Here is a 65981-nt window from a genome sequence, read left to right as displayed (position 1 = left end):
GGGATGCGATGGAAGGAAAAGACGGGACTGTGGGGGGCCCCGACTTGAGGACCGGGCGTAGCCTGTACGGTGCCAGTCTGGATGTGTCCCTAGGGCCCCTCCCAGTTTCACCACAGGGCGCTTGCTGAAGGGGAAAGTGCTTAGGTGTCCGGCCCCACCTACTTATCCTTTCTCCCTGGCTAACCGTGTTGTCTTTCTACGGGCGCCGTCCCCAAAACCGGAAGCATGTGAGCCTGAGCGCTGCCGCCGGTACCTTCAAATCGGGGTGTCGGGGTGGTGGCCCACAGAGCGTGCAGCTCCCGGCTGGGTTCAGACCACCCGAGTCGTTGGTCCTTGCCTGCCAAGTCTCCTCGCTGAGGGTACGGCCGGGAGACAGGCCAGCACGTGGAAAGAGTGGAACCGCGCGCGGCCCACGCAGTCCCGCGCGGGCTCCTTGAGGGCGCCCCCGAGCGTGAGAAGCCCTCTGAGACGCAGAACCACCTTGAAGGAACTGCTTCCCTCCACCAACATTTGTCCCAGATCATTCCTCTCTTTAACCAGAGAATTCGGATCCAAGCCAAGGTGTGCCTGACAGTTTCCCCTCTGGTGATTCCCAAAGGCGGGTCTGCAGCTCTGTCCAAGGTTGTTACTGGAGCGTGCGGAAAAAAGGAAAAACAAGAACAATTTGGTGAGTTTTTCATAAAGCCGTTCAAGCCAAAGGATTGTCCTTGCTTCTGAGACTGTTTTTTTGGATTTAACGTTTAACTTTGGGGAAACTCGTTTATTTTAATATTAGAAAAATTAAAAGCTGTTCTATGTTGATGCCTGAAATGGGGGGAGGTGGGAGTTCATTACACAGGCACACCTCCCAGAGGTTGTGGTTGGCTTCCAGACCACTGAAAATTAAGCAAATGTCAAAATAAAGTGAGCTGTGCATTTTTTGTTTCTTTGTGGATATAAAAGTTATGCTTATACTATATTATAGTCTGTGTGCAATAGCATTTTGTCTAAAAATACAATGTACATGCCTTAATTAAACAGTACTTTATTTCTAAAAATGCCAACCATCAGCTGAGATTGCAGCAATTCAGTCACATCTTCAGGTTCCTCCACTTCTAGTTCTAGCTCTCTTGCTATTTCCCCCACATCTGCAGTTACCCCCTCCACTGAAGTCCTGAATTCGTCTGAGTCATTCATATGGATTGGAATCAGCTTCCAAATTCCTGTTAACATTGGTGTGTTGACCTCTTCCAATGAATCATGAGTGTTACTTTTTTTAAAGGCTGACAATTTTTAAAAGATTTTTATTTATTTATTTTTAGAGAGGGGGGAAGGGAAGGAGAAAGAGAGAAACATCAATGTGTGGTTGCCTCTGGCGCACCCCATACTGGGGACCTGGCCTTCAACCCAGGCATGTGCCACTGATACAGGGTGCAGCCAACAGGGGGGCCCCAAATAGGGATTTGGAATGGGGTCCAGAACTCAGTGTGTCCAGGAAATATTAGAAATATATACAGATGTCCTTACCCCTTCCCCCAACAGGTGTGAGTTGGGGGAAGGGACACATGGAGCTGTAACATGCAGAGCTGTGTTGTACAGCAACAGCTTTGCAGCTAACTTCTGGCCTGGTCATTTAACATATCTATAGCCTTTAACTGGTTTCATAGATGTGTTAAATAGCTGTGGCCATGCTTTGAGCCAGGGGGATGGAAGTGACTTCTACCCAAAATGTAACCGGGGGGCAGCTCCCCCTGGTTACGGCGCATGCATGAGAGCTTGGAGAGGATTGGCTCTATGACATGGGGCCACATCTTCCCGGACTCACGATGGCAGCCCAGTAAAGCTGGAAGGCTAGGGGAGTGCTGGCAGGTGTTACTGATTGTAGGAGGAGTCAGAAATGGGGCTGCAGAGGAAGCTGGCATGGGGATTTAAACCCAGATTCGGCAGCCATGTGAGGAGAGAACTATGCGGTTTTGCCAGGGTGGGGCCCGACCCCTGCAGTTTTGGGGTGCACTCCATGGCCACGTAGTTTAAGGAACAGGAGAAACTTTGCCTGGAAGAAAAGGGGTGAAAGGACTGTTGCTTGTGGGTGGGCCATGAGAAAGCGACACATGGCTTTGGATTAACTGGAGATCCTGACGACGCAGCGGATGGTGCTGGGAGCCCGAATCACAGACTTCTACTTTTCCTAGATAAGGTACCCCAGATTAGGGCAGGGGAAGAAGGAAGGACTGTGTGCATCCGTGGGTATCCTAAAGGACTTTGATATTTTAGTGAAGACATTGGGTCACTACTTTAAGCCTGTAGAGCTTTAAATAAACATTTCCTTTCCTTTTCACAAATCTCTGGCATTGAGAGACATCTTTCCTCTAATGGCAGACAAGCCCTCTTTGGCCCTGTTCTGGAACAGTTTTGGCATCCCAGATGGGACAGTATTGCCCATGGCAGACTGACCCCTCAGGTGCAAGAGAGTGAGATTTTGGAATTTTCCCAGTCTCCGAGAATTTCTCTGCACTCCTCCTGAGGGCATTGGCTGCCTAATCACGCCCGGAGAGATGAAAAGGAAATGAAACAAGGAACAGAGCAGATAAGTAAAATGGTTTGGTTGAAAACTTGTTTCTGAACACTGTTTTGGAAAAATGGAGTTGTGGATAATGGTTTGGTTGGCATGCTGCTTCTGGGTTGCCCCTGTCTGCTCACTCACAGTTTCGGTGAGCCCAGGTGGAACCTGTACTCAGGTTTGGGGAAGAAGCAAACCCCTAGGCTCTGTAAGCCGAGCCTGCATGTGTGTTGGGGATCGGACAGCAAGCCATGGGGGTATGCCGCCATTTTGGGTAAAATGGAGGATGAGCCACATGAGTGCCCCACCATGGAGGACAGATCATGCATGGGCGTCGCTGTCTTGGATGTTGGGTCACGTGCAAGTCCTGCCATCTTGGAACTGGGCAAGGTGGTGGGCTAAGGGTTCTCTTCAGATTATGGGCTGTGTGTTGCTGCAGTGTGGGCTCTGCACCAGTCAGGTCCTCTGTGCAACTGGTTCTGATAGGGGTGGCTCTGGTTCTGAAGGTCATGAACTGGGGTCCAAGGGTGACCATCTGATTTATAGGATGTTTGCAAGGTCTAAGCTTCGGAGAGCTACAGGACGTCCCTGCAAATCTAGGGACTTTTAGTGAAAGGTACCTGTAGTGCTGGGGGCTTTTGGCTGCCAGATACTGCGTTTAACTATAGTCCTTCCTAGTGTGGGAAAGGAACAGTGAATGATGGTTAAATCTGGATGAGTAAAAATATGTATAAAGGTTGTGAAAGTTTTAAACCTGGAGGAAAGGAAACCTCAACTGCTTGTTTTTTGGTTTTGTGAGAAAGGGGCAAGTTTTTCCCATTGATTCTGTTTCTGATCAGAAACCTCTGTATCTGAAGACCTAGTGAAGGTCACCTGTAACCAGTTGGGAAGAAGGTCTTTGCCACTCAGGACCCAGGAAGGGTCACTCAGGGCTGATGAATGCTTCAGCCTGAGGCAAAGGAGCAAGTCTCTGCCAAGAGACCAGGCCTGAAAGAGCATGTCTGTGTGAGGCACCAGTGGACGCAGTGGTACAAGAGAATGCCTCTCTGGAACTCTGTGTTTGGATTTTGCTCTGTATCTGCTCTGAAAAGGAAATTGAGGATTCCAAGGAAGGTTAAAGCTTCACATTCTGTAGAAAAGTGACCAAGGAAAAGTGTAAGACATGTAAATGAAGAAGGTATATGAAAGAATATAGAGGGTTTGTGAATGTTGCAGAAGGTCTGTGGAAAACTGTAAAGATAAATGAGAAAGTGTATTGAGCCAGTGACCCTTTGGTTTTCAGTCCAGTGCTTAATCCACTGAGCTACACCAGCCAGGGCATGAATGTTCTTAATGGCATCTAGAATGGTGAATCCTTTTCACAAGGTTTTCAGTTTGCTTGACACAGAGTTGCCCCAAACCTTCAGTTTTTAAAAAAACACAGTATCTGCAAAGCCCATGAAACAACTATGCCTGCACTGCTTTAAGCACGTGGCTTTCCCATGATGCCTTGACAAACCACTGCATGGGAAGTTCTGGACTAGGCAATCGCCAGAGGCTCCTTCCCCTAAAAGATTTTCTTCTATTTTTCATGTTTAAAGACTTAATTTATTTACTGTTAGGTAGAGGGGAAAGAGAAAGAGAAAGAAGAGAGAAACATCAATGTGTGGTTGCCTCTCATGCGCCCCCTACTGGGGACCTGGCCCGCAACCTAAAGCATGTGCCCTGACTGGGAATCCAACCCACCACCCATTGGTTCACAGGCTGGCTCTCAACCACTGAGCCACACCAGTCAGGGCTAAAGATTATCTTATTTTTAGACACTTTTGAACATTTTAAGTGAATTTCATCTTTCTTTAGGTAATATTGATAAATTCACATGATTTTTAAACAAGGTTTTTAAAAAGTTTAAAAATGTATTTTTAAAAAGATTTGCAGTGAAGTCTCTCCCTCCATCTCTCTCCTGCCCACTTCCCAAACCCAGCGCCCCCACACCCTCCCACACAGATGTGACCACTGTTACTAATTTTATCATCTCTTTTCAAAGTCTCTGTATACATATATAGGGAAATGCAAACACACGCTCGTATTTTATAGACATGGTTATCCCATACACTTTGTTCTGTTTTTTCACGTAATGACATAGTTTGGAGCTCCTTTCCAAATTTGCACATAGAGTCCTCATTCCTTTTTTCAGTATTACGGCATGTGGACGAACCATAATTTATTTAACCCGTCTTCTACTGATGGTCATGAGGACTGTTTCAATTCTTTTGCTATTTCAAACAGTGCCAGGTGAATAATCCTGTTTTCTTTCAAAATGTGATTAATTTGGGCCTATGCAAGGCTGGGTGGGTGCCCAGAGAGAACAGTGTAGCGCACAAGCGCCCTCGCTGTGCTCAGAGGGCTGACACGCACGAGTCACTGGCTCCAAGATTTGTCACACACCCCAGACTCCCAGCGGGGAAAACAGACCATTTCTAGAGCACCAGGGAGGCAACACTGGGGGCCACAATTTGAGGAGGTCGCCAGAATCAGGAAAATCCAGCCCATTTCTGCTAAGAGAATGACATTGAGGAATTCCCTAGCCTGTTCAACTAAGACAAGACTAATCTCTGTAATTAGCTAACTGCACAATTAGCTGTGATTAAGCACATTATAGAAGAGGCTCAGCTCCCTACCACTGGAAACATCCCCACTCAGCCCAGCGACAGTGGGTTCCGTTGCTGTCCTTAGCGTGTGCTTGCAGCATGTGTCTGCCCTCTCCGTGGGACGTTGTTTTCATTTTCGGATTGATTTCCTGTCCACATACTGGAGTGTATAGAAATTAGCCAGGTATGCCAAATCGTTGGCTTAATGTGTCTACTTTTCAATTAAGATATAATTTATATGCAGTAAAATGCATAGATCTTAAAAGCATATAGTCCAGTTCATAAGTTTTTATGAATAAAATAGTTCATGTAACCAACCAATTAAAATATAGAACGATTTTTCCCCTCCAAGAAGTTCGTCATGCCCCTCTTCCCAACCACCTCCCCTGCCACGTTGCCTCAGGCAACTGTTCTGTTTCTAAATTGATTTTACCAACGAAGAGTAACTGATTACATGACACGAATCGGGATGCCGCACTCTCCGAACTGAAAATTAGTATATAATTCATTCCCTTGTCCTAAAATTATCAGGTGTGTGGGGGAAGTCATCCCAGTTACTGAATACGTATTTTGCTTTGTTCTCCCACAGACACGCACTGTATGCTTTTTTTAAACTTTTTTTTTTTAATTCACTTAAATTTACAAGTCGTCTCCACTTTGGGGCCCTAAGTCTGGAAACAAAAGAAGCCAAAATGTACTGGAGGCCGAAAACCCCGATCTAAGCCTCTCTGCGTGTCAGTCTCTTGCATCGCTTCCTTCTGGGGTGTCCAGAAGCAGGGTGAAGGGGGCTTTAGAAGCTACAAGGAAAAGAATCTTACATAATGAGGATGGGCCCAAGGACACACAACACTCCATGTTGCCCGTGACCAAGGCAGTTGAAAGCCGGTGTGAACTTTTGGTAAGAGTATAGGAGGGCCCGGCTCCCTCGGACGAAACGAGCGATTTCCGGACGTGACTGAGCGGCCCATCCTAACCAGTGCGTTGAGGATGTGGCCGTGTGCTGAGCACCGTGGTCCACACGCGTGTGCGCATGTGCCTGCAAAGCACAAACACAGGACCCGAATCTAGGGACGGGGCAGAACACACACATCTTCAATTTCCGGGGTGGCTGTAACATCTGTTTTACAAAATTACACACTTTAGAGCTTTTCATTATAATCGCCAAGACATGAAATCAATGTCCTTTGATAATTTATCATGGGTTTCTGTATTAAAAATAATTTTGCAATTGAACCTGAATTCTTAAGAACATCTCACTTTAGCAACTATAATAATCATGGTTTTCCTTTTTAAGAAATTAATATAAGACTAGCCTTAGGTGAATAAAGTTGGTTGTACACCTGAAATTTATATTATTAATTTTATGCCAGTAAATTTAACTTAAATGATAAAGGGGTCACATAGTTTGTGACCCCTTTAATAGTACCTAAAGTAATAAAGTCAACTTTTACCTTAATGTGACCTTTGCTTTTTCAACATGTACCTTAGAAGGTGAAATGGGGTTCGAATAAGTAGAAGGTGACATTGACTTTTTCTCGACTGGTTCTAAGCCTCCACCCTCTTTCCAACTTTGTTTCCAGATTTTCCAACCCACTTGTTCACCAGCTTCCTTGGCCAGCATGCCTGAGTCTATTCTCCAGGGACCTAGCTCCTTGGGAGCTGGGACCACATCTTGTGCCTCTTTCATAATCCATGCCCTCCCCATGCCATGGGAGACCCAGAATTTCTCAAGAGCTGGTGCACAGCACGTGGAAATCTCTATGGCAGTTGCTCGGCCCCAGCCCCCCCAAGCCAGGACCTGGCCTCCAAGTCCCGCCAGTCCAAGGACACCGAGCCTGGCTCTGGGTCAGGCCCTGGGTCTATTTATGACTTTTTATCTCAGGGTTTGCGCCTTGGCACTGTGCACTCAGGAAACCTCCTCCCCCCTCACCCGTCCACACACATGTCCTTATCTGGAAAAGAGGGGGACCGTGGGTCAGATAAACTTCTCTTTTTTAGGGACCCCGCATCTCCTTTCCTTTGGTTCATTCTCCTTGCTCTGGGTCCTGCATCCTTAGATGAGAAAAAGAAAACCTTCTGACCTCCAGATACAATATCTGTATGATCACTGAGGAGCCTATTATGTCTCATGTTTCCCCTTAGTAGGGAAAATCGGTCCCCCACGGGGACAGGCTCCTCTTCCTTATTCCCGCTGCACGTGGTACTGAGCGCAGCTCGTGGACAGAACTAGTCACTGATCAATCCCCAGGCCCCGGTGGGAGCCTCTCAGGAAAGAGCCGAGCCCATGGGGGAGCCAGAGCACGTGGTGTCCGAGAAAACGGGTGAGAAGCCGCTCTGTTTCCATCTCGGCAACGTATCTCCTCCCAGGAAGGGGGTGAGAAAAAGGGACTCGGGGCCAGGGACACTGAAGCCAGCGTCCAGGACACCAGATCCTGTGGGCACAGTATGTGACTCTCCGGGCCTCTGTGGTCCAAGGTGCCAAATACCTGAGCTACCTACTTAATTCTTAATTTAATTTCATAATTATTGCTTCCATTATTTTTAGCACTGGCTTTACTTATTATACAATGCAGATGTCAGCTGAAGCTTCTCTAGGTAAGACTGGTTCCAGACACCCATTGCACATCCTGCGAAGGTCTAATGTCCTCCCCCAAATTTTGGTGCATTTCTGGGAGGCCAGGGCGGAAGGCGGGAGGAGGCTTCCATTCCCTTGGTCACCTCTGGCCTGGAGCCCTTGCAACTGCCGAGGCCTGTCCACTGGTGGACTGCCTCGTCATCTGTGTGCTGTCCCAGTCTGGAGCTGTGACACCCGCTTCGGGGCAGTGGGGGGATCCATACCACAACCTCAAACGAAATACCAGATACTTGTGTTCTCAGAAGTTCTTAGCCATCCCGTCCCATAAGGGCTTTTACTGGCTGGTTCCCCTCATGGAGTAAGTAGTCTAGCTTGTTTCTTTCCTCGCTTCACCTTCCCATCTCTCCCCCTTAACCCTTCCCCTTTGGATTGTCTCCAGAATCCCAGGTTCCTCTCACTGTGTTCTGCAGAGTCATGGATCACCCCAGCCAGTTCAGTCCATCAAGGCGCAGAGTTCGGATTTTCCGTTCAGCAAGACCCGGCACCTTCCTTATGAATCATGTAGTTGTACCTGTAATTTCTTTTCTCATTCTATTAAGATTGCAATGCAGTTTTTGCTAAATTTTTGCCACATGACACTTCCATGTCTGAGGAAGCACAGAAAATGAAAAGGAGCCCCATTTTGGATCTCATTCTGCACAACCAAGGGAATCTGTCTTTCAGGCCAAAGTGAGAGAAAACTGTCATTGGGAGATGGGGACAGCCAGAGGGGTCTGCTAGATGGCCAAGCGTGTGCCAAGGCTTAGGAAGGAGAATCTCAAGATATCTCAAGAAAAGTTAGGTGCGATTGATCTTGTGATGTAAGAATAAAGGAATGGACCCTGGCTGGTGTGTCTCAGTGGATTGAGTGCCGGCCTGAGAACCAAAGGGGCACATGCCTGGGTTGTGGGCCAGATCCCCAGTATGGGGTGCGCACAAGAGGCAGCCACACATTGATGTTTAGAATAAATAAATAAATAGAATAGAATAAAGCATTGGCAGCTCAAGCAAGACCAAATAAAGTGATAAATTCCAAATAGTCCCACTGAGGGAAGAGAGAAAAACCGGCCCATAATCCTTTACAACCGTAGGTAGGTGCGTGGTGGGGAAGTCAGCAGGGTGCTCCTCTCCGGGAAGGCTGACAAACCCATCTTCCCCACGTGACCAACAGCGCTGCCCTGGGAGTGGCCTCCATTCCCAGTGGGAGGGCTGACTGTGCCTGGCCTGGCAGTGGCACAGGTCCCTTCTGCACAGATCCCCGCTCCCCAGGCTGGAGTTCAGTCACACCGCCACACCCAACTGCAGGGGAACCTGGGAAATGCAGTCCCTGCGCTCAGAAGGTGGAGTAGAGCGTGCATTTCGTCCTGTGGCCTCGCACGCCTTCAGTTCTCCTTATTAGGGGGAAGGAAAATGGGGTCAGAGAGCTGAGGAACAGTCTCAGTCGGAGGACCAGAGCTCCCAGCCAGAAGGAGGCTGGAACGCAGTCCCCTGCTGTCCCAGAAGGGCTGTCCTCTGACACGGAACAGTTCCAGCTCAGGGTTCGGAGGGCGCCCAGAAAAGTTAACTTCACCTTCGAGGAACTTCCCTGGACAGAAGTGCTGCCAGAAGAGGCAGTCAGTGTCCTGATTCCAGAACTTACTATGGCCCCGTCCACTGTTTCGTGCATCTAAGCTAACACATCTTTGAATAAGCATAATCACCCTGAAAAGAACACGTCATCTTATTAACTACCCTGTAATTCAGTCTCCGCCTTGCTTTCTCCCACCTTCATGTAATCTTCCTTAAATTCCCTCCTTAATTCCAAATGCACTAAAGAAGCTGCAAAGTTGTCCTCCTCCCTGTGCACCTGAGCTCCTGCTTCTCAGCAATCATCATCAGATAAACTTATGAAGAGTCTGGAAGTCTCTTACGTCAACATGGTAAAGAGTGCAGGGCACACTTTCCTCACAGACAATGGGGACAAAAGCAAACACTTCCAAATTAAAGCTGAGATTCTGGAAAATGGACTTCTCAGCCCAGCCATGCACGACATCCAGGTGATGTTCATTCACTGAACACAGCAACCTCCCCCCCCTCCCCCCCCCGCGTGGTCGGGCTCTGGACTGGATTGAAACCCCCACCCTCTTCTGGCTCCTTGGCTCACTGGGAGGGGACACTCTGGGCCTGGGCTTCTCCAAGGGAGAACCTGGGTTTATCATCTTTGCTTCTCCAGCACAGCACCCGGATAGGAACTCAATGTCACTAGTTGAACTGGGAAAATGGGCTCTGGGTTTCAAGGTGGCTTCTGGAAGCATTTGCTGCCCTCGTGTGGCCATCCTGGCTCAGCGCAAACAGAAGGAGAAATTCAGGGCAAATGGAGTCCTTGGAGAGGCCAGCGTGGTTGAAGGACGTTGGACTGAAAGCCACCAGGTGAAAGCGGCAGCAGCCCTCCAGGTTTTTGGTCTCAGGTCCCCTTTACACTCACAGACTGTTTGTCAGGCGGGTTAATTATATCCTGCTTAGAAATTACAACTGCGAATTCTTTTTTAATTTTGATGTACTGATTCCTTTAAAAATAATAAACATTTCACATTAACACATACATACACTTATGAAAATACCTGTAATTTTGCAAATAAAAAAATAGCTTTAATATAAGGGTGACAGGTGTTTACATTATTGTAATTCTTTTTCATAGTTTACTAGAAGGCAGCTGGATTCTCATATTTTCTGCATTCAGCCCCTTGTGAAACTGTCATGCAGCTTCTGGAAAATTCGTGTACTCATGAGAGAAGGAAAATTAAAAAGGCAAAGACCCCTGGCCTGGTAGTTCAGTTGGTTAGAGCGTCGTTCCAATACACCAAGGTTGCAGGTTTGATCCCCAGTCAGGGCACATCCAGGAATCCACCAGTGAATGTATAAATAAGTGGAACAGCAAATCAAAGTTTCTTTCTCTCTCCTCTCCCTTTTATTTCTCTTTCCAAACTCAATAAAGGTGAATGAATGAATGAATGAATGAATGAACATCTTAGTATTATGATGAAATAGTTTTGATGTTGTGGGCTCCCAGGACCACACTCTAAGAACTAACCCTGACTCAGGGTCCTCCTTCATCAGCTCAAGAGAGCAGGGCAGAGGAAGCAGCGAGGGGTCGTGGCCTGGCGGGGAAAGAACTGCTAGGTTCCATCCTCCCTTTCACCCTGAGTCCTGGGCGTTCAGGCTGAGCGGCCCCAGGTGCCCTGGCTCCGAGAGGAGAGCTCCGCAAAAACAGATGGTAAAGCCTTCAGGTTTTGTCCTTTTGCATTTAAAACCACTGGACTGATGTGAGACAGAAAAATTAAGGAAGACTATTGGCTGAGTCAGTGTTTTGTCCCATCAGGGACAAGATTTTAAAAATTCTCTCCAGGCTGAGGAAGAAAAGAAAGTCCAAGAGGGGATCGATAGAAATGAGGTTGTGGTGTGGAATATGCAAAACGCATATAACTGACTACAGAATAGCACTGCTCCAGAATATGTATCTTAAGAGGCCCAAACAGCCACAAGTAAAAGGCAAATGAAAAATGGGCAAAGGATATGAACAAATAACCAACAAGGAATTCTGCGCAGCCCAAAAGTACAAAGAGATGCTTAACCTCATTGCAAACTAAAACCTAAAGGAGGTAACACCCGTCCAATCAGCAGAAGTGGAAAATCTGAAGATACCCAGTGTTGGCAGAGCTAGAGGACTGGGGGGGCGGGAATCCTCAGACCGCTGCTGGGAGGATGAAGGGATCGAAGTGCTCGGGGAGCCAGTGGAAGCATCCAGTCAACGAGGGGACTGCTGATACTCACCCAGGTTCACAACAGGATGTGATGGGGGAACGCAAGAGTTAAACATTTCTAGCTTTAGTTAGAGTTAAGAGGCTTAGTGATTAATGCAGGTAGAACCCTGTAGTTCCAGGAACTGGAATGCAGGACCGAGGGGACCTGCCCTGCCTCCAGGAAGCCCACAAACAATTCAGCCATTGTGCAAGCGATCAGGATGCTGTCTGAGCCATTGTGCCTCAGGGAGGGAACTTCAAGTGAGAAGTCTGCAGGTGAAAGGATGCTAGGAAAATCGCCAGACTTGGACTTTTATCTGATTGACCTTTTCCCCTGAATTCTGAACCTTTACCTACCCTTTTCCTCTCCTTATAAAAAAGGTCGGCCTGAGATGAGGCGTCATGGCGGTTTTTAGGGTACATAACCCTCAGAATGCAAAGTGCCCACAAAGACTCAAACCTTGTCTCTGCTTATTGGTTCTGGCAGTGACAGCAGGGTGCCGACTTTTCTGGTTTCAGGTGCTCCAGGCAGCCCAGTTATAATACAGAAATCCTGCAAGAACCTGGCTGCTCCCTTCACAGCGTAACAGGATAAATTGGACTTTGGCACAGTAGAATACTAAACAATAGTCGAAATAACTGACCTAGTGTTACATTCACGTACTTGAACATCTTAAGAATGCAACGTTAAGACTTCCGCCAAGATGGAGGCATAGGTGGATGTGCCGTATCTTCTCACACAACCAAGTTTAGAGACAACTAAATATTAGCAATAGAAAACACAGCCAGAACACGGAAAATTGAACTTTTCGGAAGTCTGTTAACAACAAATTCTTCAGCCTGACCGGTAAGGGGTGAAACCAGCGGCTGGTGAAGCAGGATTGCACAGGTCTCGGTCAGACGGACTCAGGCACGGAATCCAGACACGTGGAATCCAGGCGCAGGGTTGGACCTAGTGAGCGACCGAGCGAGCCACCAGTCGAGCGAGCGACCTCGGGGGAGACAGCGGGGAAGCGGTGCTGCGTGTTGACTGTGATCGCGCATTTGTGCGCGGGCGGACAGGCGAGGGGGTGAGCGGTTGGACCGGGGCCGGCAGGTCCCCACGGGCGGGTGGCGGTGGAGGGCGCTGCCATTTCCCTGCTCTGACCCCACCTACACATACAGCGTCATAACCCAGCGACTCTGAGTGGCCCGGCCCAGGTAAACCACCTAAGATGCTAATCCTCACCTAGCTGTGAGAAACAGCAGAGGGGGTTGCCATTTCCCCGCTCTGACCACGCCCCCACATACAGCGTCACAACCCAGCGACCTGGGAGTCCAAGGCACCGCTTCTCACACTTAAAGGGCCAGAACAGACCAAAAATGGCGCAGGAGAATCTCAGAGCCCCAGAGCCAATAGATCTAAGCGATGAAGAAATAGCAAAACTCTCAGACGCACAGTTTAAAACACTGGTCATCAGGATCCTCACAGAACTGGTTGATTATAGCCACAAATTAGACAAATATATGAAGGCGAAACTAATTGAAATGAATGGAATTGCACAGGACACCAATAGCAATGAAAAGGAAACTGGGACTCAAATCAATGGAGTGGACCAGAAGAAAGCAAATAATGGCCAAACAGAAAAGAGTCAAGAAGCAAGAATTCAAAGAAATGAGGAGAGGCTTAGGAACCTCCAGGACATCTTTAAACGCTCCAACATCCGAATTATAGGGGTACCAGAAGGGGGGAAAGGCACAGCCACCAGTGGAAAACGCATTTGAACAAATAATAAAGGAGAATTTCCCCAATCTGGCAAAGGAAATAGACTTCCAGGAAATCCAGGAAGCTCAGAGAGTCCCAAAGAAGTTGGACCCAAGAAGGAACACACCAAGGCACATCATAATTACATTAGCCAAAATTAAAATGAAGGAGAGAATCCTAGAAGCAGCAAGAGCTAAGGGGACAGTCACCTACAAAGGAGTGCCCATCAGACTGTCAGCAGATTTCTCAAAGGAGACCTTACAGGCAAGAAGGGGCTGGAAAGAGGTATTCCAAGTCATGAAATCCAAAAACCTACAACCAAGATTGCTCTATCCAGCAAAACTTTCATTTAGAATGGAAGGACAGATAAGGTGCTTCTCAGATAAGGTCAAGTTCAAGGAGTTCATCATCACCAAGCCCTTATTATATGAAATGTTAAAGGGACTTATCTAAGAAAAAGAAGTTAAAGAAACATGAACAGTGAAAGGACAACAAACTCACAGTTATTAACAACCACACCTAAAACAAAAGCAAACTAAAAGGACAGCTAGATCAGGAGTGGAAACATAGAAACGAAGATCTCAAGGAGGGTTAGCAACAGGGGAGTGGGAGGAGGAGAAGGGGGGAGAAGGTACAGAAAATAAGTAGCATAGACAGTAGATAGAAAATAGAAGGGGGGGCAAGAATAGCATGGGAAATATAGAATCTAAAGAACTTGAGACACATGGTCATAAACTAAAGGGGGGATAATGGTGGGGATGGGGGGTAGGGTGGAGGGGAATGAAGGGGGGAATAGAACAACTGTAACAGCATAATCAATAAAAAAATTTTAAATTTAAAAAAAATAAAATATGCAAAAAAAAGAATGCAACGTTAATTTTTTTCAATTGTCAAATATGTACAGTATGACATCATTTCTACCGAGTTTTAAGAACATGCCGACATGCAAAACAAATCTAAACGTTAGGTGGGAAGGACACAAGTTGACCTTGAGACTGCACAGGGTTAAATAGGGCTGAGGTGGTGTACAAACAGGCCTGCTGTGTTTGTAAACACTTATCTGGAAAGAAATGTGAAGATGAGTCGATTGGTTACATGGCGGAATGTAAGTGTTTGCACACCAGCTCTCTTCAGCGTGTTTGAATTACCTCTCCCTTTTTTCCCAGTCCTTTTTCCTGCCCTCCACTGGTGTGCTGGGCTCGCCTGCCTCCCAGCCACTCAGGGACCCACGGGGGTCTCTTCACAGTCTTGGTTTTCTTTAATAGCAACAGTGACATGCCGGCTGGCTCTGACTCTCAGAATTCTAGCCTGTATTTCTCCCAGGGCCTGCAGGAGAATGGCTCCTGCTACAGACATGCTCATTGTTAGAGGAGTTCTGCTTGATGCTGGAGCTTTTGTCAAAGATTCCCAGGAGCCTCAAGGCAGAATTCGATCAGCAGGAGTCAACAAAGAGATCAGAGGTGGCCCACTCCCCCTGGGATCCCCACAGGCACCTAGGTATCACCCACCACTTGTCCCCTCCTCCTGTTCCTCAGCCTAAAAGATGCTTGAATTCGGGGCTCTCTTAAGGTGGATTTGTGAAAATTATAACCCCCCCCTCAATCTTTTGGAGTTGGCACCTTCTCAATCAATAAAGCTTTTCTTACTCCAGACTCTGACGTTTTGAATGTTGACCTTTTTTTCTTTAAGTCTAGCACACGAACCTTGACCCAGTAACACAATGGTTTTTACCCTTTGGGTCATTACATTTACTTATTTTTTTTTTCCCAGTCTTAAAACACTTAACTCTACATCATGGCACCTTTCAGCTCTCTGTCCCTGATGGTGAGTCAGCTTAGATAAGGGACCCCACCTTCTGCTTTACGTGGAGTGTGGCCTCCACCCCCAGCACCCTGGTCGGGCCTTTGAACAGAACTCCTGCAGCCCAGCAAACCCAAACACTTGTCAAACCTCGTCTTTGGAAGCCCCACACCGAGAAACACTGCCACGTCCAATGAGCTTCCCCACGTGTTTCTCCCCTTTTACTCTCTTGGGAGTTTCACGGTCCGGGACCAGCACTCGCCTTCTCGAAACTCCCCCTGCCCTGAGCCATCACCCCAGGGTGTTGCCACGCCGGTGTCTGGCTGTGAGTTGGTCACAGCCAGCTTCAGCTCTCAGCTGTCAACCGCCAGCGCCCCGAAAGGCCGCCACATGGCCAACCCGCCTCTCACGTCGCCTCTGCTCTTCTACACGCAGCCCAGGGGAAAGAAGTCTCCCGTCACACATCAAAGCACATAATTCTCGACTTCCGCCAAGATGGAGGTATAGGTGGATGTGCCGTGCCTTCTCACACAACCAAGTTTAGGGACAACTAAATATGAGCATCAGAAAACACAACCAGAACACGGAAAATTGAACTTTTCGGAAGTCCGGTAACAACAAATTCTTCAGCCCGACCGGTAAGGGGCGAAACCGGCATCTCGTGAGGGGTTGCACAGGACTCCGGTCGGAGGGACCCAGGCGCGGAATCCAGACGCGCGAATCCAGACGCAGGGGTTCCAAACCCAGGATTGGACCTAGTGAGCGACTGCTGAGGAGACAGTGGGGAGGCGGTGCTGCATGTTGACTGCAGTTGCCTATCTGTGGGCGAGCGGACAGGCGAGGGAGTGGGCGCTTGGACCGGCCCGGCGATCCCTGTGGCTTGCGGCAGTAGAGGGCGCCGCCATATCCCCGCTCTGACCACGCCCCCACATACAGCGTCACAACCCAGCGACCTGGGAGTCCAAGGCGCCGCTTCTCACATTTAAAGGGCCCGAACAGACCAAAAATGTCGCAGGAAGACCTCAAAGCCCCAGAGATAAATCTAAGCGAAGAAATAGCAAAACTCTAGGACGCACAGTTTAAAACACTGGTCATCAGGTTCCTAACAGATCTGGTTGATTATAGCCACAAATTAGAGAAACATATGAAGGCTAAACTAAGGGAAATGAATGGAATTCCACAGAAAACCCATAGAGATGAAAAGGAAACTGGTACTCAAATCAATGAAGTGGCCCAGAAGAAAGCAAATAATGGCCAAATAGAAAAGAGTCAAGGAGCAAGAATTCAAAGAAATGAGGAGAGTCTTAGGAACCTCCAGGACATCTTTAAACGCTCCAATATCCGAATTATAGGGGTACCAGAAGGGGGAAAGACACAACCACCAGTGGAAAAACTATTTGAACAAATAATAAAAGAAAATTTCCCCAATCTGGCAAAGGAAATAGACTTCCAGGAAATCCAAGAAGCTCAGAGAGTACCAAAAAAGTTGGACTCAAGAAGAAACACACCAAGGCACATCATAATTACATTAGCCAAAATTAAAATGAAGAAGAGAATCCTAGAAGCAGCAAGAGCTAAGGGGACAATCACCTACAAAGGAGTCCCCATCAGACTGTCAGCAGATTTCTCAAAAGAGACCTTACAGGCAAGAAGGGGCTGGAAAGAAATATTCCAAGTCATGAAATCTAAAGACCTACAACCAAGATTGCTCTATCCAGCAAAACTTTCATTTAGAATGGAAGGACAGATAAGGTGCTTCTCAGATAAGATCAAATTCAAGGAGTTCATCATCACCAAGCCCTTATTATATGAAATGTTAAAGGGACTTATATAAGAAAAAGAAGTTAAAGAAACATGAACAGTGAAAGAACAACAAGCTCACAGTTATTAACAACCACACCTAAAACGAAAGCAAACTAAAAGAACAGCTAGATCAGGAGTGGAAACATAGAAATGAAGATCTCAAGGAGGGTTAGCAACAGGGGAGTGGGAGGAGGAGATGGGGGGAGAAGGTACAGAAAATAAGTAGCATAGACAGTAGATGGAAAATAGATGGGGGGGGCAAGAATAGCATGGGAAATATAGAACCTAAAGGACTTGAGACACATGGACATAAACTAAAGGGGGATAATGGTGGGGATGGGGGGCAGGGTGGAGGGGAATGAAGGGGGGGAATAGAACAACAGTAACAGCATAATCAATTTTAAAAAATAAATTAAAAAAAAAAAGCACATAATTCTCTTATTCCTCTCATGGTAACAGCCAGCTTTGCGGCCCTCACACTGCTTCTGGGAGGAGGAGGCAGAGCCACCGTCTGAAGCGCACACGCAGCACCTGCATTTCTGCAGCGGTCAGGCAGCCGGCTCCTGTGGGCCCAGAGGCTGCTCTGCGCTGCGTCAAGCAGCTCGAGTTCATTCGAGAGATTCTCCTTGAGATGCATGAGGGCTACGGAGGAAAGGGAAAGCCAGCCTGTCCACATGCCACCCTGGCACCCAGAGAAACGGCCGCAGAGTGGAGGCGGGCGGGTTTCTGAGCACAGGCTCTTGCCTCGCCCCTGCCGTGTGCTGGCGTGTCCGGGACACTCACGCTACACTCTGGCCACCGCCTCGCAGGGCTTCCGGCAACGTGCACAGCTGCAGCCAGCACGGGGCGTGTGCTTAGCGTGCGCAGCCTGGCACGTGCCGAGCCATCGGCCACCAGGCCTCGTGGCTCCCTGCACGCCTGCGCTTAGTGGTCTCCAAGAAATGACTGCAGGCGTGGGGGGGGGGGCAGTTGAGCCCCTCTCCTGCGTAACTGGGTGATCTGGTGTCTGTGCCCGGAGACCCATCATCCCCAGAGGCCTCGCAGGGCCGAGGTCCACACTGAGAGACAAACCAGACTCCGCCGTTCCACCAGGATCCATCTCTTTATTGATGCTAATATCGCGCCACTTCCCAGAGGAACTGCTGGAACAAGATTAGGACTTGATTTCTAAAGGCAATAGAATAACAATGACATCATAGACAAAGCACTGGGGACAATCCTTGCAGAGAAACTGCGCTTTTCTTCTTCGGCCAGAGTGCCCAGGCGGTCCCTGCTGTCCTGGGCATGCGATTCTGGTCCTGGTATGCACAGGCTCCTTCCTTCATCTTGGCCCTCGGAATGTTCCGGCTCGAGGCGTGCCCAGACGGCCTTCTCCAAGCTCCTCCGCCACCACATCCCCTTCCTTCATTCACCCGGATCGACTCCCAGCTTCCCGGTGAGGCGTGTGCTCCTGGAGGGGCTGCTCCTGGCGACCAAATGGCTAGCACCAAGAGGCTGGTCCTCCTCCGCAAAGTGAACCTGGTACTCTTTTATTCTTGTTGGGTTTTTTTTCCTAAGGAGCAAAAACGTCTTGAATGGCACTAGAGTGTGAGACTACACAGCTGCGTCCAGCTACGGGCGTCTACAGCGTCCAGCCGCGGAGCCGCGCCCCTCAGATGTAGAGCTGGCGGGAGGCCAAGGCGTCCATGAACGGGCGCACCAGGTTGTCCGTGGAGAAGTAGAAGATGAGCCCGAACGTGATGGAGATGGGGAGGGCGGGCAGCGCTTTCTTGAACACCGCGAGCAGCAGGAGGGTCAGACACAAACCCTGCAGGACACCAGGGGAGGGGAGGTGATCACCGGCACGGGCGGGGAGGGGAGCGCCGAGCAACGCCTGGTCCCTGGGCTCAGGAGCGTGGCCGGGACTCGTAGGAGCACAGCCCCGGACACCCACGAACGGGCGAAGCAGAAAGCGGGCCTCCTGAGCCGAGATGCTGCCGCCTCCACCAGACTGCCTTCCTGTCTGGCTACTGCGGTGACACGTGCGACCCGATAGCAGCATGCCTGCCCTCAGAGGGACACATATGTGTAGGAGAATTGGAGGGGCTCAACTGAAATGCCAGCAAGGGTCTCAGCGGTGGACACCAAGGGAACCGAAGATGCCCCGAGACTCCTCCCCTCGGAAGCAGGTGCAGTGGGGCCGACCCTGTCCCCACACCTGGAGACACAAACAGTGGTCCAGGGCGGGGACAGGGGACCAGAGTGCCTGCGCTGTCCCTGGAGAGAGCAGGGTTTCGGCTGAGAGAGGCCCAGGGGGAGGAGCCTGGGCCCACCACCCTTCCTTGAGGAACTCCACGTCTCCGAAGGACGGAGCCTCGGCCTTCGTGTGCCACGAACTGCGTGGGGTTCACGGGGCAGAGCCCCGAGGGTGCGCCACTCAGAGCCCCTGCCACTGAGGGGCAGACACTGTTCATGTCCTGCATTATGTGGATCTGGCTACATCACGTGATAGGGGACCTCCAGATTTCACTGGCAGGTTCACAGTACTCGGCCCCCCTCCTGAGCCCCAGGAGGGCCCTGGGGTTCAGACCCCCCAGGGTGTCTGGGTGCTGCACAGGGAACACACCCAGCCCCAGAGGTGGGGACCTGAGTTCAAACTGCAGCCCGTCCCTCACCAGCGCTGTGCCCCCAGGCGAGGCCTCCGCCCACTTCCTCGTCCAAGAACCTCAGGTATCACGACACAGGCTCGCCAGGCTGGCTGAGCCCTTGCCGCCCCGGCGTGCGCACTCAGTGACGTCAGGGGCTGCGTCTTGTTGACACCCAGAACCTCCCGTGTGCCTCAGTCTCACGCTGAGGGTCCTAGAAAGCCCCCCAGCCCCCGTGTCTTCTGCCCCTCCCCAGGACCACAGCATCTGAAAGCTCCCCCAGGGTCATGGGCCCCCACGGCCCACTTACAATGAGGATGGCCACGAAGCAGGCCAGCGTGGTGTTCCAGTCCCCACTGCCCGTGGCCGCCGCCTTGCCCACCAGCACGCTGTAGAAGATGAAGTCTCCCAGGCCGAGCTTCACACCCCCTGTGTGGGGAAGACGGGGGTCCATCATCTCAGAGGCCCCAGGGGGGCGGCAGAGGAGGCAAACAGCAGCCAAACAGCCAGGGACCCAGGGCACATGGTCTGGGGGCTCTCAGGAGGCCAAACAGGGCAGCTTTGCCCACCAGCCTGCCTCGCCTGTGGATGAGCAATGGCTGCCTCGGGAAAAGGGGACACCCTCGGACTGAGTGAGCTGCGGTCTGGGCTGTGAAAAGCTAGCATGTCTGGTAACTCCGATTAAACTGGTGCTTGGCACTTACTTTAATTTTAAAAAAATCAAGCCAAACACACTGTCCAGGATCGGTGCGAGGCTGTACACAACTGAGTGCTGAGTTGGACTTACGAGTTTTTTTAGGAAATTCAATTTCACTACTCGTAAGAACATGTACAACACCCAGAGGTCCTCGGGAGACCTGTTCCCCTTAGAAACAGATGAACATACTTGTCATTAGCTTATTTGTAACTGAAAGTCAAGAAGAGCTTCTAGAATGCTGCCATGTTTGTTTCCGTCAGTACAACCGTCCCGGACACATGTATAAGAGTCTTGTTTATCGAAGACAACGCAAATGTTTACATGACTAACTCGAGTGAGCCTGATCAAGGACACTGCTGGTCTCATCCGCCCCCACACCCTCCCCCCTTCCAGGCTCCAAATAAGAGGTGTCGCTGCTCCCCCTGGTCGAGGCGGTATCTGTCCCCAGCTGAGGCTGACCCTCTGGGAGTTCAGCTCAGGAGTTACTCCTCAGGCGACTCTCTCTGACCCCAGGGACCCAGTCAGGAGCCCCACTGGTGCGACTCCGCAGCCGGGGTCTCCTGCACAGTGCCGCCGGCTCACAGGGTTCCCGGTCAGCGCCCACACCTGTGGGCCGCGCTGGGCCGGAGCCAGGCACACAACGGGCACTCGGTGAACGCTGTTACATGCAGGCTCTAGTCTGAATGTGCAAGTCCCCACGGCCTGCCGACCCGAACTCCCTTTGCAGGCCTCTCCTTGACTCCTGTGAGGCCATCTCTGATGAGAGAGGAACGTCTCCCTCACACCCCCCCCCCCAGACCTCAGGGAGCCGCCCCTCTGCCCCCGGGGCTACGCAGACCATCTGGACACGGGCACCTTACTTTCCTCCTCTTCCTCCAGCTCCTCCCCTGGGTAGCCAGGCAGGGGGTGCTCGAAGACTTCAGGGTATGAGGGCTCCCCAAAATTGTCGTAGGAGTCTTCTTCTGGGGGTCCAGTAACAGCAGATGGCAGGCATCACCACGGGGGAGGAAGAGGAGGAGGGAGAGAGACAGACAGCTAGTCAGCGGCCTCTCTGGAGCTCAGGGGCCGCCCTGCCCTCACCCACCAGCCCGGACACAAAGAGCCAGACTCCAGACCACAGGAGAGAGGTGAGGCAGAGGACCAAGCTGCCCCTCTCAATCCCCACGATGCCAGGGCTTGGTGTTCTCTCCTGCCCACCCAGACCCCGTGTCTCCCGGAGAAGCCAGGCCAGGCCAGGCCGAGCTGGGCGCACGAGAGGAGCTGCCCCCCGGGACGAGAAGCCACCGCCCCCCAACGCTCACCCATCTCTGGGTCGTAGGGGAGCTGAAGGGCTCCCTGGGAGGAGGGATCCAGCTTGGCCATGCCCACTGTCCACACCATGGCGGCTGGAGAAGGAGACAAGGGTCAGGCCTCGGGCAGGGCGAACTGTGGCTGCCCCTGGGCCTGTGAGGCAGGTTGGCCAACTGGTGTCCCCAGGAGCCTGCACGGGACCCTCGGTTCCGTGGGACCCGGTGTGTCCCACTGTTAGGAGGCCACTGGGGGAGGGTCCAGGCTCACTGACCGGGTGTGGGCAGGCAACTCCTTTCCTATCTCTTTGCCTCCTCACAAAAACAAAGGTAGTAATCTCAGTGAATAGTTTGGTGAACTAATTGTGGTTTTGTTTCATTGTGGTTAAAAAAAACAAACACATAACATAAAACGTATCATCTCAACCACTTTTAAGCTTGAGTTTAATAGTGCTAAGTGCATTCACATTGTTGTGAGACAGGTCTCCAGGCCTTTTTCATTTTGCAACACTGACACTTTGTGTCCAGTGAACAAGCCCTACTGTCCCTTCTCCCCGTCTTACTCTGTCTCTGAATTTACTCTAGGTGGCTCATACAAGTAGAATCTACAGTATTTATCTTTTTATGACTGGCTTAATTCACTCAACATAATATCCTCAAGGCCCCTCCATGTAGCACATGCTAGAATTTCTTTTTTAAGACTGAATAATATTCCATCCACAGTGTACATATACACATTTTGTTTATCCATTCATCTGCTGACAGACACGTGGGCTGCTTCCAGCTCTTAGCTGTTGTAACTAATGCTGCTACAAACTTGGTTGTACAAAAACATGTTCAAGACCCTGCTTCGATTCTCTCGGGGATCTGCCCAGAAGTGGAACTGCTGGGTCACGGGTCCTAACACGGTTTTCTGGCTCCGGCCCGGAACCTCCCTGGACCTGTATCCCAGCTCTCCAGCTGAACGTCCAGTGAGCATCTCAAACTCAACATGCCCCAAGTGCTCTCAACAGCTGCCAGTTCCATCCTTTGGGTTGTTGCTCCCAAAACACTGACATCACCCTTGCCGCTCTCACGTCATGTCCCCACCACCAGCTCATCCTGCCAACTCTGCCTCCAAAATGCCTCCAGAAAGCAACCACATCCCCCTGCCTCCACCGCTGCCCCCGAGCCAGAGCCTGTGGCCTCTGCCCTGGACCGTTATTCAGCTCCCAAACCTGGCTCCTGCTTCCACTCTTGATGCCCACACACTTTGTTCTCCACTCAGCCGCCTGTGAAAATGTCAAGCCAGGTCAGCACAAAATATTCCACAGGTGTCCCATCTCACTCAGGAGTAAAGACAAGTCCTCACCACAGCCTGCAGGGCCTGCGGTCATCTGGAGCTGCCCCTCCCCCTGCTGACCCGGGGGGCTCCCTGGGCTCACCAGGCCCATGCCCACCTCAGGGCCTTTGCACTTGTTGCTGTTCCTTCTGCCTGGAATTCTGTCCCCCGATTCTCCTAAGGCAGGAAAATGTCACCTTATGACAAAGGGCTTCCTTGACCCCCTTAGGCAGAGCACCAGCCCCCTACTACACTACAGTCCTTAGGTCCCTTATCCTGCAGTCGCCTGCTGATCTACGCATTTGTCTGTCTAGTCACCGCCTCCCCTCCGAGAACGTGAGCCCCACCGAGTACACAGACGGTGAACGGAGTCCAGGCGCCAACTCAGTCTTTGCACGCCGGGCCCCTTGGAGCGGGCCTGGACTGCGCTTTCACACTCGGGTCCTCGTTTGTTGGAGGCGACCCTGAACCGTGCAGCTACTCCCTGCACTGTCTCTCCAGGGCACCTGCGGACAGCTGAGCCCCAGAGGTTCACGCCTTCCCCTTAAGCACCCCCAGCAGCAGACAGGAGGGCATTACTAGCACAGCGCTGTGAGCTCTGGGAGGCCGGGGCCCACGCGGGCGTCTCCTCCAGCTGCAACTCCAGTGCCCCGCACGGTGCCCGTCACAAAGTGGGGGTCTGACTGCTGACACACGTTGGCTGAGTGCACACATAAGCCCCAACCCCTACACACTGGCCTGAGCCCAAGGGCATCCCATGTGCCTTCCCTTCAGAGACGTGGCTTCGACCAGCCACGCGGCGGTGAAGGAAGCCCAGGGAAAGGCGGGCAAGCCCGGCTCCCCCACACCCCGCCCTCGAAGAGCCCCTCCCCAAAGTGCCTCCAACTGTGCCTTGCTGAGCAGTGGCCATGACCTCTTAGAATGCGGTCGGCGCCCGCCACACGCCTGCTGCTGGAGGCCAGGCGGGCAAAGCTCCGGGGCCCCTCCTGGTCTAACTTTCCAAGCTTCGTCCTGTGTGACAGAAGGTGGTATCTGCTGTCGTCTCCGGAAGGTGGAGGCCACCACCTCCGCCCTTTGGTCAGAGAAAGGACAGCTATCTCCTAGTCCACCCCAAGGCCACGGCCAGGAACCCGCCCCAGGCTCCCACCTCAGTGCCCCTGGCCCCACGTGGGAGGAGGTGCGGGGCCGCTCACATGAGTATATCAGGGCAGGGAATATGGGCTCGTTTCGCTCCTGCGCAGTCTCCACCAGCATCCTCAGCGGCCCTTTGGGGCACAGCACAGCCACGAGATCTGGGAGGAAGCAAAGGGAAAAAGACACTTATTCCCAAACCACCCCCAGAGAGGGGAGCCGGCCCTCCTAACACCGGCGTGGACGGGGCCACTGTGTACTGGAGCCCTGACCACGAGGCTCTCGGGCGGGCCCGCTGCCCCTTCACCCAACCCCCGGGTCTCCAGCCCCAGTCTGTGGAGTCTGCACAGGCTGGGCGCAGAGCGGGAGGGTGAACTTGAGGTCCCACTGCTCTGGGCCCTAACACGGAAGAAACAGCAGCAGCACTGGTGACGGCAGCTACCTCCACACTAATGAAGGAGCGGCCCGCTCTCTGGATGCTCGGTATTTGCAGGTACCGTGTAGGTATCTGGGCCCAAAACTGACAGTGTGTCGAGCGCTAACAGTGGGAGTGCCCAGCAAACACCTGCCATCACCGATAACCACACCAGCGGGCACGAGGCTACAGGACCTCACAGGCCGTGCCAAGGCGAGCCTCTCCGGAGGAAGGCCAGCCAGGCCCCGCAGGGAGAGGAGGGGACCTTTCCGGCACCTGCCACCTGTGAGCAGCAGCAGCGAGGACCTGCCCCGGACGCTGACCCCACGGCCCACTGCCAGGCCCTCTCAGTGTCCGTGCCCACTTACCGTACACGGAGATGGCGCCCAGGATGACCCACGCGGACCATTCCGGGAGGTACTTGATGAACACCAAGGCCATGAGCGCGCTGATCATGATGAGGTAGGCCTGCTGCAGCACCAGGGGGCCCTTCCAGTGGATGCACACCATGCCCACCGCCCCGAAGTTCCAGACGGTCAGCAACAGAGTGGGGTGGTCCATGGCCACATTGTAGGTCTTGAACACTTCCCTGCAGGAGCCCAGCAGGGGCGGGCGGCGGTCAGCGGGACGTCAGACCTGCCGCGACTCAACAGCCCCTGCTCCTCAACCGCTAAGTCCCAACTGGGTGTTTCCAGCTTCTGGTTCCACTGACTGACTTCCCCTTCCCCATTTCCACGAGCCCTCAACTAACCGCTTGGAATCGTTTCTGGAGCAAGGCGGGGAGTGAACTGATGTCTCATTCTTGGGCCAGTTCATATAAACGTGCATTGGCACAACCGGGGGGCCCTGGGCCCCTGGGAAAAGTGTGTTCTCCCGTCCCTCTTGTCTCTTTGAGCCCCTGGGTCGGGCTGATATCCCAAATCAAGGGCAACAGAGACCACTTCTGCCACATCCAGGAAGAACCCAGGCCAAGCCCCAAGATTAGAATGTAAACTTTGAGGGGTTCTACTCTCCTCAGGGTCACAGAGCACCTTCTCCACGCTGGCTCTGCCTCTCTGCGTTTACTTAGGAAGCAGAAAGAGACTCGTGGCCCGCCATGGAGCCCACTGCCCCGTGTCCGAGGGGCAGGCTCTTGGAGCAGAGACACTCGGGGGTGCGGAGCCCGGGGGCCCCCTTCCCTGCCCGGGTCCTGCACAGTCACTCTGCCCCCCAGGGAGGCCCCCGAGGTCCCTGCTGCCCACCAGCTGCCACTCACCCGAGGTAGATGTAGGTGAACAGGAACAGCAGCATCAGGGAGGACATGATCAGCCAGCCGTGGATAAACTGGATGGAAAACGAGCAGAGTGACCACACCGTGGGCCCATGTACCACTGGCCCCCGGTTCTGGGAACCGAGGCCCAAGCCTGGAAACCGTTCTGCGTCGGGCTCCTATGAGACTACACTGGGGGTACTGGCGGCCATTTCCCAGATGTAGAGGGCAGAGAAGTTCAAGGTCTCCGAAGGTCACCCAGCAAGTGTATAAAGGAGACAAACCTCCTTTAAGTCTAAACACCCGGACCAGCACTCACTCAGAAAGGGTGTGCCAGTGTCCCCGACGTGCCAGGCACACCTACGCTCTGGAGGAAAAGCCAGCCACGCCTCTGCCCACCTGCTGCCTTCCAGGGTGAGGGCAGCGGGATGACAAACAGATACACGCACATGCCAGCAGGTGTGATAAGGGCTGTGACGGAAACAGGCTGGCAGGAGCAAGTGATGGGGACCCACTAGAGGGCCGATTCAGGCAGAGCGGTCAGTGCAGGCTCTCGACGGAGCTTCTTCTGAACAGTCAACACAGGGAGCCCTGTCCTGCCCGACGCTGATGCACGCTCCTCTCCTGGCCAGACTCGGGAGGGTCACAGACGAGGGTAAGGCTGTTCCTAAGCCAGTCCCCTGGCCAGCCATCAGTGGCACAGTGGTGACACCCCCGCCGGTCTCCTTACTGTGGGGACAGACCCAGCATGAGCCACGAGAGAGCTCAGGGAGGGCCTGGTCTACCAGGAGTGAAACGGGTGGCCTTCGCCAGGCTGTGTGTGGCTGCCTTTGGGAGGTGCTGACGCTCTACCGTCCCAGCCCCGCCCGCCCGCCCAAGGCTACAGCCATCGCCTGAGTGTCATGAGACCTGCCAGTAACCTTACTGAACTGTCCCTGGGACTGGTCACGGAAGTGCAGGCTTCCCATGCTCCCCGTGCACGGCTTTCGTTTGTGCCGTGGCCCCTGCTCCGGACAAGCCGCTGTCTCCTCTGCTCCCCACCACCCAGCCCACCCCACCCCAACTTCGCATGCTGGGGATCGTTTACACACACACTTACTAGCTGACAGGCCTCAGCTCCCGGGCACCTCCTGACAGCCCCTCCCACCGCTCAGTCCCACTCCCGCCCTGAGCAGGAAAAGGGGCTCTAGGCCGGGCCTCCCCACCTCCCTCTACCTGCCCCACAGATGGCGGCAGCCGGAACACAGAGTGCTGTGCGTGCCAGTGTGTGATGGGATTTAATCAGGTTACGCCTACTTGAACTTCCTTTTAGTCACCGGGGCTTCAAAGCCCTCCTTGGGAGAAAAGCCTGAAACTCCCATCTGAAAGCTTATGGTATCTCGGGGGACGATGCCCGTGGTTCGGGTCAGGACTCCACTCCCGCACCACCTCCTGCGGCCACTGCACAGCCATGGGGTGAGGGTGGGGGGATCCAGCCTGTCTGTACTGGAAGACCCTGGCACAGTGTCTGTACTTCCCCGGCCTAAAGGGAGACGGGAAACTAAAAATAAACCTGGAGGGGAAGTATAGGGTCAAGGGAGCCCAAAATAGAACATCTCACTCCTTCAGAAGGAGAAGCAAGATAGAATCCACTTTGAATATGAGAAGTAACACTCTGAACATGGCAGGGAGGAACTCGATTCAGTGGGATTCTGTGTAAGTTTAAAATAAAAGAGCCTTGGGGTGCCAGAGGCAGGAGTGGTGTGTAAGAATACCAAAAATCGGAGTCTGTTTTGCATGAAAAAAGGGATTCTGATTTCTTTAAGCCCATGGTTGCTGCACAGAAGGACCCGCGGGGTGGGCAGCCCGGAGGAGGGCCGGGCAGGCGGCAAGCAGGGCTGGCGCTCACCTTGTAGCAGCGGTACTTGTAGAGCACAACCAGGAAGATGGTCATGACCACGATGACGCTGATCATGATGAGGGTGTTGAGCACGGAGTTGAGGAGGCGCTGGCCCACCGAGGGCGTGTTCTCGGTGAACGGCGTGTAGATGCTGAGGGCGAAGACAAGGCCCTTGGTGTTCCTTCTCCACCTGCCCCAGGTGCCCTTCGTCCTAAAGGAGCCTCGGACCACTGGTGGGGGCACCCTGGGGACACCTGCCCTGCTGGAGGGCTGTCCGCCATCCCCACCAGCTGCCCTGCCTTCCAACCCATCTCCTGGCCCCTGACCTCTCCGCCTGATGACTGGACCCAGTGTAACCGACCGTGGGAAAGGTCTCAGATGACTGCATGCATCAAGGTCCTGCATCCCCACACCGATGAGACCCGACCTGGAGGTGCCTCCCCACTGCTCTGTTCTGGTCCCAGGACAGCGGGCGGCTTCCCATACCCCCTCACTATCAGCCCCATCCAGCCTAGGATTTGCCCCTACTTCCACCCCACCCAACGCAATCAGTCCAAGTCCGTGGTGCCTCCCTGTCCAGCCTGGCCTGCGGGGAGTGAGCTGCCTGTGAAGTCCTTGAGTTCTCTTAATGCTTTTCGCTTCTGCTGTCTGAGTCCCTAGCAGAGTGTACGCTTCCTTATACTGAGGGTGGGGGCTTCTCTCTCTGCTCTTTTCTTTAAAAAACAAAACTTAACAGAAACTGCCTAAATTTTTTTTTTAATGGGGGGGGAGGTACTCGGCAGTGATTAACCCCAGGAGGTGGGGTGAGGGCGGGAAGCTTCTCATTTTCTATGCTGCTGCTGCCGCCTGTGTTCTGTTTTACCAAAATAAATACAAACTCCCTCACAAGGTTGGCTGGGAGCTGAGAAACCTGGTGCAGGCACATCGGTTTACATTCATGGGAGCAGAGGCCCAGAGAGGAAGTGACTTGTTCAAGGTCAGGCAGTGACGGGTGGCACAGCAGTGCCTGGGACCTGGCCCTTGGAGCACGGCGCTCAGTCCCATTAGGCGAGAGCAGTAAGCCCGGCATGCGGCAGTGCGGCGCCGCACTAAGCCTCTGTGTGTACCGTCTGCCTTAATTCTCCAATAACCTTGTTATCAAACCTCTTCTTCCTCCAGCCTTCTTCCTGGCCCTGGCCCCGCTCCCCACCATGCCCGGCCCCCACTCACAGTTGCCCGTTCTTCTCCGTGTAGAAGCGCACAGACTTGATGGTGGCCACCACCACAATCATGCACAGAGTCACCGGCACGAAAAGCATGATCACGTGCTTCGCCCCGTATTTGAGGGTCAGCTCCTCCTCCAGGCCCGGCAGCCGCCCGGGGACCCCACTGCAGACGTAGCGGTCAGGGTCCTCCTCGTGGTCCTCCTCGCTGTCCTGGTTTCTCTGTGGGAGACCACACTGTGTAGGCCACCAAATACCCCCAAAGTGGCCGACCGATGCAGGGCATGGGTGTTTTGGAAGAGGAAATAATGTTTGAAATTCCAGGGCATTTGAAAAGTGTAGAAACACAACTACAGAAAATTCAGGGCTTGAAAAAATCAAGATTGAGGACTTCCGCTAAGATGGAGGCATAGGTGGATGTGCCGTGCCTTCTCACACAATCAAGTTTAGAGACAACTAAATATTAGCAACAGAAAACACAGCCAGAACACAGAAAATTGAACTTTTCGGAAGTCTGTTAACAACAAATTCTTCAGTCTGACCGGTAAGGGGCAAAACCAGCAGCTGGTGGAGCGGGGTTGCATAGGAAAACTCAGTCGGACGGACTCAGGCACGCGGAATCCAGGCGCAGAGTTGGACCTAGTGAGCAACCGAGCGAGCGACCAAGCGAGCGACCGCAGGGAAACAGCGAGAGAGCAGGGCTGCGGGTTGACTGTGGTTGCGCATTTGTGCGCGGATAGACAAGCGAGGGAGTGGGCGATTGGACCGGGACCCAGCGGTCCCTGCAGCAAACGGCAGGGAGGGCGCCGCCATTTCCCCGCTCTGACCACGCCCCCACATTCAGCGTCATAACCCAGCGACTCTGAGTGGCCCCGCCCTGGTGAACCACCTAAAGCTCTGCTCCTCACCCAGCTGAGAGAAACAGCAGAGGGCGCCGCCATTTCCCTGCTCTGACCCCGCCTCCACATACAGCGTCACAACCCAGCGACCTGGGAGTCCAAGGCGCCGTTCCTCACACTTAAAGGGTCCAAACAGACCAAAAATGGCTCAAGATCTCAAAGCCCCAGAGCCCATAAATCTAAGCGATGAAGAAATAGCAAAACTCTCAGACACACAGTTTAAAACGCTGGTCATCAGGATCCTCACAGAACTGGTTGATTATAGCCACAAATTAGACAAATATATGAAGGCGAAACTAATTGAAATGAATGGAATTGCACAGGAAACCAACAGCAATGAAAAGGAAACTGGGACTCAAATCAATGGAGTGGACCAGAAGAAAGCAAATAATGGCCAAACAGAAAAGAGTCAAGAAGCAAGAATTCAAAGAAATTGAGGAGAGTCTCAGGAACCTCCAGGACATCTTTAAACGTTCCAACATCCGAATTATAGGGGTACCAGAAGGGGGAAAGGCACAGCCACCAGTGGAAAACTTATTTGAACAAATAATAAAGGAGAATTTCCCCAATCTGGCAAAGGAAATAGACTTCTAGGAAATCCAGGAAGCTCAGAGAGTCCCAAAGAAGTTGGACCCAACAAGGAACACACCAAGGCACATCATAATTACATTAGCCAAAATTCAAATGAAGGAGAGAATCCTAGAAGCAGCAAGAGCTAAGGGGACAGTCACCTACAAAGGAGTCCCCATCAGACTGTCAGCGGATTTCTCAAAACAGACCTTACAGGCAAGAAGGGGCTGGAAAGAGGTATTCCAAGTCATGAAATCCAAAGATCTACAACCAAGATTGCTCTATCCAGCAAAGCTTGCATTTAGAATGGAAGGACAGATAAAGTGCTTCTCAGATAAGATCAAATTCAAGGAGTTCATCATCACCAAGCCCTTATTATATGAAATCTTAAAGGGACTTATCTAAGAAAAAGAAGTTAAAGAAACATGAACAGTGAAAGGACAACAAACTCACAGTTATTAACAACCACACCTAAAATGAAAGCAAACTGAAAGGACAGCTAGATCAGGAGTGGAAACATAGAAATGAAGATCTCAAGGAGGGTTAGCAACAGGGGAGTGGGAGGAGAAGGGGGGAGAAGGTACAGAAAATAAGTAGCATAGACGGTAGATAGAAAATAGATGGGGGGGGCAAGAATAGCATGAGAAATATAGAATCTAAAGAACTTGAGACACATGGTCATAAACTAAAGGGGGGGTAATGGTGGGATGGGGGTAGGGAGGAGAGGAATGAAGGGGGGGAATAGAACGACTGTAACAGCATAATCAATAAAAAAATTTAAAAAAAAGAAAAGAAAATTCAGAGTTGGTGCTGATGACCACAGATTCAGGGAGGCCATGGCAGCCATAGAGGAGGGTGGTCCGCAGGCCCCTGGCTAAATGGCTAATGTTTGGAGCACATTAAAGAGCTAGCTGTCCCCTATCTCAGTACGGGGGCTCAGGACACCACTTGGTTCTGTTCACCTGGCCATACTGAGTTGGGAGGAGACAGGCCAGGTGACAGATGGAAGCCAGAGAGTAGACGTTTCTGGCTGACAAATTGCAAACTGGATTGATTGGTACACACAGGGACTGTCTTTGATTGTAAGTAAGATACTGGGAGTTTGCGGAAAAGGACATTACTTTGAATTTTTGCCCCCCAAAATCAAACACGCGAAATTTGCGCTCCACACCAGGAAGGCTAACCCAGCAGCGAACGCCTGGGAGGGTCTGGCCGATGGGAAGCGGGGAGAGCAAGTGAGCGAGAAGCGAAGGAGGCAGCAGGGACGCCTGCCAGACGCTGGGGTAAATGAACCCGTACGGATTTCCGTCTTGGAATCGTGGCAATTTAGGGTCATTAGCCGTCATGGCAATTACATTAACAGCCAATGCCAAAGCCAAATGAAATGGACACAAAAAATGATTATTGCTTCAGTATAGGCGCTCTGCAGGGATTGCGATCTAGATACTCAGCTGAGAAGGAAAAGAAACAAACCGTTAATGAACAGGAACTGAAACAGCTAAAATGCACAAACACTCCCGGGGATACAAGATGAAGAAACTACCAAGAAAAGGCTGTGGTGGCCTTGAGCTAGTGAGGTCCTGCTCTGAGAGCAGAGAGCATCCCAGGAGACGTGAACTCCAACTTCAGCACCAGGGAGTCGGGCCGGCGGCGGGAAGAGAAAGTCCCACATGGCAAGGTTTTTTTAATACTGTCCTGGGCAAAACGAAGAATGAGATGCGTGCAAGTTCAGACAGTGCTGTGCCCTGACAAGCCGCCCCAGAGGCGGCTTGGCTAGGTGGCTCCCCCAAGTACATCCAACACTTCAGAACGTTACTGTCAGCCCTCTGGGTGGCAGAGACAAGACCACAGTGTGGCCCACCTCCGCGGTGTGAACTAAATGAATGTGTGTCCCTGCAAATGTCCTATGTTTCAATTTAACCCCCACTGGGATGGTATCCTGAGGTGGGGCCTTTGGGAGGTGAGTGGGTCACGAGAGCAGAGCCCTCGTGACCAGGGCTGGAGCCCTTCCACCACCTGAGGACCCAGAGAAGACAGCCACCCGTGAACCAGGGCAGTGGCCTCTCACTGGACACCAGATCTGCTGGCCCCTTGCTTGGTCTTGGGCTTCCAGTCTCCAGACAGTGAGAACTAAATTTCTGTGTAATTTGCAAGCCAAGTGGGCTTTGGTAGTTTTGTCACAGCAGCCAGAAGCCCCAGCTCAAAAGTCTAAGGTGACTCGGGGACAGTCACCTCTCGATGGCCACGTCTACAGCTGCCAGAAAGGGTCCCCCCCCAGCAGTGTCCCTCCTGCCACCCTTCAGTGTGTGTTACCTGTCCCCACATCCAAACCGACTCTCACATGCCTGCACTAGGGAGGTGAATCTAAGGGGCAGGGGCCTCGGTACAGAGACTCAAGTTCACTGCAGTTGAACTTGAACAGGCTGGGAATGTGCAGTCTACTACAGAGCCCTCGCAGAGCAGACATGAGCTCTGTCATGGCAACCGCCCACCTTTCTGGCCATTCTCTCTTTTACTTTCCCCTCTCCTGGCACCCAGGGCTGTCTGGTTTCCACCCGTTAGGTACAGCAACCCCAGGGGCCTGTTTGGAGGCCTTGGCCCGCTGGCGGGAACCTACCCACTGGGCAGCATTCTCTCCGTCCTCCAGGCCCTGCCTGGCCTCCTGCTGGCAGGAGCGTGGTGTGGGGCTCTCGGCTGACATCAGGGACGTCCGCTCGTTGCATACTTCTTCCTCGCTGTCAGAGGCCATGAACGTGAGCATGGCCTGACCTCCGGAAGTACCTGGGAACATAAACACAGGCGACCTCGTCCATCTCCCTGTGTGGCACGGGCAGTGCAGGGCGGAGGGGGTGGCTGGCTAGAGGTGGCTCTCAGACCTGGACACACGTCCTACCCTGTAGCCACCCACCAGGACACTGTGTCCAATGTCTGCTGTACAGCAATGGTCCCCAGCAGCCACCACTGAGGCTGCAACAGCCTCAAGAGGGACTGGCCTTAGGAGATCCAGGCCCCAGGAGGCCAAAGGCCCCACTAGAGGAGTCAGGGCCACTCCGAGCTGTCAGCAGCCTCGCTCATTCGGCCAACACATACCCGCCGAGCACCGCGGCGTGCCAACACTGCTGGGCTCCGGGGATGTGGAGACGAGCAGGACACACACTTGTATCTTTAAAAACACACAAAAACCATCCGCTGTGACAAATTTTATGATCCAGGCATCTACCGAGGAGCACAGAATCACGCTCCGGCCAGGAGTGTTTTTGAGGAGGTAACATTGCTGATGGAGACAGACTGTTCCAGGTGGGAGGGAAGGGCATGATGAAAGTCGAGGTCGGGGCCTGGCACTGCCAAGGGGGGCAGTGAGGTGCGAAGGGCTCCTGTGTCATGTTAAGGGGGTATATGGCACGCCACCATCCCCCACCCCTGCCCAGGACAGTGTGACAGGCGGTTCACATCTGTGTTTAAAAATGTCAGTCTGAGCCCTGGCTGGCATAGCTCAGTGGATTGAGCGCGGGCCTGTGAACCAGAGTATCGAGGTTCGATTCCCAGCCAGGGCACATGCCTGGGTTGCGGGCCAGTTCCCAGCAGGGGACACATGAGAGGCAACCATACATTGATGTTTCTCTCCCTCTCTCCTTCCCTTCCCCTCTCTCAAAAAATAAATAAATAAAATATATTTTTTTAAAAATGTCAGTCTGACCATGGACTGAAAAAGAAGTAAAGAAGGGAAAAACCTCCCCGAAGGCGTCGGCAGACGGATGCACAGGATCCAGGAGGTGGACAGACAGGACAGACGGTAGGGACCGAACAAAGGCCGGAGTCCGGGACGAGGCCAGGCAGGGGGTCGGACACGGCAGGCGGGAGGAAGGAGGGTGTCTCAGCAGGGAGACCGTGAATTTGGTCCCGGAACCCGGGTGTCTATGGGTTAAAAGGGAGAAGCATCGGGGCGGCGGCTGAGTGCCTGGGTCCGAGGCGCAGGAGGGAGGTGAGAGTCGTAGGCCTACAAGTGGCAGCCGAAGGCTCGGGAGCAGTGAGACCATGTGGGTGAGTGTGTGTATGGGCACACGTGTGTGGTCAGAAAGCACGGCCGAGGCAGGGCCCACGGGAAGACTCAGGCTGAAGGGACCACACAGGAAGGGGGGGGGCTGTCCCAAGGCCACTGTGCCATCCTGAGTGGTGCGTAAACACAACAGCACCACATAGAAACCAGTGCGGCCCAAAGAGGCTGGGAAGAGCTTCCGACAACCCCGGATGGATCTGCCGGTCCTGCCGACAGCCTGGGCAGGGGCGGCTGAGCTCTCACCAGGGCCAGCTCTCCCCATCGCTGCCTCCTGGAAACCGCTGGGGCGGAGCTTCATGCCACTAGGGACAGACGGCCAGGTCTCCCTTCTGCTGAAAGTTCGTCTCCAGGTTGGTCACCCCACAATTTATAATTTTCAAGACAGCGGCTTCCAGCCGGGTCTGTGGCTGTCACTCTTTGAAGACAACACTCAGGGCTGTGGCCTGGATTATTCCCCCATGGACTTCAATTCTGTCCCCCAACTCACAGGCACAGGGCAGAGCCTGCCCTCTCTGTCCACCTCTCTGCCTCGGGCCCATTACCCAAGGCTCCCTGTGGAGCTTGCAGGGATCTCAGGGTGGATACGCTCCCGGGGCTAAGGATGGATAAGACAGCACCAGACCCACAGCACCGGAGGCAAAGCGAGATGACCGCGGGACACTGCACTTGGGGCGCTCAGATCGAGAGCGCTGTCAGAATTAGACGTCTCAGGTCTCAAAGAGTGAGAGGGATGAAAAAGGGTCAGGTAAGGAATCGCTTGCAGAGACTGAAGGAGGAGGAACGCCTTGGAAAGAAGTAATTACCTCCTAACTAAATGCCTGGGTGGGGGGACCTACCAGGGCCGATTTCTGACAAGCTGACGTGGCTGAAGTGGGGCACCTGGGAGGCAGTGGTGGGAGGTGGGGTAGAAAAGACGGGGTAGACCATACCAGGGAGGCCATGGTGGTGGGGAGCCAGCGAAGGACTCTGAACAGAAAAGGGACTGAACAGGGTGCGGCAGGATGTCAGCGGGGCGGCACTCTGCAGGGGGTGCGTGGGCTCCCGCTCTCCGCTGACACCCCCAAGACCAGGCTCGGTCCTGGGCCACAGGAGGGCGGATCTGGCTGCTCCTTGGCGGCCAGGTCCTGGAACCAGCAGTCTAACCCCAGGAGCATGACGTGGGGGACGCAGCTCTGTAGCCCCAACACACTGAGTGGACTCGGGAAGTTCATAGTGTGAGTTCCTTCATCTAATGGAGATCCGGCAGAAGTTTCAAGTCCTTCTCTGAGGCTCAGCCTTGCAAGACAAAAATCTACACAAATACCTGCTGGAACCCGACAGTTCCCTGATCACTCGGTCTGGCAGGGATGAGTTCCTTCGTACTGAAGGGCAGCACCCGGAACTCAGACACGGTTGGACTGTCTCTAAATCGGCAACCCCAAATCATGACATTCCATCCGGAGCAGAGCCTCGGATGGGCAAGGAACTACACGTGGCTCTTCTAATGCTGTTTCCCAGCCTGTCAGTTAGGCTTGGGGTGTGAATTCATAATGGAGTCACAACCCCCCTCCTTCTGGTTGCCCCAGGCCTCGGGGGGTCTGCAGCTGAACCGTGACGGGTTCACGGCCACCCTTGGACCCGGTGGTCAGGTCCTGACCTCACTAGGCTGCTTAACCTACACGCAGATCCTGGCGCTCAGTCCGACCAAAGGGCCAGGGATCTGCATTTCGAGACAGTCTCTGGGTGATTTTCAGGCTGGTGGCAGACCTTCCCCGGGGCCGCCCCTGCCAGGGAACCAGACGCTCCAGCCTGGGTCCCCAGCTCAGAACTGCAAGTGCCCAGTTATAGTCCACCTCCCTGGCCCCTGGGCCGGGTACCTGGCCCACCCGCCTGGCACCCCCACTGCCCCATACGACTTGCCCACTAAATGGGCATGGAGGGCAACAGAGGGGCAGTCCTTTCTCCAGAATACCCCTTGTCTGGTCGGAGTGCAGGCGGGCAGAGGAGCCGAGCTTTTGAGACTAAGAAGGCTGCAGCAGAACAGCGAGCTCACAGTCTGGAGAGGTCCCCAAGAAATGCCCCCCGCGGAGGAATGTATGGGAAAACTGGGGTGCAGACACCCCTGGTACGAATGGGACCAGCCTTCCGGAAGGCAGTAAAAACTTTTCAAAAGCTTTAAAACATCAATACCTTTTGAACCTGAAATGCTACTTCTTGGAATTGGGCCTAAGAAAACAATACAAGATTTGCATAAAAACATGTTTGTTGCTTTTATTTCTGATTGTAATAAAAGTGAAAATGACTGGACTGACTCTGTCCTCTGATATATTCATCTGAGGGGTTTATTATATGACCATTAAAATCACCTTATTAAAAAAAATATATATATATAATGTGTGTGTGTGTATGTGTGTGTAAAGGGCTGGTAAAAAATATTACAAAACTTCAAAGGATGTTTGAAGGTTTGGACAGTAAGATTGTGGGTGATTTTTGATTTAATATTTTTCTGCACTTCTAAAGCTCCTATAACAAACATGGATTGCATTTGCACAGGGCTTTTTAAAGCTATTACTTTTTTTAAAGGGACATCATGAGTATCAACATTTAGACAGGTTTCCTCCTGCCTCTCCTGCACCCCCTCCCACTGGACAGCGGGGGGAGGGGGGCAGGGGGACCAGATGGGTTTAGGAAGCCACCTGCCATCTCCTCCAGCACCCCCCCCCATTACCTGGCTCCTGGAGGAGGACAGAGCAGCTGGGATGTATTCCTTTGCTTCTAATGGTGTCTGAGGGAAAAATCGCCACCCAAATCTGTGCAGATAAACAACCTGCTCGATGTTTGTCCACCTCAGACTGGAGTGACGTCAACTCCCAAGGGAGGCTGACTCACAGGCTGGTGGGGGTGGGGCTCCGTGACTCTCCTATCACCGATGTCAAATCCTGTCACCCACATAGCAACCAGCACCCCATTCATTCTCTGAGGGGGCTGCAGGAAGAGACAGGGGCTGATGGGGGTGGGGAGGAGGGTCCAGGGATTGAGACCGTGTTGTTCTGGAAACCCTTCCCGGAACAAAGCACAGGGGCTGACAGCTGCCTTGGATTAGAATGCAAAGTCAAATGTCCCAAGTAGCCACTGCTCACTCCCATCAATCAGCTGAAAGGGACCAAAGTGCTGAATGGCCAAACCGAGGGACACAGACCCAGAGAATTTCCCAGCATGCGCACATCATTTCCTGCAATTATTATAAAAACCTGGTGACCCAGTTTTTTCAACCTCTTTCCCATCTCAGAGAAATGCAAATGTTTTGACCTTAAAATGTAAGGCTAATGGACCTCAGTAGGAAACAGATTTCTTAAAGGCCACAGTAAACACTGGTGCCTTATGGAAAAAGGTGAAAACTGTGGCTCCAAAAGCAACTTGGCAGCTACTGCAACGTACCACACACAGTTAGGGCTGCAGAGAGAGGTTTGGGTCCCGAACACTTGGTTGTTTTTCATTTGTTTGTTTGTTCGCAGGCCTAGTTGTGAATGAACCAATTTCCCTCAAGAGGGTGGTGTTAGTTTTAAACAGGCCACTTTCTGTGGTCACACCTTGCAGCAACCCATGACTCACGGGAAATTCAGTCTTTCCTTCTACTAGGAAAGGGTCTGCTGAGGTGAGGACATTCCCTTAGAATTTTCTTTAGAAATTCCCACAGCTTCCCTCCCTGTCTGTGTCCCTAGCCCGGGGCTTCTGACGATGTGTTTGACCCTGGATGACCTTCACCCACCTATCCATCCACTTCAGCCCATACCAAGATGGACATCAAAACTGGATGGTTCTCCCCAGCACGGGGGGGGAGGCTTCAGCCACACACCCTCTGGCTGCATGGCCTCAGACAATTTATTTAGCTTCACATGGCCCATTTCTTCTGGAAAAAGCGAAGCAGGCATGCCCTCCAAGAGTACTGTAAAAACTAAGGATCATGGGTAAAGTGCCTGGCACCCAGCAGGTGTTTAGTAAGTAATAGCAGTTCTAACGAAGATGAAATAGAGACAGGGACACAGTGAAGGGGGACAGTGGAAGCCTGCCGATGCCCCTCTCGGGAGGGGCCCCCAGCACTCTGGCAACAGGAACTCTTGATCAAACTGAAGAGCATGTCCCTAGGACGAGTGTCAGAACTGGCAAGGACATTAAAGGCCATCTAGTCCATGCCCTATTTTATAGTTAAAGGAAACGAAGCTTGGAGGGACAAAAGAAAGTCCGAAGATCAAAAGCCACGGTTACTTCCCGTCCGCTCAAGTACCTGTGAGAGCCATGTACTGGGAGGCCCAGGGCCATGGTCACGCAGGTGCCCACACAGCACACCATGTGGGCTCTCTGGGTGCACGCCCACCTTTGTGAGGCACATACCTCTTCCATGGGCAGGTATGTCTGTTTTCTTTAATACCCAGCTTCTCCAAAACACAGACAAGAGGTCAGGGAACGATAAATACTCACCAGATTACCTGTTGCCTTACAGACTCAGCAGTCTCTGTCCCCCACCGCCCACACGTCCAGCCCCCGCTGCCCCTCTGCTATTCGTGCTCCACATGGGGGTAGCGAGGAGGGTGGTTCAGGGACAGTGAGTGCCCACGTGTGGGCATGGGACAGGGGCAGGACGCTGCTACCCTCAGTCAAGTCAAAAGGATGACAATAATATCACAATCATAGCGTAGTGCTAAAGTCGTGCCTGCTGTGGCACTAGTGCAACAAGTAATGGGCTACACACCAATTAAAACCGGCTTTCCCAGAATGCTCAACAAAGGGAAAATTCTGAAGGCATAACATTAACAGGAAAAACAGGACACAGAACTTCCTCTCCAGCTTCCTACCTCTGGTATTTTAACAGATAACTACATACGGATGGGCCTACAGCACGGTAAGGAAATGCCTGCTCATAGTGGTTATCACTGGGCTGGGGGTTACTGGGCTTTTTAAAAAACATTGCCTGAATTTTCCCAGGATGAACACATATTACTTTTTTTCCCCCGCATGCAACAGTAAGTTTATCCATTTGTTTTTTTAGAAAACATATTACTTTCGTTTTTAAAAAGCTAGCAAGTTGCTGGTTAAGAGACAGCAGAAAGGTTAGCACCCTTTCGAATTTCTCTTCCCATGCTCTAGAAGACTATTTTGGCAAAGATGACTGAGCAACCCATTCTCCCAGGCAGTGAATAGGCCGGACGGAATTGAGCTCTTTCCTCAGAATTTCACAAGATGCCCCGACTACTTCCAGACCTGGAGGCCCGCACTTATTACACGGGCTTCAAATCCACCTCAGAGCAGCCAGCTTAAGGGGACAAGAACCTCCAGGCCCTGGCCAATGGCAGCCTGGAGGCCTTGCCAGCCTCGGAGCCCCACCCATCCTCCTCCCAGCCCCGCCCCCAACTGCTGGAGTCCGGGAACAGGTGGGGAATACTTGCACACATGGGTTGTCTCGCCAGTCCCCAACCACACAGAGTCCTCAAGTCAAAGCAACAGCTGAACGAACACCAGCCAAAGATGTCTTTAGTGGAAACATGCATGTCACCTACACACTGCTTTGGTTTCTTAAAAAAAAAAGTATATGTATATATATGTATGTGTGTGTGTATACACTTCATTTTTAATGTATTTTTGCTTTGTCAGGTAGTCAGATACCACACAGACATTCCCTAAGAGCAGTGCAGGGACACGGGTGGGGGCGCATGTGGAGAACCTCTTGCACAAAAACTCCAAATATTAAGAAGACACAGCCAGCTGGGAACAAACCCTGGTGCTCAGCCACCAAAGCCATGCTGCAGGAAAAGTTGCTTACCTCCCTGAACCTCAGCCTCCCCTTCTGCAGGAGGGTAGAAATCATAGCTACTTAGTGTGACTGAAGCTCTGAAGATAACTGTGATAACTACTGTACTAAATGGTTTTATTGTATATGACAAACTCCTAATGTAAGGTATGCTACGTCATCATCAATAACTCAGAGAGAGGCCAAGGTCAGTGGTGTGTTTGCGCAATGGTACTGAGAAGAGCTGAGGGCATGGTGACAGGCATGACAACCTGCACTGGCCTCTGGGCACATGTAAGTGGCAGCCTCTGCCCAGGCTCTAACTTGTCCTCAAACAGATGTGAACAGGACATTCGTCTCTGACACTTGCACCAACTAAAGACTATACACCTGGTGCCCAGGTACTTCAACACCTAACGATATAGAACTTTCCGTGAAACCACCTCCATCCCACTCTGTAGCAACATTCCTCCAAGCCCCCCACTTCCAGCCCCTGCCCTAAATGCCCCTTCATGCATTTCTAAGTTCACGCAACACATGAACCGAGGAAGCCTGCCTGCCTGCCTGATGCGTGGCTGAGGCTGCAGCTCTGGGCTGGAGCCGGGCTCCCCAGCCCCTTTACCACCTGGGCTCTGAAAACAGCTACTGACAGCTCTGCCCACTGCCACACAAGCACATTCACACAGAGGGGAACCTGAGGCTCACGCACCTGCAACAGCTTATCCAAAGCCTTTAATTTCTGCCAGAGGTCTTGGCTGAAGGCCTCAGAAGCTCAGGTGTCTACAGAATGAACTATGCAGACGTCAGGGGCATCCATACGGGAAGCCAGGGTCTATCCTGATCAAGTTACTCTCAGCACAGGCTTGGCTGCCCAGGATGTCAATTTCGAGTTAAGTTGGCTCTGCAATTTTTCTGGTGCGATGCCTCTCAGGTTCTCCACCTGTAAATGGGGATGCAGTTGGTCCACCAAGCAACAATTCATGCTTTGAAAAGGGAATACATGTTAAGGCAATACACAGGAGCATTTCACCCAACTGCCAAGGTCCAAGGACTAAGCAGCAGGACGCGAGGCAGCCTGGCTCTGCTTTATCCTACCTGGGCGACCTTGCACAAAGTCACTTTAGCCCTGTGGGCTGAGTTCCTCCACTGCTAAAATTTGGGCTGGGAACTAACTACTATTTAGGTTCCTGCAAAAAGCTTGATTCTGGGAGTCTCCCCACAGTTGTAAATGCCTACTAAAACAGTCAGACGCCGCTGGTCAGGAAGTCTCCCTGCTCCGGGTCCCGACCTGCGGTTTAGTTCCTCATACACCCGGGAAGACCCCCCCCACCCCACTCCATCTCCCCTCCTATCCTAGCAAGCAGTGCCCAGGGCCGGAGCCACAGGGAGTCAGGGAGGTCCCAATCAGGAGGAAAGAACAAATGTCACGGTCTACACGCCTTTGCGCCTCACGTGCACTGCTCCTTTGAATGCCCTGGCCCTTTAACAGCTCGTACCGCGCCCACCCTAGCGAGGAGTAGGAGGCCGGGATGACCTCGCCCGACAGAAGGCCCAAGGCCTGGGGGCCACTCTCCGCACTCCTTCCGCGACCCAGTTCCAGGCCGGCTCCGGTAGTGCCCTTCCCGGCACCTCCCTTCTCCCGCCCCCACGCCGCAGAGGCCGGGTCCACGGCGCGCAGGCACCCAGGGACAGCGGCGCGCGCAGGGTCTGCCGCCCCGGAACTGGTGAAGGGACCTCGAGAGGCCCCGGCAAGGGGCGCGCGAAGGGCAGGGCCTGGTCTGCGGGTCGCCATCTATCCGAGGCCTCTGTCCTACGAGCTACTGGACCCTGCCCGCTCGCCCAGGGCCCTCGCTGCCCACCGGCTCACCTGCTCCTACGCGACTCTCCGTGGGTGTTTACGCCGCTGGCCCTTCGCCCGGCCAAGACCCGGCTACAGCGCAAACCCCGCCCAGGCCCCGCCCCGGCACAGGCCCCGCCCCGAGGCCGACCCCGCCCCTGCCCCGCCCCGACGCAGACCCCGCCCCATCGGCTGCTCTGCGTTCAGCCGCTGAGCCTGGCAGGGACCTGGCCTGCTGGCAGCACTCGGCGCTGGTCAGGTTAAACCTGGCGCGGGAGTGGGCACTGACCTTACAAAGAGAGGAGGCCAGTCCTCTGTTCTAACGGGGCCTGGCGGCAGCATGGGGCCATAGTGGATTTTAGGTGCCTGGGTCCTACCTTTCCGGGATTCCAGAACGGGAGGGATAGGGGATGGACCTTTATTTATTTGGTCTCCATTATATATGATTTGCGTTTTATTTGTCTTATTTCAGTTGTGGGAACAAGTCTGCGAGGGCGGGCACTAGGGATTCCTTTTTTACACACGGGGAAATGGAGGTCCCCAAAGAAGCTGTTTCCCAAGCGAGCATGAGCCATGAGTGGCAGGAGTAAGTGCAGGACTTGAGTAGGACCAGAGACGGCGGCCTCTCCAAGTCGGGGCCTGAACTGGGCTGTGGGCAAGGGATCTTTGATGAATTCATTCCCTTCGTGGTTCTCCTTTGAGGTCAGCACTCTCAGCTGCTTTTCACATGCTGGTTTGTGACGGATGAGTAAGCGCCTTCCTGACCCTGACCTCAGCTTGGGAAGGGAAGGCCTCTGCTTCAGGTTCCGGTGTCCCGGGACTGGTGTTTTCTTTGAACACACTTGAGAAACCAAACGCTGCCCGCTAGACAGTGGCGGGTAGTGGAAACCACACGAGCTTAGGAACCTAGGTTTGAAATGCATTTTTTCCACTTATTCACCGCATGACCCAGGCCAATGACTCAACCTCACTAGGCCTCCGTTTCCTGGTATGTGAAGAAGATTGTGGAGAGGATTCCAACAGAAATAAGGGTAAAAGTGACAGGAACACAGGTAACACTCAACACATGTCTGTTGTCGTCCTTCTTCATCCTCTCTCCTCTGTTTGTGGTTTTGATTTCCTTGACATTGAAATGACAGACTGAGTGACTGACTGCTCACAAACATTCTGCACCTCTCAGTTCTGTTGGGTCACACCCTTCTGCCCTGCTGAGCACAGGACTGGTCCTATGATTTTGACCAAGGTCCACAGAGATGCTGCGTGGCAGTTCCAGACAGAAGCTCTGAGACCCTAGGCAGGTTTCATCCAGTCTTCTTCTGCTAGGAGATCAGCTGTGTTACAGATAGAGGTTGCCCCATGAAGCTGGATGCACAGCTCATGGGAGAAGGGCACGTCACATGAGCGACAAAGAAGTCTTCCTTGTTTTAAGCCACTGAGACCCAGAGTTACTTGTCACCGTAGCATACCTAGCCCAGCTTGATCTGATGGATACATCTGCCATTCAGCATCTTAACATTTCATGCAATATTTTTTAGACTTCTCTAAAAAGGTTTATTTACTGTGTTTATGTTTTTAGTGGTGAGTACTTTATTAACAACTTTTTTCCTTGTAAAACTTGTATGCCATGTAGAAAAATATGGAAAAGTAAATAGAGGAAAAGAAAAATCACCCACTAACACTTTCATTCTTGTCTGATGTCTTTTTCTGATATTTCTTTTGATAATTTTCTCAGATGAGAATCTGGTAGAAATTTTTGAAATTGGAAGCCTCCAAGGATGTCCATACCCTATTCCCTAGAACCTGTGACTATGTTAACTTTAAATGTCAAAAGGGACTTCGAATGGATCTTTTACCTATGCATGGCTTTGTGATATCATGTACAGATCATTTAGAAAAACATTGGTTCGTCAGCTTCCCTAGATCACCCAAAGGTTGACACATTTCATTACACAATATAAAGAACACAATAGCATCATTTGTTAAAATCACCACCAATCTCACTTGAAAACCCTTTAACTATTGGGAAGCTTTTAAACTCTCCATGGTGGATACAAAATATTCTAGTATCCTCCTTTTCACTTGAAAGCTCAAATTTTAGCAACAAGTACCATTGGTTGCTTCCCCTGAAGTGACAGACTCACTTGGTTTATTTTCAAGGACATGTCTGCCGAATACCTCTGAGTAACTCAAGGTTGTCTGTTTTTGTCTCAAGTAAAAACGGTGTTCTATGGAAAAACCAGCTAGTACAGCATGCACCCAAGTGTGATCACATAAGTGCATTTCCTGGCGACGACCAAGGCACTTAAGTTTTTAGCAAAAATGCTTGATGCCTGCTTCCCTTGTCATTACCCAGAACGTTAAACAGAATGCACAAGCAAGAGCAGACATTAAATGAAGTTGATCATTTCTACTATTTATTATTAAGTACATTCTCAGTCACAACTGCCATTTTGCAAAAGTTACTAATTCGTGGCAGTGAAGAATACAGTGGCCCCAGTCCCGTTTGGTGATCACAAAGTCTCAGTGTTCCTGTGAAGACTATGTCCCTCCCCCGCACATGCCCCAGGGGGCTGCAGGTCACACTTTGAGAACATCTGAGCCATTGTGCCTCAGGGTACCTGGACCTTCCTTCCATAGTTCTACACAACAGCTTTGCATGGGCTTAGCATGTTGGTGTTTGTTTCTTTAAACCATTTCGAGGATGTCCATGTCACCTTGTCATGTCTCCAACAAGATTTATGAAACTCACAACACATACTGTGTAAGCACTTCAGCACATGCTTTTTTCTTTTAAATATCCTGGCTTCCTCTTTCTATGTTCTTTGGTTCTCTCTGCCACTCTAGACATGTTGGTTTATGACAGAAAGTGGTTGCTGTCAAAGAGTTGCCCCCACTGAATGAGGAATTACGTAGTGGACCAGGGAGGGGGAGGTGTAAACGTGTGAAAGCATTTCAATAAGGAGGCCATGAGCCAGGATTGGCTCTAATGCAAGCAAACCAAAACCTAAGCTTTTCAGTGCCTTTGAACCTGAGAAAGTGAAACTTAAGGACCACCAGTCAGACACAGCCAACTTGGTTTTGCCCAGTAAGTCAACTGCTTAAACTATGACTAATCAGATACTTTTCCTGCTTTGCTTCTGTGTGTTCTCTATAAAACCCCTTCCCTAGCTCCTCTTAGTGGGGCTCTCTAACCTTCCATTTGGTTTCACCCAATTCAAAGCAACGTATGCTCAAATAAAGTCTTGAAAAAAAAAAAAGTTAACGTGCCTCAGTTTACCTTTGGACATGCATACAGGACAACACGTTCCTTTCACTACACTATGTTTTCCTCCACAATGACATCAACAGGTAATGTTGGATTATCATACGCTAATCAACACTTACTTTCGGACTTCCGCCAAGATGGAGGCATAGGTGGATGTGCCGTGCCTTCTCACACAACCAAGTTTAGAGTCAACTAAATATTAGCAACAGAAAACACAGCCAGAACACGGAAAATTGAACTTTTCGGAAGTCCGTTAACAACAAATTCTTCAGCCTGACCGGTAAGGGGCGAAACCAACAGCTGGTGAGGGGTTGCACAGGAAAACTCAGTCAGCCGGACTCAGGCGCGGAATCCAGGCGCAGGGTTGGACCTAGTGAGCGACTGAGCGAGTGACCAGGCGAGCGACCGCGGAGGAGACAGCCGGCCCGGGGCTGCGGGTTGACTGTGGTCACGCATTTGTGCGCGAGCGGACAGGCGAGGGAGTGGGCGGTTGGACTGGGGCCAGCGGGACCCCGCGGCAAGCGGCAGTAGAGGGTGCCGCCATTTCCCCACTCTGACCACGCCCCCACATACAGCGTCACAACCCAGCGACCTGGGAGTCCAAGGCGCCGCTTCTCACACTTAAAGGGCCAGAACAGACCAAAAATGTCGCAAGATCTCAAAGCCCCAGAGCCCATAGATCTAAGCGATGAAGAAATAGCAAAACTCTCAGACGCACAGTTTAAAACACTGGTCATCAGGATCCTCACAGAACTGGTTGATTATAGCCACAAATTAGACAAATATATGAAGGTGAAACTAATTGAAATGAATGGAATTGCACAGGACACCAATAGCAATGAAAAGGAAACTGGGACTCAAATCAATGGAGTGGACCAGAAGAAAGCAAATAATGGCCAAACACAAAAGAGTCAAGAAGCAAGAATTCAGAAAAATGAGGAGAGTCTTAGGAACCTCCAAGACATCTTTAAATGCTCCAACATCCGAATTATAGGGGTACCAGAAGGGGGAAAGGCACAGCCACCAGTGGAAAACTTATTTGAACAAATAATAAAGGAGAATTTCCCCAATCTGGCAAAGGAAATAGACTTCCAGGAAATCCAGGAAGCTCAGAGAGTCCCAAAGAAGTTGGACCCAACAAGGAACACACCAAGGCACATCATCATTACATTAGCCAAAATTAAAATGAAGGAGAGAATCCTAGAAGCAGCAAGAGCTAAGGGGATAGTCACCTACAAAGGAGTGCCCATCAGACTGTCAGCAGATTTCTCAAAAGAGACCTTACAGGCAAGAAGGGGCTGGAAAGAGGTATTCCAAGTCATGAAATCCAAAGACCTACAACCAAGATTGCTCTATCCAGCAAAACTTTCATTTAGAATGGAAGGACAGATAAGGTGCTTCTCAGATAAGATCAAATTCAAGGAGTTCATCATCACCAAGCCCTTATTATATGAAATGTTAAGGGACTTATCTAAGAAAAAGAAGTTAAAGAAACATGAACAGTGAAAGGACAACAAACTCACAGTTATTAACAACCACACCTAAAACAAAAGCAAACTAAAAGGACAGCTAGATCAGGAGTGGAAACATAGAAATGAAGATCTCAAGGAGGGTTAGCAACAGGGGAGTGGGAGGAGGAGATGGGGGGAGAAGGTACAGAAAATAAGTAGCATAGACAGTAGATAGAAAATAGATGGGGAGGGCAAGAATAGCATGGGAAATATAGAATCTAAAGGACTTCAGACACATGGTCATAAACTAAAGGGAGGGTAATGGTGGGGATGGGGGGTAGGGTGGAGGGGAATGAAAGGGGGAATAGAACAACTGTAACAGCATAATCAATAAAAAAATTTAAAAAAAACACTTACTTTCACTGGCCTTCCAAGGTTTGTTTCTATGGTGAAAGTAGTACATATTCATTGCAGAAAAAAATTAAATTCTAAGTAGGAAAAAGGAGAAGACAGTAACCAATAGTCCTACCTCCCAAAGATGACCAATCATGACAGTTTGGTGCATTTCTATCCAATTATTTCTTAAAATACACTATGAAAACCATTGGGTGGTCTACTTATCACCTCCCCTCCCCCCGGCCGCCCCTCAATGCTGCATTATATTCACGTACTATTATGGAGTCTTTATAAACGTCATTTGAAGCAGTAGCATGATATTCCAGCGGATGGATACACCATGATATATTTAACCATTCACTTTCTATTGTACTTTTTAGATTTTTAGGGCATCAGTTTTTTCCCCTGTATTTAGAATTACGTCATTCAGCTAAATCCACAGAAATGAAACTATTGGCTGCTTTTGAGGCATATCACCCGATTCCTTTTTTGAAAGCCTTGCACTCAGGGTTACTGCCCCACAGCAAGGCATGAGAATGGCTTTTCCTGCCCACCCGCCCCCCCCCGGCCATGCTTAGCTGCTACCAATTTTATAAAACTGCCCCTTTGAAAGAGGGTTTAAAAACCCGACTCTGCATTGTTATAATTTACATCAGTTACTCAGAAGTAGGATTCTCTTTCTATGTTTGCTTACCATTTATGTCTTCTGTGACCCGCCTGTGGCATCCTTAGCCTGTCTGTCTTTCAGTTTCTTGATGCCTTTCTCAATGCTGAATATGAATTTTTTGTACCAGAGGTAGTGGCCTCATTTCAATATTAATCCTTGCTGCAAATATTTGCAGAGCTAACAAGAAGCATCAGATGTAGTCATATTTACATGGAGCAGAGGTCCTGCCTGGACCGAAGTTTGTGAATGTGAGTAATCGAGAGGCTGGGCAGGTCTGGGGTTCCACGGCGACTCCCAGGTGCGATCTTTGTGCCTCTGGCTGAGTACGGGTTCACCCCGTTTCCCATTGGGTCTCCCCACAAGTCACTTTCACAGAACACCTTCGTCAGTAATATCTGCTTTCACTGACCAGAAGAAATTCCAGGAGGATTTTCGCCTTAACAAAAAAAATCAGTTACTTTGCTAAGGTCGGTCTTCCATAAAAGTGGGAAGCAAGATGTGAACTTTTGGAAAGGAGAGACACCCCTAACATACGAGGTCTCCGGATGGGGCACCTCGCCTGGTGGGGCTGGGGAAGCATTTGGGTTGTGGAAAAATCTCCGTTCTATACCGCAGGCCGCTGCCTAACTAATGCGACCTTCTCCAGTTACAAATCTATGGCGTCTGGGTTTGTTTGGCTTAAGCAATTCTAAACCAGAGACATCAGACTGAAAGAATGTCATTAATGAGCACTCTGCTCCTAGCAAACACCCCGTCCTCCGTATATTTACAAGGAGATTAGACCAGGTCACCAGCCTGCTTTCTTTCCCTGGGAGTGTCCCTTGGTGATCGGAAAACTGACCACTGGGTTACACTGACCAGCTGCTTCCCTTTTGTCTTCCGCATTTTCCAAGGCAGCTGTTGGCATTTTCGTTTTCGTTTTCTTTTCTTTCCTTCTTTCCTTCCTTTCTCCTTCTCTCCCTTCCTTCCTTCTTTTCTTCCTCCCTCCCTCCCTTCCCTCCCTTCCTTTGCCTTCCTAATGGGTGTGAGGTGCTGTGCACTTTTGTTTTGTAAGCGTTTATGAAAAGTCTGGTGTCTTGTAGTCACAGTCTGATTTCTTTCAAGTCCTAAGTAGGCACTTTACAGTTCGTCTGTACGTTTTCTTTCTCAAAATGTGCTTTCTGTCTGCACTTTAAGTGTAACTGCATTGGCAGCCAGCAGAGACATCTGTCCCCACAGAGAGTGATTCAGCCACATTTCTCTGTTTGGAAGGGCGCCTTCCTCTTTCACCACTCCTGGACGTCTGTCCCAAAGCTCTCGGCACCCCCCGAGAGAGTAGCCTTCCCAGACAGATCTCTCAGTTCGACAGCTGAGGTGTTCGGACCTGTTTACAGGTTGTTACATGTGTGGGTTCAGTGGTGGTGGTCTAAATCTCCCTGAGACACGATGAAAAGATTCTAAAATCTGCTGACAATGGAAATACTCATTATACACTGTAGTAATGCATTCTAAAATCACGTGGAAGTTAGTAAATGCAAGCAACACAAGTTTTCCTCTGTCCGCCCACAGTCAGGGTTCTGAAGGAGGTGGGGCCTCCAGGGCCCCCCTCAAGGCTTTGGGTCCTGCCTCCCTGCCCGCTCAGCACCAGCCTGGGCAGCCGGACCCTTGGCGAGGTCTGCAAAGCAGCTTCCCTCCACTAGAGGGCGGAAGGCCCCTTTGTTCAGATCACTCTTTGAAAATCCAGGAGGCTTCTTGCTCTTTTCTGGTTGGACAGGTCTCTGGGCTGTTTTGTCCTTCCTCCCCTCCCCTCCCCCTCCCCTCCCTCCCCTCCCCTCCCTCCCCTCCCCTCCCCTCCCCTCCCCTCCCCTCCCCTCCTTCTCTCCCCTCCCAGTCCCCCTTTCCCTGTTTGACTTGAGTATTAAGGCCCAAAGACCTCACTGAGACAGGGACCTTGGCCATGACCTTTCGTGGTATGTAGGGAGAGGGAGTAGAGGGGTAATACTGGCCCTACTCCCTCTAGGAGGGGCCAGTAGGGGGGTAGGGGCCAAAATTTGCCCCCCCCCATTTTGAGTTCTCAGAACTGAAGTAAAACTTTTTAAAATAAAAGGAAAATTGCAAGGTCCAAAGGAAAAAATTCCTTCCTCTACGGTACTTCCCAAAAAGTTGGACAGTGTGTGGGCGGCGCAGGAAGCCATCCTTTCTGCTTCCCCACTTGATTCTGCGGCCTCCTAGTAGCATCTGGACCATGTAAGTTTAAGAGTCACCAGTTAGAAGAGCAGGCACCCCACCCCAAGGTTCCAGGGTGTGGCCCAAGAATCTGCCTTTCTGGTCAAACCTCGGTTGATATTCGGCAGATGGCCGATCCTCCAACCACAGTTTGAGAAAGTTTTCACAGGACTTACGTCCTCTGGTTCCGTTCTCTCAATCTTAGAGTTCTAATGCAACTTTCATGTTCCGTGCGGGAAAGATCCATACGCTTATGGATCCATAAAATTGTCGATTATAGGTCCATAAAATTATGTAGGGTTTCCATAGATTTTGTAATTTCAGTTAGAAACCAATGTTTCTGTGTGAACTCCGGTGCCCCCTGGGCAGGCATGGCATTAGGTTCTGAAATGTGGTGTCTCCCAGCAGCCCTTGCCTCAATCTGAACCCCTGCTTCCTGTTCAGGACACTCAGCCTCCTGCTGTTGAAGCTTTGTGATGGCCCTGGGTCCTGCGACCTTCAAAACTGCTCTCATTAAAGTCACGGGGCACCCTAGCTGGTGTAGCTCAGTGGATTGAGCGCCGGACTGCGAAGCAGAGGATCGCTAGTTTGATTCTCAGTCAGGGCACATACTTGGGTTGCAGGCCAGGTTCCCCAGTGTGGGGAGCGCAGGAGACAACCACACATTGGTGTTTCTCTCTTTGTCTCTCTCCCTCCCTTCCACTCTGTCTAAAAATAAATAAAATCAAGCCAGGGGGCTCTCCAAAGAAGTTTTGCCTCCTGGGATAGAAGCCCCCAAATGAGACTCTGGGTGGGCCTCTCCCTCCCACACACCAGGGCTTCTCTGACTCCAACTTCACACTCAGCACACACACACACACACACACACACACTGTGCAGCTCTGATGAGTGCTGCTGTTCACACACAGCCCAGTGGCGAGGAGGCAGCGAATTTGTTGGCTTTGAATGGAGCTTCCTGCTCTGAGGGTACTTGGTCAAAGTGAGTGTCAAGAAGTTCAGGAACCAGCCATTACCCTCTCGTGTCTGGGAGAGCCAGGGTCAGGACATGCTGCGCAAAAGCCCACTGTGAAAAGTTGATGCCCAAGTGACAAGCCATTGGGAGGGGGACTCCTGTCCCCTCTCAGTCTGACCCAAATGGTGCCTTTGAGAGAAACTCAGCAACACAAACTGCTGCATCTCCAGGACACAGGAGAATGAACACACGCATACATGTGACCCAGTTCCCTGATTCCTGATACTTCCGGCCTCCCAGCTTCCAGCACTTTCTCGTTCTATTCTTACACTAATTCCTGAGCCTCTGGTTAGCAGCCTCTGGCTATCTGCCTTGAGTCTGGAATTGAGATCGCAGATTAAATCTGTCACCAGTTTGTAATTACTGGGTACTGAGCCCCCACATGACTTCAATATCAGAGGCAGCTGCTTTTGGGCTTGTCTTCCGAGAGGCCATCCCACACGCCCCCAATTGAGCATTAACTCACAGATGACAGCCAACAAAGACAGCTGCTTGGCAGCACAGAGAGGTCCTGAGTTTCAGAGAAGGGGGCTGACGAGTTGGCCCCGCCCTAAAGAGGGTGGGGCATCATTGTCCAGGCTCCAGACCTTGCACCCTGGGAAACCGTCTCATCTGGGGCTCAGTGATGCTGGGACTCAAGGAGGCTCACAGGAGACTGATGCCTGAAACCATCACTGACAATGAGAAGTAGATCGGATACTTCTGCATCAGCCCAATCAACTCAACAGGCAGGGGCAGGGAATGGGGCACCTTTCCTAGCTGGCCGTGGCTCAGAGCACGTGTAGTGGGATGGATGAGTCCATCGTGAACTCCAGGGGTCCCGCCTGCATTCAGGAGGAGTGGGTACTTGGGTGGAACGCCCTCCGCAGCTCTACCAGGGGCTAATGGCCAGAGCCTGTTCTGTTTGGTCAGCGTTTCCGCCATATCGCTGAAATGTTGTGAACATCACTCTTAACAATGGGTGCACATATACCTCCCAGAAGAGTCCGAATTTCGAGTAGCTGCCAGGGCTGTCTCTCCCCTCACCTGACTCTGAGCTCCTCATTAGACTGCAAGAGGTTCTACTCACCGGTTAATTCTCAGCAACTAGCGCATAGTAGGAGCTTACTGGCACATGACAGGTGCTCGTGATGTTGAGTTCAGTCAACCAGTGGGGCCTGGATGGACTCTGCCACATCTGCCCTGTACTTCCCCTTCCTGGGCCTCTATGGCTGACCACTCTCAACTGTGACGTTCTTTCTTCGCATGCATCAGGCTGCCCCTGGGATGCACACTGTCTTTCAGGCCACCTTGCTGATTCAACAACCAATCTTTTACCGAGCGAGGAATGCAGGCAACATCTGCTTTTCCAGCCAGGCAGAATGGTTCGGTGAGATTGGGAAGTGGAGGCCAAGTGCACATGAGTTCCCAATTACAGCTGCAGCGCCTCAAGGCAACCACAGGCAGCTGGTCCTCTTTAAGCCTTGAGTGGCCACAGGCAGGACTGTGGTCCAGAAAATGGATGAGACAAGTTCCGACTGGTTTTCAGGTGGGCTGCAGAAGGGCCCACCAGGAGAAGCAAGGGATGACTGCCCTCATTTTCTCAAATACAGGTAAGGAAGCTGCTGGAAGCCTCTTTTAGAGTCAGTTTGGCCCAGGGGTAGCCAGTCCCCACTTCTAGCTTGGGGAGAAGCCCCTGAGGGGTTCCTGACCTTTCTGGGGCTGAGAGCTCTCCTGGATGAGGCAGCCAGCAGGTTGGTGGTGGCTGGGGGTGGGGGGAGTGGAGGGCACTGAGCCACAACACACGTCCCACTTCCCGGAGCTCCTGCTCTGCCTGGAACTCCGTCAAGGACATAACAGATGTGCCTTCCTCCTTGGGTCAGTGTCAGATGATGTCAGCCTTTCCCTCTGGACTCTATCAGGACCTGTCCTTGCTATTTTTGAGTCACTGGAGAGTGTCTAAAGCAGAGTGGACACCCGCAGAGGCACTGCGTGAGCGTCTCCATGAGTCAGATTTGACGCTATGCCTTCACTCCTGAGGTTGCTCTAGAAACCCTGAACCAAGAATGTTGACCAGAATATTAAATGTTATTATACACAGGCTCTTGGGGATAAGGAAGCATAAAGGAAGGGCGATGAATCATTCACGGACATTCAGAAAGGCATAGGAATTTTAGCTGCTCTGAAATCAACTCTGCCACCTCTGGGGACAGCTGTTTGTGTTGTCTTGGGTTTTATAAGGGACAAATACAGTAGAGTGCCATTCCATATAGCTTCGTTTGGGGGATACTAATCCCAGGAAGCCTTTTTTCCCTCACAGAAGATTGAGGAGATGTTTTCTGATGGCCATTGCCTGCAATCTACTCTTAGACATTTTTATTTCTTTGGCTTAAGGCGAACACCTTTTAATCCCTAGTCCTTAAAATGATACAACTAAGACCTTGCCAACCATCCATAATTTAATAATCATCAATATAAGTATTTGATCAGGTCCTCTCCAGCGTCCCTTCAGCAGAACAGTTTCCTAAGAAATGAATTGTAACAGTTATGATAAATTGGGGGAAGTGAGAGTATGTGATACGTGAGGATGGTAACTGAGCTATTTCCACACGGGGAAAAGCTCTTGCGTAAACAGGGAATCCTTTCTAGAGGAAAGCTGGAAAGATGTCTTGGGCACTCTGTCCCTTCCTTAATGGTGTGTGTACTTCATTCTTTACACTAGGAAGTTCAGCCCTAGAAAGGGTTCGTTCTGGGCCTGACCCTGCTAGTTAAAAGTTCAAGTAGAATTCTGATCATAACTCAGATTACTACCCGGCGCATTACAAAAACCAGTGGTCCGTGTTAGTTGGCCTTTGCTGGTACGGCTGCAGTAAATTAAATCATTGCAGATGTGGGTGCACTAGCTTTATATGAACAATAATGTCTATGTAACGCTTGTTTTCCCAAGTGAACGTTCATTTGAGGCAGAATCTTTAAAGATCTCCAGCTGCAGTGCCAACCAACCGCTTGGTGTATGTAGGGAACACAGGCAAGAGTAAGGGCCCCCTGTGTGATGTCCCTTTGCCCCCACAGCCACCCAACTCGCCCAGGGGGCTGTCTCCCATCGCATTCCTGAAGCAAGTGTCTTGCCATTCTCATGGGCATTCTTGACCAGCCTCTCTACCCCTCCAGAAAGTCTAAATCTTATTTCCTCTCCTGCTTTCCCAAAACCATCTCTTGCCCCAAAGCCACATCTCAGAGCTCAGCCGTCCCCAGCACAGCCTCCCTGTGTCTGGGTGGGGCACATTTGGCACACAGGACTCACTTAACACACGCATCTACCCAGGCCACCCCAGATCCTCCAATACAACCCTTCTTGGCATTCAGAACCCAAACAAATCTGAGCAAAAACTCTGCTCAGATCAACTGCTCTGTAGGATCCCAACTTCTGGCATCACAATCACCATGGAGCCATCTGTAACAGTCACCCGTTAGTTTTTCCCAACGCTGGCACCAGTTTAACCCCAAGTCGGTCTAACACGGAGTGACCCACACAGTCTGTTGTTGATGCTTTGAGGGGGCACCAGCCGTTCCTGCACCCCAGGAAGCAGGATGTACTCTTGCTCTTCAATAATCTATAAAATACCAAGAATCACCTACTCAACATTCTGTAAATGATAGGGGACGTCTTAAGTACAATTACAGCAGGGAGAACGCTGTATCCTTCACGTGTATCCTGCTTTGGAACTAACAAAACATCCCCTTTAGCCCTTTGCTTCCTTTCCCACCCCGAAGGAATTTGCTATTGTTTGTAAATAGAGTATGGCCCCAATACCAGCTTTATTTAACCACATTTCAAACTGTGCCTTTCTGGTCATCCTAACTAGGTTGGCTTTGATTTTTTTGAGCCAACTCCACTGAGGTATAATTTACATATAATAAAATGTATTTGTTTTCGGTGTGGAATTCAATGAGTTTTGACAAAGGTAGGCAGCTATTTAACTACTGACCTGCTCAAATATAGAATATTGCCCATCACCCCAAAAGGTTTCCTACTGTGAACCCCCCTCCGCACCCCTACCTCCAGGCAGCCACTGACCTGCTTTCTGTCACTGTAGCTTAGTTTTGAAGGGCTTTGATGTTAATAGGAATACACCGTACTCTGTAGAGTTCTGTGTGTTTCTGCTCTGAGACCTTGCAAAAGGCCCACATGAGACAATTTTAACAAAAATGCAATCTGTGTGTTATTGGAGCCACACGCATTTTATCCCTTTGTTGGCTTCATTTTTTGCGTCAGTGTGGTACATTGCTTCCAAATTTTGAGCCAGTAATTCCTCCCCTCCCTATGTCCACACGCCACTCCTGCCAACCAGGGGCAGGGGTCTCTCTCCCGTCCCCTTGAAATGAGACTGTCTTCCTGACTCGGTTTGACCAAAACAATGTGGAGGAAGAGACGCTCCGGTGGTCCTAGGGCCAGAAGTGCCCAGCAGAGCCCGAGCAACCCACAGAACTGTGAAAAATAATGAGTCTTTATTGTGTAAGCTAAGTTTGGGGTGGTTTCTTATTCAGTGAATGCCATCGGGAACACTGATGGCAGGTGATGTCCTCATAAAAACACAAAGCAGTATCACCAAAGGGAAAGGGCACCCCAGCTTCACGACACCGCAAAGCACTGTGGGCACCTTTGTGGATTCCCAGGTGCCGTTCACCAAACTTGCTCTGACCAAAGGAACCAGAACCCAGGGTACAGCACAGACATACAGGGGCCCCCTCAGGGGCTCTCAGGATTTCAGTGTGAGGATTAGATCAAGGAGAAAAGGGGCCACAGACCCTCTTTATTTCCTTCCTCCCCGGTGGCTTTCAAAAGGAGAGTCTCACAGGGTAGGAGGAGTCATGGCTGAAGAATGTGAATCTCTGTGGAGACGTATGGCACTTTATGAGGTTAAGAGCTTCTCAGAGCCAAGTCTCCTTAAGAAGACCCAGATGAGAAACAATGCAGGAATTCTCATAATCAAGTCCTGGCATGGTCTGTAGCACGCGGTAGTCCCTCAGGAACGTGTTCATTAAATCAGTGTATGCTGAGCTACCTGAGTTATATCCTATACTCTACAAGCCCATTACAATGGGGGAGTCTAAGAAGGGTTCTAAGGCACAAACAATCCACTTGGACAGTTTCTGGGGCATCAAGCACACGCTCCAGACCAGAAAGAGCCAGAAGAAGCTGAATCTGGAGACGGACCATTCAGCCTATTGTAGACTCGGCCTTCACCTACCACTGAACCGTAGAGTGGGGTGAGCTGAGGACATCAACATGAGCTGATCACTTGCCCTTTCTTCTCTGGGAGATCCAGTCACCTTCAACCAAATCTCAGGGTCATGGAAAAAAAGATCTCCTCTAGCAGCAACTCATTTGAATTGGGGAGGACGCCTAATGCGATGTATGTAAATCATTGTTCTAAATGTTTGAATAGCCAGGTGGTGAAAACAAGGGACCCAGTGCTTCCTGATAAATACGGGCAGTGAGCGGCCAGCAGAGGCCGTTTTGAATTGGACACGGTGAGCAACAATAGCAAAACCACTTCACCTGAAGTCCCCGCTAGTCAGCGAGCCCCTGAGGACAGGGGACAAAAGGGATTTCCTATATTTGGGCCAGAAGGATGCCTCCCCTTCCAGCTTAATTTTTCAGTTTTGCAATAGTCCCAGCACACCTTTGGGGTCTTTGTGCCCCCGGTACGTGCACTGAGGTGGGTTTCCATAGTGCCACCTCTCAGAAAGCCAGGAGGAGGATGTGGCCAACCCCGGAGCCTGCCTGTGGTAAAGTCTGCCCATGTCTTTGCCACGGGTGAGTGGCAAAGACCAGGAAAGCCACGACGCAGGCCAGCAGTAAATGTGGGAGCAGTCCGAGGCAGCGTCCAAAAGTCAGAGTTTTCACTAGCTGAATTGATTTGGGTCTTTTTGAATAAATCAAAAGGACTGACCCTATGCTTACGCAAGGTCTCAGCTGCATGCCCGCGTTTTGAATGTCGCACGAATGGAAAGCCGAGCGACTGCTGGTACCAGCTCCGTCTGTAACTGGAAGACGGCCACACCCGCTGGCATCTGACTGAGTAGGAAAAAGGCCCCAGGGTGTCCTACGCGGAGGACACCAGGTGACTGCACGGAGTCCATGCCAGCCAGGAGATACCAGCAGGTGCAGGGCCAAGGGGAAGTGCGCAAGCTTGGACGGTTTTCCTGCCTGGATGGAGCGTCCGGCTGAGTCACTCTTCCCCGTGCCTGGGGGACTGATGACAAATATTCTGCTGTCCTGCCAGCCTTTCTTTTCCTTTTCCTTGACGCTCTCGCCTTCTCTAGCACAGCGAACTAAGTGTAACAAGAATCCAGAACACTCACGTTAATAGCCTTTCCCTTAGGTACCTAATGACTTAAGAAAGAGAGTCACGTGGCAAACACCCCTAAACACAAGAACCAGCTACTCAGCAAAACCTAGCTACTGTCGAGGATTTTTCAATGAAAGGGTGGGATATAATCTAGGGTCAAGGGCAAGTACAGAGCACACTCAACTCTTAGTAGCTTTTATAGGCTGAAGAATGATATTCTTAATGTGATAACCTCAGAACACAGATCCTCAGACATATTTAAAATAATATTTTATTATTAATATCTAATTCATTTGCTATTCCACATCCTTTTGGGAATGAAACAGGGCAGTAATAATACTATATTTTAATGTGTTTTTTTTTTTTTACAAGTACTCCCACTTATATTATTTCTTTGGTCTTACAACAGCCATTTGAACTACTAGAGTCTTAAATGGCTCAGAAACAGCCTGTCTTTCCCGGTTTGTCTGAGCCTGTAGTTCAGTGCTAGGGTGGCGGTCAACATCAAGGCCATGGCAGGGTGGGTGTGTGGGGCCTGGTTTACCAATGTCCTGGAGACTTTCCTGTCTTTCGTCAATCCCGTTGGCAGATAACGTTCTGAACGCAGGTTAGAGACAGCGTTTTAATCTCTGACATGCGGGAATGCAGTCTCATTGGCTAGGGATGGTCCTCAGGCCATTATGAAGGTGAAGTTTACCTTTGGACAAATCACAACTTACAGAAACCTGTTTACATGAGCTCAAGCAAAAAGAGGACATTTCTATCAGGATATACTGGTGGGTCAAGGAACCCAAGGGCAAGAAGGACGAGAACTCTTGTGAGGGATTTGAACCAGTACAAACACAGGTCCCAAATGGATGTCACATTTCGGAGTCTAGAAGCAGAGAATACCAGACCCTTCCGCCACTCCAACAAGGTTGGGACTCTGACCCTCTCAGTGACCCTGTGTGACCCAGTGGAGCCCCAGCCCAAGAGAGGACAGGAAGACTGACTTGATGGCCAGAAAAAATACCCTATTGTACAGAGGTGGGCAAAAGTAGGTTTACAGTTATAATACAAACAAATAATGCGATGGTTAATAAATAAAAATACAGGAGTAAACGGTTTCACATACTCACCACTGTGAACCTACTTTGGTCCACCCCGCATATAAAAACTGAATGTGTAACAAGGCATGACAAACGAGAAAGACTAGTCAACAAATGGTGCCAATATGACTGAGGAGTTCACTTTATTTATACCCCCAAATAAATTCCAAAGCACTCAAAGGGTAAACATTTTTTTAAAGCACACCATAAAGACTAAAATAAAATGCCGTTGAATGTTAATTCAGGTTTTCGTGAAAAGTGGAGAAGCCCTTCTAAGGCCAGAAATCACAGGGGAAAAAGTCATAGAGAAACCGAGACCCGGCTTGACATTTACCGAGTGTTTATCCTTGTTCACTGCTATTTTTAAGCACTTTTTCATCCTTACCTAATGTATCTTCCAGCCTCACGAAGGTGGGGTGGTTCTCAGTTTTAAAGATGTGAAGGCGTTGAGAGGAGCTTGCCCCAGATCACGCAGCAGGTATTAGAGCCCAGCTTTACACCTGGAACTGCCTTTCCACAGCTGATGCCTGGATCCTCGAGGTCATGAGGTCTCCTCGAGGTCATGAGGTCTCCTCCGCTCCTATGTAAATAGGTTTAAAGAGGCAAAGCCCATTCAGTCACTTATTCACTCAGCATGTGTTCACTGAGTTCTCACTACAGGATGGACACTGCCCTAAGCCCTGGGCACAGAGGGCTGCATCTGGCAGGCCAGGGTCCCGAACTCGTGGAGCTCACATTCTAGACTGTAGCATCTAGACAGGGAACACACGATGATGAAGTATGTGAGTGAAAGCACAAGAGGATTTCTGATGGTGACCATGCCATTGAGAAGAAAACACAGGACTATGGGATGAACAGGGACTCGGGGAGGGGTCCTTGCGTAGGTGGTGTGGGTGGGGAGGGCTGGACAAGGGAGCCTGGCTAGTGGGTGAGATACGTGACATCGGGGAACTGGAAGAATCCAGAAGGACTCTGAGGTCTGGGGCCGGGGGATCGTAATGCCGTTTGCTAAGATGGGGAAGACCAGAGTCACAGAGCAGATTTCGGGAGGAAAGTACCGGGTTTCATCTTGACATGTTAACACCGAATGACCCTACAGACATCCAAAAGAAGACACGACTCTACGACTTGTCACACACGCCTAGCAAATATCACAAAGCCTCAATATCAGATATATTGACAAGAAGAACACTCTGAAGTTCTAGCAGATGTGTGGGCAAAGGATGGGCAGGGGCGGGGGGGGCGGGGGGAAAGCCGATTTAGGAAGGAGAGAATGTAATCAGTAAACACACACAGGAAAATATTTGGTCTCACTAGTAATCCAAGAAATGCGAGTGGAAACATCTATGAGGCAGTGTATTTTTAGCTACTGAATTAGAAAGGTATTTAAAAAATAATGACACCCAGTGGAGCCGGAGCAGGACTGGCTCTCATCAGGCACGGACGGCGACATCGGCGAGTGGGGCACACGTTTTGGAAAGTGGCTCGGCAGACGCCGTAAAAATTCTTACATGTGTTGACCCAGGGTTTTCACTGGGGGACTGAGTGCCTCTTTCAGAAAACACGCTGTGAGCGTGCATGGTATCTGTGCCCCTAGGTCATGAACGGTGATAATCTGAAACACAAAGCCATCCAGCAGGAGGGAGTTGTTACAGAAATTAGGGGATGTCTACTCCATTTGAGTGTGTGCAGCCATCTTCCGCGGTAGCAGATTTGTGGCATCAAAGGACACGGTAGGGAAAGTCCTCTTGGTGGCTAGTGGATCCCAAAAGTGACGGAGGTGGCTGGGAGGTTGTACCCGCTTTGGCCCTCCCTTGGGGCCCAGGCCTGGCTGAAGGGACCCTTCAGGCCTGGTCCTCACCTCCTGGGCTCCTGGAAGGAAGGTGCCTCAGTGGCTCCAGGGACTAGCTGGAGTCTCTTAGATGCCAGAAGGTGGGGAGGAAAGAACCCCGGTCCTGAAAGATCTGTGCCCATTTCTGCCTTAGGTCATGGCATTTCTGAAACAACCTCTGAGGCTGTGGTGGCCTTTTTCTAAGATGGAGAGAGAGCCGAATTACTCAGTGCTGCTTGGGGAGGGACCCACCCCCTCAGGGTTCACCTTAGTAGGTCCTGCCTTTCTCTTACCATCCTCCAGTTTGCCTGGGCTTTGTCTCAAAGGCACCTGAACTCACAAGCGAGGTGGTTCAAGGTCATCTCCTGTTCAGCCACTCAGCGAGCTATTCAAATGCGTGGGGCTCGGCAGAATGTCACACAGCTACATAATCAAGTCTCTGCCACGGGTTACTAGGCAATTTCCGTGGGGACTGCTAAAGCCGGCTTGGAATGCGCTCTCCAGTCTTCAGTGGTTAGCTGGGATCAGCAGTCTTCTGGGGGGGACATTCTGTAGGAGTCAAGTGACCTGCCAGTTTTTCCATTCCCCGGAGGAGGCCTCCTGGGGAGCCTTTGTTACTAGTGCAGCCTCCTGACCCCTCGGAGCAGCTTTGGCCAAGGGCAGTTCAAAAGGGAGCCAACAAAGTGAAAACTGACCAGAGAATGTGGCCCCGGGGGTCGGAGGCGGCTCAGAGGAACACTCCCACTGCACCACAGAGAATCAGGAATCCGGAGTCGTTCCACACTCCTTCCCAGGACTCCCTTGGAGAAACTGCTCTGTCCAAGTCCAACAGCCCTCAGGAGCCTCCTTGCACCCCGAGCAGGGCCCGGGTTGCGTTATGGGACGGCAGCACCCCTGCCAAGCCACCAGCAAGCAGACAGAGCTGCCACAGGAGGTCAGAGCAAGCAGCACCCGGAGAAGCTCCAGGTAACAGCCACCATAACAGGGCCCCCCCGAAATGCTCCTGCCAACCTCCGCTCACCGACTCTGATCCACTTCCCAGAAGAGGCTGGGCTCACCTGTCTTGATGTTTGGTCTCCCGAGAGGCAGTATCTACACAGACCTCCTGGCAACCACCTACCAGCGCCCTTAGGCAAGACATGATGCTGAAATCTGGCGCTCGTCTCAAAACACAAAGGGAGTCTTGGGTCCCCTCGCAAGAGTCTCTCTGAGATGAGTTTTGAATACTGGCTGTATTGACCTCTTTGGTTCCTACCTCGTTCAAACACCCAGCACAGGGCCAGCAACAGAAACCTCTTCCGAGGTGCCAGTCATAACTTGCCACCCCACTGCCCCCACAACCCTGCTCAATGGACCCGGCCATGCCCACAACTTAGATCTGTGGCCACGGCCCTGAGACAGTGGATGGTACGGAGCGGGGCCCCGTGAGTATTGACCAGGGAACCGCAGCCGGAGCTCCGGCCACCAGGGCCTGATCAGATTCCTCCCGAGGTTCACTCTGAACCGGGAGACTGAGGGCCCTGGAGGTGAGTCCAGGAGGCTGGCAGAGGGAGCGGTCTGCGGAAAGGACAGAGCGTCTCTGCAGGAATCTGAAGGCAGCGCCTGGCTCCCTGCCAACGCGTGGGCAGTGGCAGGGAGAAGACATTTTCTTTGAAGCCCATTGGACAGACGAGTGTTCTAAAACTTCACAACAAGCTTTGTCCCAAAGCTCCCAACAAGGGGAATCCCCGCTAGAGGCTCTGTCCCCAGCTGTGTGTGGCCAGGGCTCATCTGTGCATGCGCAGGTACCAGGGGCAGCCCCAGCAGGCGGGTCTGTCTTATGTCCTCAGAGGCCAGAAGGAAGAAGCTTCCAGTTGTCTCACCTGTTCTCTCGTGGGCACTGATGGTCCCTGCGCCTTCCCCGGGGTGGAAGCCCCACAGCCATCCTGATGCCCTTGCTGAAAGCCACAGCAGGTCGGTAGGTCCTCTGACTCATGTGTCACAAGCCCATGTGATCCGTTCAGCTTGGATGGGCTGTTTTTACCCCATTTGTCTGCACTCCGGGCTGTACCCACATCACTTGGGGGGAAAGCCTGGTTATTAGTAACATGGACTCCCGGGTCCCGCCCCACACTCAGTGAATCAGAATCCCCAGATGTAGAGCCCAAATCTGTGTTTTTTAAAGCTTCCCAGGGGATTCTGATGCACGGCCCCAGAGGGAACCCCTAGGAACAGGCCCCGGGAGCCCAGTGCAAGGTCTAGCAGCAGCCACTCAGCTTTCCGTGGTGGTAGCACCCAGGTGCTGTCCTCTCCAAACAAGGGGACTCCCCAGAGAGGGCTCTTCCATGCAGCCACGAGGGTAGGATTCCCTCTGGGGCACGCTGGATCCCAGGCAGGAGAAAGGAACCTGACAGATGACATTTATTTGGCACAGAAGTGGGGCTCTGGACACCCCCCCTTCCCATCCCCATGAAGATGTGCACATATATGAACGTTTGCACGAAGCTCTTTAATCACGGAGGAGGACCGAAAAGTCGGCACTTACACAGACTTTCCATTCTGGCTGACTGAGGGATGTCCTGTTGCTGGGTACAAACTCCCCGCCAGAGCGGCGCCACCCACCCCTCCTCACCTCCCCAAGGCCTGTAGCAACAGAACGTCAACACACACAAACCTTCGGCGTTGACCTGCGTCCCCTGAAAGGGAGAACTTCTGCTCCCCAGCCCCTGAAGGACCCAGCAAAGAGACAAACTTGGAGAAACCCTAATAAACGCCCAAGAGCAGCCAGAAGAGTTCTGCCAGCCACTGACTCTGCCTTCAGGCCTGAGTGCGGTACCGGACATAGAGGGAACAGCGCTCACTCAATGGCTGTTAAGCAAATCAACCTTTGAACATTGTGTTGCTTCTAAGGACCCGGCTTTATGCTTCTTCTATTCGGGCGGCTTTGGCAACCCTCCTGGCCTTCGGAATGAAGGGGTGTCCTGTAAGATGGGAGCAATACCTGCTTCTAGAACTTTGCAGAGGAGCCTTCTCCCTCGTGAGGGCTCTACCCTCATGAGACCTGGTCATGTCCCCAAGGCCCCATCACCCTGGGGGTTTGATATGTGAATTTTAGGGGGATGCGAGCACTCAGCTGAGAGCAGCTCCTCAGTGGGGTCCCTAAGCCAGTTCCCCCCTCGGAAGCCACCTCCCACGTGCACCTGGAGGATCCTTCTAAAAACACAGCTCTGACCATGTGACTCTGTTCCTAAAACCTTCAGTGGACTCATCAGTTACAAAATGAAGCTGTGATTAGCATGGCCCCTGTCAGGTGAGAACCCAATGCATCTAACCCAACCGGGAGGGTCAGGACAGTGTGGTTTCTGGTTGCCAGGACTGAAATTTCCTCAGTCTGGGTGGCCTGAAAATGTACTTCAAAAACTAGTGGTTCATCTAAGTTCAAAGGAAGAATCGAGTGCAGCTTCCTTAGCTCACACCGACCCGGAAACCCAAACGTGTAACAGCTCCCTCCCAATGGCTGGATGTCAGACATGACACTCACAATGCACACAGTGGGACACTGAGCATTTCCCTCCCCGTCGCACCCCTGCCTTTGGGGTGGGTGGCAGCGGCCTCAGCCTTGTCCTGTCCTTTGGTCCTTCTCCGATAACAAGGCATTATCAGCTCAGGCCCTCTGCTCTCTTGGTCCCAGAGGGACCCCACTGACTTCAGGATGAAAAATCGCGATTGAAAGCCTTCTTGTGCTACCTCCCTCTATATGTGCTCTCCCTGTCTCCACGTCACCACTGATGTTTGTATCAACAATGACAGAACTTCAAGTGCATTGTCACCCAACTAAGTGGATCAAGAGAAGGCTCAGGGAAGAAATATCTGTCTCCCCACCTCGGGTGCCGCCTGATGCAATGACGAGATCCCCCTGCCGGCCACCGCAAATGCTCCACTCCGCTGCCTCCTGAGCAACCTCAGGGGCTGGTGGTTCACACCCTTCCCGCACCTCCCAGCCCCTCTGCAGCGGGGCATCCAGAGGTCACCGCTGTCCCCTGTCCAGTCTCCTCTGGATGTGGAAATCAGTCTGAGAGGTGTAAAGTAAACTGTTTTCTGATGACAGATGGCCTGGGGTGGAAACCAAAAGCAAGAAAAGAAAAATGACACTAGTTTTTTCCAGCGCCTTTTTTCTTTTGGGAAAATGTCATACGTAGAACAGAAGGAAGAAAGATTTGACCATAAAACATGACTTCTGAGAACACTCCCACAGTGGCTCTGTCGAGGGGTCAAGTCCTGGTCTGTGTGAACTAGATACTTACACAGTCAAGGAGGAGAAAGAGAACACAGCCCAGGCCCCTGGAGGGCCCTGCAGCTTCGGCAGGGGTGTGCTCGGCTCCCCCAGACAGAGCAAGTAGCCGGCGGCTGCTTCTCCGGAGCACGCCTTCCTTCTCCGCTAACAGACATGAGTAGCTTTGGTCTTCTTGTCCTGCTTCTAACGCCAAAGACAACCAGCTGGATTTTATAGGTAATCAGCCCTGGGTAGGTGTCCTGAGTGGGGCCAGTTCTGTCCCGCCCACAGCCACTGTCTAGGATCTGGCTGCATTCGCTGAAGGTAGGAATCAGCCAAGGAGCCACCCATGGAGACAGAAAGGTGTGGGTGTTTCAGAGCCTTCCGGGCCGGCTCTGCAGCTCGAGACGTTCTTGTCCCTTGACCTGCAGGTGCCACGTCACAGCACCGCTTCCTTAGCCTCCCCTGGGCCCTGTCACCTGCTGCTCTATGGCTTGCTCTGCACCCTGAGGCCGGGGGAGGGAGGGACTCTGTTATTAGTGCCATCGCCATCGTGGAGGCGCGGGCCACAGGGGTTGGTGCCTGCACACTTCACCTTTCAATCAGAGGGCAGGACTCCTCCCACCCACCCACCTCCATTCTGTGTGGCTTTTTCCACCTTACTTCGCCCTCCCAGGTTGGCACTAATCCTAATTTCAACCAAGACTGTAGTTCAATCAACGCAGTATTCCACGGTATTCCTGCTCTTACCGGCCCTCTGAAAAATGCAGAAATGAGTGCATTTAAGGGCTGGTTCAGAACGTGGGCTCTCACTTGCAGGTCTCCATGAAGCCCCCCTGTCCCTTGAGGAGCAGGGCCCTGAGGGTGTTATCGAGACCACCTGTGACCACTCAGAGAAGTAGCGGAGAAGCCAAAGAATAGAGCTTATCAACGACAACAAACTTGAGAATCAAAAATGCTCCAGGATCCCACAATGCCTAAGTGCCTGCTTTTTTCGCTTCTATCCATCATGAATAGAAATCTTTTAAAAATGCTTTCTTCACTTTCCTGTCTTCTTAGAAGAGTGTGTTGAAGTTAATTCATGGCTCAGGTATGAGCTTTCCTGCTGGAATATTCTGTGACCTGTTGGCATGAACCGTTCCACTATTCAGAACCTTTCGCTGTGGCCACGGTTGGTCCTCATCTAGTGTTGGAAGTTTCATACCTACTTTTCTGATAAGAAAAATATGTATTTATACAGATAGAGGAAAAACTCTCCTCTTCCAATCTGTAGTCAAAAGTAGATATAAAACAAGAGAATGAAGTCTGATACAGCTGTTTGTAAATCAAGGGTTGGTGTGACTTGAGCGAGAATCGAAGCCTCTCCTATGTGTGAAGTTCAGGATTTCTCAGTAGAAATTTTTGTGACATTTAAGCTGCCTCTGGCCCTTTTCTCACTTATTGCATCACTCGACAAATGGCTATCGAGCACCTACCAAGGGGCAGGCCTTTGGGGAGCACCGTGGTTACAACCGTGAACAGCAGAGTGGGCTCCCTGACCCCCTACACATAGTTTCCGTACTAGCGGCTGCCTGTGGTCTGGAAGTTGAAATTGCTGAGTAACTAAGTTCCAGGTACACGATGTGACCATTTGAGCCTT

General features: G+C 51.4%; 1 protein-coding gene across 3 annotated transcripts; it reads right to left on the bottom strand.

The window, feature by feature from the left end:
* Positions 1–17985: 17985 nt before the first annotated feature.
* On the bottom strand, positions 17986–41950 carry PSEN2 (presenilin 2). 3 transcript variants are annotated; one of them, XM_037138814.2, is made up of 12 exons: positions 41871–41950; positions 40713–40943; positions 32800–32963; positions 28721–28935; positions 27521–27662; positions 25639–25706; positions 24752–24972; positions 24031–24129; positions 21532–21615; positions 21091–21192; positions 19844–19962; positions 17986–18716 (listed from the first exon to the last, which is right to left on the bottom strand). In XM_037138814.2, the coding sequence occupies exons 3-12, from the start codon at positions 32941–32943 to the stop codon at positions 18561–18563; spliced, it is 1350 nt and encodes a 449-aa protein (XP_036994709.2). In that variant the 5' UTR covers positions 32944–32963; positions 40713–40943; positions 41871–41950; the 3' UTR covers positions 17986–18560. The 3 variants fall into 3 exon arrangements, with proteins under 3 accessions (XP_036994709.2, XP_036994708.2, XP_036994710.2); XM_037138813.2 differs by lacking the exon at positions 40713–40943; XM_037138815.2 differs by lacking the exons at positions 40713–40943; positions 41871–41950 and adding an exon at positions 36947–37029.
* Positions 41951–65981: the final 24031 nt, after the last annotated feature.

The sequence above is a fragment of the Artibeus jamaicensis genome, unplaced genomic scaffold, assembly GCF_021234435.1.
Source record: "Artibeus jamaicensis isolate MK-2021 breed Jamaican fruit bat unplaced genomic scaffold, CSHL_Jam_final scaffold_754, whole genome shotgun sequence".
NCBI classification, from domain to species: Eukaryota; Metazoa; Chordata; class Mammalia; order Chiroptera; family Phyllostomidae; genus Artibeus; species Artibeus jamaicensis.
This window is presented reverse-complemented; position numbering and strand designations above follow the sequence as displayed.

Excerpts from the sequence above, each read along its gene's own strand:
- PSEN2 (XM_037138814.2), bottom strand. The coding sequence starts at position 32,943 with ATGCTCACGTTCATGGCCTCTGACAGCGAGGAAGAAGTATGCAACGAG. Across the intron at positions 21,616-24,030 it reads CCCTGCCCTGATATACTCAT|CCGCCATGGTGTGGACAGTG; the intron begins GTGAGCGGCCCC and ends CTCCTTCTCCAG. Across the intron at positions 18,717-19,843 it reads GCTTCGTGGCCATCCTCATT|GGTTTGTGTCTGACCCTCCT; the intron begins GTAAGTGGGCCG and ends GGTGTCCTGCAG.